Here is a 72,089-nt window from a genome sequence, read left to right as displayed (position 1 = left end):
TGAATGTTGTGCACCAGGCCTCTAGTTAATAGATAAGTATATAAAAAAGGTACATTTCCACCATGGAATACTATGCATCAGTATAAAGAAGAATCCATTCCCTAGTATTAGACAATAAACTATACAAGGAAAAATAAAAAAATAAAAAAAAGAAGAATCCATACCCTTTGAAACAGCATGGAAGGACCTGGAGAGCATCATGCTAAGTGAAATAAGTCAGTCTGAGAAAGACAAGTATCACATGATCTCACTCATATGTGGAATCTAATAACAAAATAAATTGATGAACAATGTAGACCCAGAGGCATAGAAGCATGAATGAGAGTGCAGAATCTCAGAGGGAAGGTGGTAGATGGTAGGTGGGTGGGAGGTAATCAACCAAAGACCTTGTATGTATATATGCATAACCCATAGACACAGACAATAGGGTAGTGAAGACCTGGGGATGGGGGAGGAAGTGGGCTGGACAGGGTCGATGGAGCAGGGTGTGTGAAGGACATATATAATACTTTCAACAATAAAGAATTATTTTTTAAAATACTTGAAAGTGTTCATTCCAATTGAATTTTTTGGAATAATTTGAGGAGGATAGGTATTAGTTCTTCTTTGAATGTTTAGTAAAATTCACCTGTAAATCCATCAGTCCAGGACTTTCGTTTGCTGGTAGTTTTTTTTTAATTACTGCTTAAATTTTATCAGTTGTATTGGCCTATTCAGGTTTTCTGCTTCTTCCTGATTGAGTTTTAGAAGATTTTGTTTCTAGGAATTTGTCCATTTGCCCAGGTTGTCCAGTTTGTTGGCATATAGTTGTTCATAGTACTTACTTACAATCCTTTGTATTTCTGTGGTGTCAGTCATTACTTTTCCGCTTTCATTTCTGATTTTATTTATTTGGGTCCTCTCTCTTTGTTTTTTGATGAGTCTGGCTAAAGGAAATCAATCTTATTTATCTTTCCAAAGAACCAGCTCTTAGATTTATTGATCATTTGTACCATTTTTTATTTTATTTTTTATTTTCAAAGTCATTTGTTTCCACTCTGATCTTTATTATTTCCTTCCTTCTACTTTTGGGCTTTTCTCGCTGTTCTCTTTCTAATTCATTTAGTTGTAGGGTTACATAGTTTATTAGCGCTTTTTCTTGTTTCTCCAGGTAGGCCTGTAATGCTATGAACTTCCCTGTCAAGTCTGTTTTTGCAATGTCCCATGGGTTTGAGGTGGTTGTGTGCTCATTTTCATTTGTTTCCAGGAAGTTTTTAATTTCTTGCTCGATCTTATATGTACCCCATTCATTGTTTAATAACATGCTATTTAGCCTCCATGTATTGGAGTGTTTTTGCATTTCTTTATTGTAGTGAATTTCTAACTTCATATCATTGTGATCTGTAAAGATGCTTTGTATGGTACCAATCTTCTTGAATTTGTATAGACTTGTTTTGTGTCTGAGCATGTGTTCTGCCTTTAAGACTGTTCCATGTGTAGTTGAGAAGAATGTATATTCTGTTGTTTTGGGGTGAAATGTTCTGTAAATATCAGTTAGATTAATCTGATCTAGTGTGTCATTTAAGGCCTCTGTTTCCTTGTTGATTTCTCATCTGGAAGACATATCCAGTGATGTCAGTGGGGTATTAAAGCCCCCTACTATGACTGTACTGCTGCCAGTCTCTTCCTTATAGTCCATCAAGTGTTTTGTTTGTTTGTTTTATATTTGGATGCTCCTGTATTGGGTGCATATATGTTTACAATGGTTACATTTTCTTGTTGAATCATCTCCTTTAGTGTTATGTAGTGGCCTTATTTTTAGCTTGTTATGGTCTTTGTTTTGAAGTATTTTTTGTCAGCTTTATTTTCCTTTCCAATTGCATGGAATATGTTTTTTCCATCCTATCACTCTCTGTGTGTATCTTTTGTTTTTATGTGGGTCTCTTGTAAACAGCATATATATGATTCATGTGTTCTTATTAATTCAGTCATCCTATGTCTTTTCACTGGAGCATTCAATCCATTTACATTTAAGGTTATTACTGATAGGTATTTCTTTATTGCCATTTTATTTTGTTTATGCCTATGATCCTTTCTATACCCTTTTCTTCTTCTTTTTAATCAGTCCCTTTAAAATTTCATGCATTGCTTGTTTGGTTATAATATACTCTTATAACATTTTTTTCTGAAAAGCCTTTTATTTCACCTTCAATTTTAAATGATATCCTTACTAGATACAATACTCTTGTATTTAAACCCTTGCTTTTAATTACTTTGAATACTCATGCCCCTTGCTTCTGGCCTGAAGTGTTTCTATGGAGATGTCAGATGACATTCTAATGGTAACTTCTTTGTTGGTAATTTTCTGACTCTCTCTTGCTGCCTTTAAAATTCTTTCTTTTTCATTAATGTTTTCCATTTTAATTATGATGTGTCTAGGTGTGGGTCTCTTTGGGTTCATCTTGATTGGGCCTATCTGTGCCTCATGAAGTTGTGTGACTTTTTCCTTCTCCAAGTTGGGGAAGTTTCTGAAACTATTTTGTCAAACGAGTTCTCTGTTCCTTGATCACCTTCTTCCCTTTCTGGTATTCCTATAATGCAAATGTTGTTTCATTTCATGTTGTTCCAGAGCTTGCTTAAGCTATCGCCCTGCTTTTTAATTCTTTTTTTTCTACTTGCTATTCTAATTGGTTATTTCTTTCTTTTTCTTAAGTATATTTTTATTGTTGATAGTATTATAGATATTGCCCATCCCCCCCCCCCGTGCCCAACTCCTTTCACCTCCTAACCAGCCCCCACCCTCAGGTCTTCACTACCCTATTGCCCATGTCCATGGGCTATGCATGTAAGTATATAAATTCTATGGTTTATCTCTTCTTGAACCCCCAAACCCACATCGAGTTGAGTCAGTCTATTCCATTACTCTGTGCTTTGAATCTTATTTTGTTGCTCAATTCATTTTGTTCATTAGATTCCACAAATAAGTGAGATCATGTGATATTTGTCTTTCTCATATTGGCTTATTTCACTTAGCATAATATTATCTGTGTCCATCCATGCTGTCCCAAAGGCTAAGAGATCCCTCTTTTTTATAGCTGCATTATATTCAATAGTATAAATGTATCACAGCTTTTTTATCCATTCATCTACTGATTTATTGATTTTTTGGATTGGCACTTGTGCTGTTTCCAAATCTTAGCTATTGTAAATAATGCTTCTATGAACATAGGAGTGCATATATTCTTTCTGATTAGGTTGTTTAGGATATATTCCCAGAAGTGGGACCGCTGGGCCAAATGGAAGTTCCATTTTTTTTAATTTTTTAAGAAACTTCATACTGTTTTTCAAAGTGGATGCACCAATCTGCATTCCCACCAGCAATGGACTAGAGTTTCTTTTTTCCAAATCCTCACCAGAACTTATTGTTTGTTGATTTGTTTATAATAGCCATCCTGACAGGTGTGTGGTGATATCTCATTGTCATTTTGATTTGCATCTCTTGGATTACAGTGACTTTGAACATTTTTTCATATGTCTCTTGGCTTTCTGTATGTCCACTTTGGAGCAGTGTCTATTTATGTTCTTTTCCCATTTTTAAAATTGGATTGTTTGTCTTCCTTTTGTTAAGTTGTATGAATTCCGTATAAATTTTGGAAATTAACCAATCATCATATGTATCATTGGCAAATATGTTCTCTCATGCAGTGGGCTCTCTTATTATTTTGTTGATAGTTTCTTTTGCAGTGCACAAGCTTTTTATTTTGATGTAGTCTCATTTGTTTATTTTCTCCTCAGTTTCCTATGCCCTAGAGATATATTTGTAAACATATTGCTATGTGAGATGTGTGAGATTTTACTGCCTATGTTCGCCTCTAAGGTTGTTATGTTTTCATGCCTTACATTTAAGTATTTTATCCACCTTGAGTTTATTCTTGTGTATGGTGTAAACTGGTGGTCTAATTTCATTTTTATGCATGTGTCTGTCCTGTTTTCCCAGAACCACTTGTTGAAGAGATTGTCTTTACTCGATTGTATGTTATTGCCTCCTTTGTCAAATATTGAGTGTAATAGTTTGGGTTGATTTCTGGGTTCTTTGTTTTGTTACATTGATCTATGTGCCTCTCCTTGTGCCAGTGCCTGGCTCTTTTTATTACAGTTGCTTTGTAGTATACCTTGATATCTTATATTGTGATCCTAGCAACTTTGTGGTTCTTTCTCAAGATTACTGTGGTTATTCAGGTTCTTTTTGTTTGTTTCACATAAAATTTTAGAGCATTTGTTCTAGATCTGTAAATTATGCCATTAGTATATTGATAAGGATTGCATTAAATCTATAGATTGCTTTGGGTACTATGGAAATTTCAATGATGTTAGTCTACCAATCCATAAACATGGTATATTCTTCAACTTATTTATATCTTCCTCAATTTATTTTTTCAACATCATTTAGTTTTCTGAGTATAGTTCTGTTACCTCCATGGTTAAGTTTATTCCTAAGTATCCCATTGTTTTTCATTAGAATGGTAAGTGGGATTGGTTCTTTTTTTATTTTTCTTTCTGAGAGTTCATTATTGGTGTATAAAAATCCCATCAGTTTCTGGGTGTTAATTGTTTATCCTGCTAAATTCATATGTTAAATCTAGTAGTTTTTTGGTAGAGTCTTTAGGCGTTTCTATGTACAATCTCATCTTCAAATAATGACAGTTTTACATCCTCTTTTCCAATTTGGATACCATTATTTTTCTTCTTATCTGATCACTATGGCTAAAACTTCTAGTACCATGTTGAATAAAAGAGATGAAAGTGGACAACCTTGTCTTGTTCCTGTTCTCACAGGAAACAGTTTTAATTTTTGCCCATTGAGTATGATGTAGGCCATATTTTTGTCATATATGGCCTTTATTATGTTGAGGTATGATCCTTATCTTCCCACTTTGATGAGAGTTTTTATCAAATACTAGTGGCCCAGTGCACGAATTTGTGCACATTGAAAGGAAATTAATTAGAAGAAATATTTAAATATTGCCATTTGCCCTTTCTCGATAATAGAAGTATCAACCAAATTCATGATTGACAATGACATATCGAAACACATGTGTGTGATTGGCACCAGCTGAGAGCTTTATATGTATCACATATGTGCAAGTCAACTTAGCCTTTTATAGATATAGAATAAACTTGCTTAATTAGACCTGCTTTCTGATATAGCTAAACTTTTTCCAGTCCCATGAAGCACCCCAACCTCTCTTTCAGGTAATTTTCAGGAACAGAGCAGTAAATATCAACATAAAGCAGATTATTATTGTAGATCACGCAAGGAGAACAAAGGGTTAAATATTGAGCTGCATTAGTGTTTGACTATATTCTGCGCAGTGAGAAAACCTGAAGTAATTTTCAAGGTCCACCAATTCTTACTTCTTTTCAGTCAGGTCAAGTTTCTAAGCTTTCTAACTCTCCATTTTCCAGCTAATGAAAAGAAAATAGGATTCTCTCGAGTCTCCTATCTACCTACTCCAGGACTTCTGTGAGGATCAAATGAGATGGGGCATGGAAAAACACTTCACACACATTTGGTGAAGTGTAAATGTTTCCACTTGGCTATAAAGCAAGTCATGTTCCTGAGCTGAAGAAACTGCAAGGAGGCTAGTTGTCACTAGGGAGAGGAAGCCAGGCATTGCTATGTGACATCATTTTCCAGTGCCCACAGCCACTGTTTTCAGGCTGGGCTTGGGCTGTGGGCCACATTTTGTGCCTTGGGGTCTCGGCAGCATTGGTTGCAATTTGGTGGGCTGTCACAGCGGGGTGGTGGTGGGGCCTGTGTACCACTTGGGGAAAGCTGATTGTTGCTTTGTGGGTGTCAGGTCCATGGTGCCATTTCTCTGTGCATATCATGGCAGCTCCTGCATTGAGTGTCTGCCCCCGGTGGTCAGTGCATATCATAGCAACTGGTCGGATGGTTGGACACTTAGCATATTAGCCTTTTAAATGGTTTTTGGATTTTGTGGAATGTTTTTTCTGCATCTATTTTTTTTCTGATATGAACATATGATTTTTGTCTTTCAATTTGTTTAAGTGATGTATCACATTTATTGATTTTCAAATATTTGACCAGCCTTGCATTCCCAGAATAAATCCCACCTGGTCATGGTGTATGATCTATTTAATATATTCCTGGATCCTATTTGCTAATATTTTGTTGAGGATTTTAACATTTATGTTTATCAGGGATATTGGCATGTCATTCTCTTTCTTTGTAGTGTCTTTATCTGATTCTGAAATTAAGATAATGCTGGCCTCATAAAAAAGTTTGGAATTTTTCCTTCCTCTTGGATTATTTTGGAATAGTTTAAGAATGGTAGTGTTTATTATTATTTGTCTGTTTGGTAAAACTCCCCTGTGAATCCATCTGGACCTGTTTTTTGTTTTTTTCTGGAAGTTTTTTTTTTTAATTGCTATTTCAATTTCATTTGCTATTGCATGTCAATTCAGGTTTTCTGTTTCTTCCTGGTTCCATTTGGGAAGATTTTATTTTTTTAGAAAAATTTCCATTTTGTCCACATTGTCCAGCTTGTTGGTATATAGATGTTTACAGTATGTTCTTACAATCCTTTTTATTTCTGTGTGTTGGTTGTTACTTCACCTCTTTTGTTTCTAATTATATTTATTTGGGTCCTCTCTATTCGTTTCCTGGTGAGTCTGGGAAAGTGTTTATCAATCTTGTTTATCTTTTCAAAGAACCAAGTCTTGGTTTCATTATCTTTTGTAATTTTTTAAGTCTCTTTTCTTAAATGTGTTTTTTTTAATTGATTTCAGAGAGGAAGGGGGAGCAAGAGAGAGATAAATATATCAATGATGAGAGTGAATTATCAATTGACTGAATCCTGCCCACACCTTACTGGGAATCAAGCCCACTACCTAGGCCTAAACCATGAATGGGAATTGAGCCATGACCTCCTGGTTCATGGGTTAATGCTCAACCACTAAGCAAACTGACTAGGCTTGTTTTTTTGTGCTCTGTGGCATTTATTTATGCTCTGATCTGTACTATTTCCTTCATTCTATTTACCCTGGGCTATTCTTGTTGTCTTTATAATTCTTTAAGTTGTAAGGTTAAATAGTTTATTGTTAATTTTTCTTGTTTTTTGAAGTTGGCCGTGCTATGAACTTCCCTCTCATTGCTGCTTTTTCTGTGTTCCATAGATTTTGGGTTGTTGTGTGTTCATTTTCATTTGTTTCCATGAAGTTTTTATTTCTTACTTGATCTCATTGGTAACCCATTCATTGTTTAATAACATGCTATTTAGTCTCCATATGTTTGAATATTTTGTGATGTTTTGATTATAGTTGATTTATAGCTTCATGTCATTGTCATCTGAGAAGATGTTTAATATGATTTTAATCTTCTTGAATTTTTAGAGACTTATTTTGTGTCCTAACATGTTGCGTATCTCTTAGAATGTCCCATGTGCACTTGAGAAGAATGTGTATTCTGCAGTTTTGGTGTAAAATATTCTGTAAATTTTAATTAAATCCATATTGATTAGGTTCACCGTTTCCTTGTTGCTTTTATGTCTAGAAGATCTATCCAGTTATGTCAGTGCAGGTTTATAGGGTTAAATAGTTTATTGAAGTCCCCTTCTATGATTTTATTGCTTTCAATCTCTCCTTTAAAATCCTGCAGAATTTTAAAAATATATTTGGATGCTCCTGTATGTTTACAAGCATTATAGCATCTTGTTGTGTTGATCCTTTTAGTATTATGAAGTGGCTTTCATTGTCTCTTGTTATGGACTTACTTTGAAGTATATTTTGGCAGATATGAGTATTGCCAAAACAGCTTTTTATCCTTTTCATTTGCATGGAATTTTTTTCAATCCTTACACTTTCACCCTATGTGAGTCTTTTTTTCTGAGTTGGGCCTCTTATAGACTGCGTATATATGGGTTCTGTTTTCTTATCCATTCAGCTACCCTAGGTATTTTTATTAGAGCATTTTAGCCATTTACATTTATGTGAAGGGGAATACTATAAGACATTTGAGGGGCTAGCAATCTGAATCTGTGCCAGCAACCAGTATTCTGATGCACATTCTTGCTAGTAGATAATTAGCTCCAGTCTTATCTATGAAGCTTGTCCTGCCTTGCAGAACCTGTTTCCCAGAATACTCCCATTTTACAGAGTCCATAAACCATGAACCATACACAACCCCCACAGGGGATTGGCAACACTGGTGCCAGCCAGGCCAGGCCTTTAGATGTAATCTCACTTCCCCATCCCAACCCACAGGGAGCTGCAAAGCCCACAAAAATTCCAGAAGCCTGATCCATATTTGGGGGACTAAGAAACTAAAGGGGATAAAAAGAAAGCTTCCTCTGTATTCATCACTCAGGCTTTGGAGGTTGATTCCCCTGAGTCACCGCACTAGCGTATATGCAATTCTGCATTAAAGGCTCCTCTTCTGAATCCTCTGAGTTCCCAAGTGATTATACCCCCAGGCCGCCTGGCAGCTTATCTGCAACATATGGTTGTTATTCATAGGCACTTATTTTTTGCCATTCTTATCCTTTATGCCTGTGTTCTTTTTTATTTCTTCTTTGTACAACAGTCCCTTTAGCATTTCTTGCAGTGCTGGTTTAGTGGGAATAAACTTTTTTAGCCTTTTTTTTTGGGGGGGGGAGGGTCTGTGAAGTTCATTTTACCTTCAATTTTGAATGATAGCCTTGCTGGATAGAGTAGTCTTGGGTTCAATCCCTTGGCTTTTTTTACTTTGTATACTTCATGCCACACCCTTCTGGCCTGAAGTGTTTTTATTGAGAAATCAGATGACAGTCTAATGGGAACTCTCTTGAAGGTTACTTTCTGTCTTTCCCTTGCTGCCTTTAAGATTCTTTCTTTTTCTTTAACATTTTCCACTTTAATTATTATGTATATAGGTGTGGGTATTTTGGGGTTCATTTTGATTTGGATACTCTGTGTTTTCTGAACTTGAGTGCTATTCCTTCACCGGGTTAGAGAAATTTTCTGTCATTTTTTTTTTAACAGATTCTCTATTCCTTGCTCAAATTCCTTCCTTCTGGTACTCCTATTATGCGGAGCTTGTTAATTTTCATGTTGTTCCAAAGCTCCCTTAAGCTGTCCTCTTGATTTTTAATTTTTTCCAAATTATTGTTCTGAATGGGTGTTTTTTTCTACCTTGTATTCTAATTCACTGATTTGGTCCTCTGTTTCTTGTAGTCTACTGTTGATTCCTTTCAGTTTATTTTTTTATTTCAGCTATGTCATTCTTTATTTCCACTTGACTCTTATTCATGGTTTCTACCCTTTAATTTATTTTTAATATATTTTTATAATGCTGGTGTTCTGACAAAGTTCTATAAAGTTCACATTAAGTTGCTTGTAGTTCTCACTAAGTTGTTTGAGCACACTTATTACCATTATTTTGAATTATTTATCTGACAAATTTCTTGCCTTCATTTCAGTTAATTCATTTTCTGACAATTCCTTCTCTTTTATTTTGGGGTTGTTTTTCTCCCCATTTTTTGTTCCTTTGTAAGTTTTCTATGTATTAGATTACACTGCTATGCCTCCCAGTCTTTGTGGGTTGGTTTTATGTAGTAGGTGCTTTGTGGGACCCAGTGGTAGAGTATCTTAGATCTCCTGAGCTGGATGCTCTATGAATGTACCTTTTGAGTTATTTCTGTTATGTGATAATTGGGTCTTGAATATTGTTGTCCCATTCTTAGATGGAACCTCCTCTTGGCTGGCTTGCAGTGAAGCTCACTTCTGACCATGTCATGTGAACTGTTGTAAAGGTGCTGACAGAACAGAATAAAGTACAACAAAATAAAACAAGGAACAATAGAAACAAAACAAAACATACATAATACCCCTAAAACAACAACAAAAGCAACCACAAAAGAGAAGAGAATTATGAAAGAGAAAATAGAACATGAATGATAGAAGAAAAGAGAAAAAATGGGGTAGGGGGAAGAATAAAGGATATGAAGGGGCAGAGATGAAATAAAGAAAATAATAATAAAGAATAGGGGAAGGAGCCCTGACAGGTTTCACTAAGTGGTTGGAGATTTGGTCAGCAGAATAAAGGGTCACAGGTTCTGTTCCCAATCAAGGGCACATATCTCAGTTGCAGGTTCAATCCCTGACCCTGGTCAGAGTGAGGGTGAAGGAAAACATTTGATGTGTCTCTCATGTTGATGCTTCTCTCTCTCTCCCCCCATATATTTCCTCCCTTCCACTTTGTCTAAAAATCAATGAAAAAAATAATCTCAGGTGAGGATTAGGAAAAAAAAAGAATAGGGAAGGAAAATGGTATAAAAAAAGAGGAAGAAAAAATATGAAAAGTATGATAGAGGAGATAGCCGGTGTACTTAAAATAAGAAAAAAAGAAAAGATGAAAAAGGAGGAGAAAAAAAAGAAAAAGAATTGAGCAGGATAACGAAAAAGAAAAAAATTAGATATATGAAAGGAACAATAGAGACCAAAATAATAACAAATCAATAAAGCAGATAGATAAAGAAGTGGTGTTTGTCTCAGACTCTTTGGAGATCCCTTTGGATCCTGCTCTTCTGATGACTGTGGCTGACTGTTCTATCTTCCATATCTGGGCTCCTTGGAAGTACCTATGTGCTAGCCACTGTTGGAAACTGTCCTCTTTTGGCTTTCAACAATCTGTTTGAAGCTCCAAGAGATCCACTGTGTGTGTGTGTGCCTCCACAGGACTTGGCTGTTTATGGGAGGTGCCAAGCTGCACTCTAACACCCGTTTGTTAGCAGGACAGGGCTCAAGGATGAGTCAGAAAACTTCCCCCAGGTTCCCTGGGCTTCACCTCCACACACCTTTGCCTGCCAGCCTGCTGTCAATCTTAATTACTCAAAAGTCTGTCTCTGACAGGGCTTTAGGTGGAACTAGGAGTCTAGACTTTCAGATCTCCCATGAGGGGGAAGTGCTGTCCAGATATCAGGGAAATTGATAGATGTGCTTCCCCATTACAGAGATACTCCTCTGAGACTGTCCCAGAATATTACTCTGCCCTCATATAGGCAGAGATCTTTGTATGCAGTCCAGTGGGATTAGCTGGATACCAGGAGTTTTTATCAGCACTCCTATGAGGGGGAAGCATCAGTCAGGTTTCTGGGATAGTGGAGCAGATGGCCCCACCCTCAATCCAGTCACTGATGCTTCCTGAGACTATTCAAACCCCTAGGCTTGACCTCTGTTGCTGTTTCCTCTAAAAAGATTAAGATGCAGGGTGTGCTGAATAACTGCCCACAGACACCCCAGCTGTGTAACTTCAGTGCCAGGGCCCCTCAGAGTGAGTCAGAGCTCTGCATCGGCAAACACACCACCACAGTCACGCATTTTCTACGGGCAGGCACCCTGAGCCCATATATCCACAGGGTGCTCGTGGGAGCTGCTATGAGCTCTCGTTTTGTGTGATCTTGGACAAACAGGGATGCACTGCCTCCCCTCCCCCCGCAGTAGAAATTCTGAATTCAATCATCCTGCATTTCTGGCCACATATGCCTCAATTACGCGGCTTCAGAGCCAGGGCCCTTCAGATTGCTTCAATGCCTCTTGCTTACAAACGCACTGTGGGTGCCCCTGTGAGCCGACACTGGGAGCATGCACCTATCCACCACAGGTGCGGCAGCAAAAAATTGAGTCTGCCCACCCCACAACTGCAGAACTCTGGACACCACAGTCACACCTTTCCAGAGCACAGGCGTCCTGAGCCCCATCACCCCAACAGACGGTCCCTGGATGCCACTGTGAGTCCCCGCTGGGCACGCAGGATTTCAATTAAGGGCACAAAACAGCAAAAATTGGGACACCCTCCTCCACGGCTGCTGACTTCTAGACACCGCAGTTATACCTTTCCAGCTCGCAGGACTACATAAAAAAAAAAATAGCTCAAGTAGGAAGCTACACTAGATTACCAAGCCCAGGAGGCCTGAAAGATCACAGCAGTAGCACCATCCCCAAAAGAACCTGGGTAGCAAAGCAATCGGACCTACAATTAAAACGTTACAGCAAACCATGGGAAGACAAAAAAGCAATCCCCAATGATGGTGATCGGCAGGAAGGTAGGGAGGGAGAGAGTGTGAGAGAGTGAGGAACCCATAGAGTAAGGTGACTAGACGTCCCGCTTTTGGTGACAATTTGTCCTGCGGCGTTTTAAAAAAGTCCCGATTTTTGGAAAGAATGCACAAGCTAGGGAACGGTGGGAGAACGGGAAGGGAATATACGGTTTTCGGCGGCTATGTGGCTATTTAGCCAGGATATGAGTTTTATATCATTTTTGTTAATTTTATAATGTTAAACTTTAATAATAACAAATAATTGTTGAGAACTGATTATCGAGAACTGTTTATCAAAGTTCTCATTGTTGATCAGTTGTTAGAATTCGACCACCATTGTTTGGATTTAATGAACAATGGCATTTTTTTGGGATTGGCAACGACGAAAACATTTTGTAACTGTCTCTCAGATGATACACATCGTACTGCATGCTAGTAAGCTAGTTAAACAAGTGATGTCATTACAAATCAGCTATTCAGATAATTTAGGTAAGTAATTTATTTATTTATTTCATAAATATATAAATTTTCTTGAATTTGGTAGACAGTACTCGTATTATTTATATTTTATAGTGGCAGCAAAAAGTCTAGCGCCGGCCTTGAAAGTGACACTTACGACTTACATTATGGCAAATTCATGACCTTTTAAACAACGACAGCAATCGATGAAAAAAAATTCACTCAAATGAGAAATATGCAAAAGAATAAAATCATACTATACATAATTTTTATTATATTTGTAAATTGTACTTATGTTGAAATTTAAGAAAATATATTACAATACTATTTTTGCGTTCTATGAAAATTTTTGTTTCTACATATAGACCAAATTTTTAATCAAGAACACCCCTTCCTCCCCCCCCCCCCATCAATGGTGTGCCGCTGCTTTACCAATGTTAAAATCTGGTCACCTTACCATAGAGGAGAGTGTAGACGTGTGGTGTGTGTGTGTGTATGAGCTAGGGAGAGTTAGATTCTGCAGGTCCTCCAAGGGGCTGCCAAACTGGGCAGTCTTAGACGGCGGAGGCCCGCACACAAAGCAGACACTTATGGATGGCCTGTGAGGGCATGGAGACCACGCCATTTTGAGAAACAGAGCTGCTTGAGACTAGAATCCTGGCCTCAGACACAAACCAGGACCCTGCAGCCACTGGGGACAGAGAACTGCGATCCCAGTTTCAGACCAACAGACAATAAGAATCCAGACTTCCCAGCAGCAGATTTCTGTGAGTCAAAGAGCCTATCCCCCTCCCCACAGGCTCCCGGATAGCGTCATAGTAACTGATAGACCCACCCCTCACCCAAGCTGAAATGCCCTTACAGGGAATTTGAGCACACGCTCAGGACGCAGCACCCCTTCAGGGAATTTGAGAGTGCGCGAAGCCCTAGCCAGTTTGGCTCAGTAGAGAGAGCGCACACAGACCCCAGCACTGCTACTGGAATTTGAGAGACTGGAATCTGCTCCCCGCCACACAATCAGGCGACCAAACCCGAAGCCCACACAGGGCGGCAATGCCACCTGACTTTGATTCTGGAAAAGTGCACATGGAAGTCAGGTTTCCACAGCGCAGCACACCACAGAGCTATTGTGCAACACAGTCCCCCACGGTAACCGGGACCCAAATTCTCCTCGCAAGAGGCAGCACTGAGCACCACTGACTTTACTCTGTTTCTTACCTTGTTCTCCTGGGATCCCTGACTAAAAACGCATTCACACTAAAAGCCAGTGACTCCAATTCTTGGTGCATGCACACACAGGGACCTTGATTCTCAACAAGAAGCCACACAAGACAACAGAGACTCTGACATTCGATTCTTGGTGCAGACACAGGGAAACTCTGACTCCTGGCACGTGCTAAGGGAATCATTTTCGGCACATACCAACAGTGTGGTGCAGGCAGGGTCCCTGATTCTAAGTGCCCACATGAGACCACACTGAACACTGGGGACACTGACCCTGGGCAAGTCTGGTTCCCACCAACCCACGGCAGCCACACGTCCCAGTGTCAGAGTACTTCAGTGAAACGGGTTGTGCGAAGTTCCCACAGCACACGGCCCAGGTCCAGCAAATTGAAGCTTGAACCTTCTGGTGATAGTCATAATGGGGAGATGACACCATCCCCAGAGGAAAGAAAATAAGGAGTGGCCAAAGAAGGAAATTAGTGAAATTGAAGCATGCAACATGACTGAAAAAGAATTCAGAGTAATGGTCATGGAATTCATACATCAGATGGATGAGAAAATCAACAACTTATGCAAGAATCAGGAAGAAATAAAAAGTAATATAGCTACAATCAAAAACACCATGGAAAGTTTCAAGAGTAGACTAGAAGAAGCAGAAGACCAAATTACTGAGTTAGAAGATTGGGTACAGAAACAAACTCAATCTGAACAGCAATTGGAGAAAAAATTAAAAAGCAGGAGGAAAGCCTGAGGGAGATTTGGGACAACATGAAACAAAGTAACATACATATAATAGGGCTGCCAGAAGGACAAGAAGAGCAGCAAGGATTAGAAAATCTATTGGAAGAAATAACGACAGAAAATTTCCTGGATATGGGGAAGAAAAAAGTTACACAAGTACATAGAGTCCCAAGCAGGATCAACCCCAAAAGACCCACACCAAGACACATCATAATTTCGATGGCAAATATAAATGACAAAGAGAGAATCTTAAAGGTGGCAAGAGAGAGACAGAGAGTTACCTACAAAGGAACACCCATCAGATTATCAAATGATTACTCAACAGAAACACAGCAAGCTAGAAGGGAATGGAAGGACATATACAAAGTGTTGCAAAGCAAAGGACTGCATCCAAGAATACTCTATCCAGCAAGACTATCAATCAAAATTGAAGGGGAAATCAGGAGCTTCGCAGACAAAAAAAAAGGCTCAGGGAGTTTATCACCACCAAACCAGCAGTGCAAGAAATGCTAAAGGGAATACTGTAAAAAGAAGAAATAAACAGGTAAGAAGGAACACAGACACAAAAATAGATATGACTACAAACAAATACCTTTCAGTAATAACTTTAAAAGTAAATGGACTAAATGCTCCAATTAAAAGACATCAAGTGGCTGAATGGATAAAAAAAACACGACCCATATATATGCTGTCTACAAGAGACCCACCTCAGAACAAGAGATTCACACAGATTGATTTAAAGTGAAGGGATGGAAAAATAACTTTCAGGCAAATGGAAATGAAAAAAAAAAAAAGCTGGGGTAGCAATACTTATATCTGACAAAATAGACCTCAAAGTAAACTCCATAACAAGAGATAAGGAAGGCCACTTCATAATACTAAAGGGATCGATACAACAAGAGGATATAACCCTGATAAACATATATGCACCCAACGAAGGAGCATCCAAATACATAAAAAAAAAACTCCATGAAGATATCAAGGGAGAGATCATCAACAATACAATCATAGTAGGGGACTTTAATACACCATTGACATCACAGGATAAATCCTCTAGAAAAAATATCAGCAAAGAAACAGCAATCCTAAATGACTCACTACATCAGATGGATTTAACTGACATCTTCAGAACATTTCACACCAAAGCCACAGAATATACATTCTTCTCAAGTGCACATGGGATAATTTCAAAAATAGAACACATATTGGGTCACAAGCAAAGTCTCACCAAATTCAAGAAGATTGAAATCATATCAAGCATCTTCTCAGACCACAATGGCATAAAATTAGAAATAAACTACAATAAAAACAATCCAAAAATCTCAAACACTTGGAAATTGAAAAGAATGCTATTAAATAATGACTGGGTTACCAAAGAGATCAAAGAAGAAATTAAAAGCATCCTGGAAATGAATGACAACAAAAACACAACAACCCAAAATCTATGGGACACAATGAAAGCAGTCCTGAGAGGGAAGTTTATAGCTCTACAAGCCTACCTCAAAAAACAAGAAAAAATGGTAATAAATCATCTCACTCTACAACTCAAAGAATTAGAAAGAGAGCAACAAGAAATGCCCAAAGTGAGCAGAAAGAAGGAGATAATAAAGATCAGATCAGAAATAAATGACATAGAGACCAAAGAAACAATACAAAAGATCAATGAAATCAAGAGCTTATTCTTTGAAAGGATAAACAAGATTGATGAACCTCTAGCCAGGCTCACCAAGAAGCAAAGAGAAAGGACCCAAATAAACAAAATCAGAAATGAAAGAGGCTAAATAACAACAGACCCCACAGAAATACAAAGGATTGTTAAAAAAAAAAATACTATGAGCAACTCTACTCCAACAAACTAGAAAACCTACAGGAAATGGACATATTCCTAGAAAAATACAACCTTCCAAAACTCAATCGGGAAGATTCTAAAAATCTCAATAGGCTGATAACCATGGAAGAAATTGAAGCAGTCATCAAAAAACTCCCAGCAAACAAAAGCCCAGGTCCAGACGGCTTCACAGGGGAGTTTTACCAAACATTCAAGGAAGAACTAAAACCTGTCCTCCCCAGATTATTCCAAAAAATTCAAGAGGAAAGAACACTTCTAAGCTCCTTCTATGAAGCCAGCATTACCCTAATAGCAAAACCAGATAAAGACAACACAATGAAAGAGAATTACAGGCCAATATCCCTCATGAACATAGATGCCAAAATCCTCAACAAAATTCTAGCAAATTGGATCCAGCAGTACATCAGAAAGATCATATACCATGACCAAGTAGGATTTATCCCGGAGATGCAAGGATGGTACAGTATCCGCAAATCAATAAACGTGGTAGATCACATAAACAAATTGAAAGATAAAATCATATCAATTGATGCAGAAAAAGCATTTGACAAAATCCAACACCCCTTCTTGATCAGCAAGGTGGATCTAGAAGGATCATACCTCAACATAATAAAAGCCATATATGAAAAACCCTGAGCCAACATCATAATCAATGGGCAAAAACTAAAACCATTTCCCCTAAGAACAGGAACAAGACAGGGATGCCCACTCTCACCACTATTGTTCTATAGTACTGGAAGGGCTAGTCACAGCGATCAGACAAGAAGAAGAAATAAAGGGCATCCAAATTGAAAAAGATGAAGTAAAATTGTCAGTATTTGCAGATAACATGATACTGTACATAGAAAGCCCTAAAGACTCCATCAAAAATTATTGGACTTAATAAATGAATTTGGCAATGTAGCAGGATATAAAATTAATGCCAAGAAATCTATGGCATTTCTATACACCAACAGTGAACTTACAGAAAGAGAGACTAAGAAAACAATCCTATTTATCATTGCACCAAAAAAATTAAGATACCTAGGAATAAACTTAACTAAGGAGGTAAAAGACCTCTACTCAGAAAACTACAGGACATTGAAAAAAGAGATAGATGGAAGAGCGTACTGTGTTGATGATATATGCACCTCTATGTTCATAGCGGCACAATTCGTTCATAGCGGTAGAATCAATATCATCAAAATGTCCATACTACCCAAAGCAATCTATAAATTCAAAGCACTCCCCATTAAAATACCAATGGCATATTTCACAGACCTAGAATTAACTCTCCAAAAATTCATCGGGAATAACAAAAGACCTCGAATAGCTGCAGCAATCCTGAGAAAGAAGAGGAGCGTAGGATGGATCTCAATACCAGATATCAAGCTGTATTACAAAGCCACTGTTCTCAAAACTGCCTGGTACTGGCACAAGAACAGACTTATAGACCAATGGAATAGAATAGAGAACCCAGAAATCAACCCAAAACACTATGCTCAATTAATATTTGACAAAGGAGGCAAGAACATACAATGGAGTCAAGATAGTCTCTTCAATAAATGGTGTTGGATAGATGCAAAAAAAAAAAAAAAAGAAACTTGATGCCAACTTACACCATACACAAAAATAAACTTAAAATGGATACAGGACTTAAACATAAGACGGGAAACCATAAAAATACTAGAGGAATCCACAGGCAGCAAAATCTCGGACATTTGCTGAAGCAATATCTTCACCCATACAGCTCCTAGTGCAATAGAAACTAAAGAAAAAATAAACACATAGGACTACATCAAAATAAAAAGCTTCTGCACAGCAAAAGAAACCATCAACAAAACAACAAGAAAGCCCACTGCATGGGAAAACATATTTGCCAATGTTATCTCAGATAAGTGTTTAATCTCCAACACTTACAGGGAACTCATAGAACTTAACAAAAGAACAGGAACAAGACAGGGATGCCCACTCTCTTCCTTCAAAAGGAAGATAAACAACCCAATCAATAAATGGGCAAAAGACTTAAATAGATACTTTTCTTTTTTTTTTTAAGTAGATACTTTTCAAAAGAGGACATAAGGAAGGCCAAGAGACATATGAAAACATGCTCAAAGTCCCTAATCATCAGAGAGATGCAAATCAAAATGACAATGTGATACCATCTCACACATGTCAGAATGGCTATCATCAACAATCAACAAACCACAAGTGCTGGCGAGGATGTGGAGAAAAAGGAACCCTCCTTCACTCCTGGTGGGAATTCAGACTGGTGCAGCCACTGTGGAGAACAGTATGGAGTTTCCTCAAAAAACTAAAAATGGAACTCCCATTTGACCCAGTGATCCCACTTCTAGGAATATATCCCAAGAAACTAGAAACACCAATCAGAAATGATATATGCACCTCTATGTTCATAGCGGCACAATTCACCATAGTTAAGATTTGGAAACAGCCTAAGTGCCCATAAGCAGATGACTGGATTAGAAAACTGTGGTACATCTACACAATGGAATACTATGCTGCTTTAAAAAAGAATGAATTCTTAACATTTGTAGCAGCATGGATGGAACTGGAGATCATTATGCTAAATAAGCCAGTCAATGAAAGAAAAATACCACATGATCTCACTCATTTATGGATAATAAAGAACATTATAACTTGATGAACAGAAAGATAGATACAGAGGCAGAGAAGCAACAGACTGTCAAATTACAGCGGGAAGGCTGGGGAGGGGGAGGGAGGTAAGAGATCAACCGAAGGACTTGTATGCATGCATATATGCATAACCAATGGACACAAGACACTGGGGGCTGGGGGCATGTATAGGAATGGAGTTGGGGGGCAATGGGGAGATATGGACACATGTAATACCTTAATCTATAAAAAAAAGTTGAAAAAAAAGATGCAGGGTTTGGCAGGCAGGGCTCCTGATTGTGTGGCAGGCTGTATTACCTAGGGTGGGTTTTTTTTGTTTGTTTGTTTGTTTTGTGTGTGTGTGTGTGTGTTTTCCTTTTCCTGAACTGCTAGCACCTCTCAGGAAAAATGGCTCTTTTGGTTTGGTGGTGGGGGGTAATGACCAAATGCAGGACTACTAGCTGTTGCTTTTCCATGTCTCCCCCCAATACTTCCCACCCCAGCCTCTCCTTTGGCACCTCAAGTTCGCACCATCCTTCCTACACCAAAGCCTCAGGTGAGTAGCTGCAAATGAAACTCCTGTGCTCCGGGTTAAAAACAAACAACAACAACAACAACAAATTGAAGCATTTTCTCCAATTGGCTCCAGTAGTAGCTCCCATCTCCCAGGCAGCTAGAAGTCCTGCTGCCTGTCACAGCTGGATATTATGTGGGCCACTGGTCTTGGCTCTGGAGCTCTGGGCTGTGGAGTCCAGCCTGGGTTCCTGGTCATGATATTCTCAGGGAAATAACCTTCCCATAGTTGAGAGATCCTTCCTCACTCTCAGCCTGCTGCCCATGGAAGCTGGGTCACCTCCCACGACCTTGCCCTTCCTACTATTCCAGGTATTTTCCAGGTATTTTCTGTCCTTCCTTGATGTAAGTCTCCTTCACTGTTGGATCTCAGTTGGTAATTCCAGGTGAATGTTCCCCAATTTAGTTTTATTTCCAGTTTGGCCCTGAAAGGAGGTGCACGAAAGGTCTGCCTATTCGGCTACCATCTTCTCTTCCCCAGCCTTTTATATTTTTGAAACCTAATATTGCTCAAATGTAATTTATATGAAGGATATTTTGAAAATAAATCTGCATTGTGGTGTACAATGGAATATTAATCTGTTAATTTTAGGCTATTTCAAGCTAGAATTTTATGTAGAGAAGCAGGATATTTTTTCTTGTTGGTAGGGTCATGTTGCAGAATGCAAATATGTTCATTCTCCTGCAATGTAGGCAATAGTTGGGAGAAATGGTCCCGGCTCAGCAAGGCTCCTTAGTTTCTGAGGTATGTGACAAGCTCCATTTTCAAAGCTGGCTGGGTAATAAGATTGTGGCACATTTGTTGAATTTTAAATGCAAATCTGTGTACCATGTAATTAACATATTTCTGGAACAATAAATTATATCTGAGAGTTCAAGATGGAAACATTAGGTAAGTCATAGGTATTTTTATTTTTGAAAGCATTTGGAATTTATTTGAGCACTTCATTTCAGAAAATATACCATTTAATTTCAAACACTTTTATTGTTTGCAAACATAGTCCATACTCACTTCATTTCATTATATAGATTTGTTTGTGTTTTCAAATGATACAGACTAACATTAATAATGGTTTTCTATGTTTCCTTAGAGAATCCACAATGAATATCCATGGCCATTTTGCAGGAACTTTTGACCACGATTTTCTCTCAGATACTCTGAATTCCTGGTGGGGGAAGTGGATGTTATATCACATGCTCCACAAACTAGAACCTTTGGCTACTCAGTGGCAGCTGCCATTAGCCTGTATATTAATGACACATATGTTCAGATGAAAGTACCAAAACAACCAATTGGGGTTTAAGCAAATAATGGCTTTTTCCCCCACATAAAAACAAGTCTACAGGTAGTTTGTTGCTGGTGTTGATTTAGTGTTTATGCCATCTGACCCAAGGAAGTTCGATTTTTTTTCTGACCTGCTATTGTTACTACAATCTTCATGTACATTGTCTCAATGTCATAAGATGCCTGCTGAAGCTCCAGACATTATATTTACATTCAAGGCAGAGAGAAAGAAAAAAGGGGTCAGTGGCAGTAGATATTTGTTTAATGTCTCACTATTGTAACTGAGTCACATTGTCACATTGATCTACAAGTGAGTATGGGAAACTGAGTTTTGGCTTTCTAGATTCTATAATGGGAATTTTCAAGGGGGAAGGGCATTGGAAATGGATTTGGGTTAGCTACTTAATAAGACATCTCTCCTTCTTAGGTCTGCTGTGGTAATGCCTCTTGTCACCACAAATGACAGTGTTATTAGTCTCATCAAATAGATTGTTGCTCACTAATGTTTGCATTAAGAGTAGTTCCCATCACCCTGGGATTCAGGAATTCAAGGTTAATGATCCAAAGGACATTTGGAGTGACAATCAGCATGGCATTCCAAGCCATCACTTCCCTATGATTTTAATTCACTGCCTTGGTTCAACTTAGTAAGTGTTCATGGTCTCTCTTTTTAGGATCAATTCTCTCCTCTTAGGATCAATTTTCATGTAAATACCATATTCTATTAGTTCCTAGACACACTATATGTCACACTTTTGCTGTGACAAATCTCTGACATTAGGGTTTACCTTCAACAAATGTGTCTTACAACCAATGTTGGCCAAGTAGCTATTGTGATATAGTTGTCATTGCATGTACATGTGTAAATAGGGTCATAACTGTTCATAATATCAACACTTGAATTATATGCATTGTTGTTAGTACATGTGTTGAGATAATTGCTATTTAAAACATCTTCAAAAAGATTACACTGCTACTAAGCATCAGAACAAATGTTATTTTGTACTCAGAAAGGTATGGAAATAAAACAGTAGGGTGTATATTTGATATTTATAAATCAAATATGTATCACTGGAGGAGTAACTGCCAGCATCAAGACTTGCAGAAGGAGTGTCAGTACTCTTGATGACATAGAGAATGATTCTGTGTTAAAATTACATGTACATTAATAATTCTGAGTCAAAATATGACTGAAAAAAAGAGCTAGACTGAATATGAAGAAGTTTTAGGGATTCCTTACATGTGTTTTTCTTGTATTTTTATTCCTATGTATGCATAAAAGTGATATATAATGTAAATCTGTATGAATGACTCTAAAAGATTTCTTAAAATAAGTGAAAAATCTAACTTCTAAGTGATAAAGAAACATTGTATCATAGGCTATTTGATAGCATTTTTTTCTTTCTTAGTATATCTAAAATAATGGTGTACCTTATAGTTAGTGCCATATTACACTAATGAAGTATGAGGGGTCCCGGATTGTAAGAGGGTACAGGCCAGGCAGAGGTACCCCAGCAGTGTACGATTGGGGCTGGGAAGGGACGTGGAAGGTTGTCCAACCAGGGAGGGACCATGGGAGGGCTCCAGGGCATGTCCGGCCTGTCTCAGTCCCAATCAGCTGGACCCCCCAGCAAGTTAACCTACCAGTTGGAGCATCTGCCCCCTGGTGGTCAGTGCACATCATAGTGACTGGTCGACTGGTTGACTGTCACCCCTCTGGTGGTCAGTGCACGTCATAGCAAGTGGTTGAGTGGCCTTAGCATATCATTAGCACATTACACTTTGATTGGTTGAACGGCCAACTGGACGACCAGACGACTGGCCACTTAGCATATTAGGATTTTATTATATAGGATATTTCAACATTGTAAATGTGAGGTCAGCAGCAAAAAAGTTTATTGGATAACAATGTTCTCTTTATGGCAATCTTCATTCCTAACCACCTGAGCTTGAATCATTTAAACTTTTGGGGGTATCAACACAATTCCTCTCAAACTTTTGGTTTGGCTTCTGAGGAAAAGCTATAGACTGATGCCTAAGTCACTGACAAATGGACTAAGTATTCCTCTGATACCAAATGGGTCTCAGGTTATACTTGTCAGGAGTCTTGAACTTAGTTTAATTCAAAATACCTCTTTGCAATCCTACTTGACTGTTGATCCACATACAAATCCCTAGAGGCATTACTCTTCTACCTATCTCTTTTCTTATTCTTCTACCGACTCAGCCTCCTACTGTTGCCCTTCCTCCCATGATTATATTGTGCTCTAAAATCCTCTTCTTATCATAACCAAACTCCCCTGTCTTCTTTTCCTCTTCTCCAAACTCGTTCTCTGCCACCTGGTCTTGCCTGAAACTTGGCTATTACAAGGGGACATCACTTTCATTTCAACGTTCTTGTTTATTCTCTTACTAGAAGCCCGGTGCACGAAATTCGTGCACGGCGGGGGGTTGTCCCTCAGCCCAGCCTGTACCCTCTCCAATCTGGGACTCCTGGAGGGATATCTGACTGCCAGTTTAGGCCCGATCCCACCAGGATCAGGCCTAAATGGGCAGTTAGACAGTTAGCAGTCCCTCTCACAATCCAGGACTGCTGGCTCCCAACTGCTTGCCTGCCTGCCTTCCTAATTGCCCTTAACCGCTTCTGCCTGCTAGCCTGATCACCCCCTAACCACTCTGCTGCCAGCCTGGTTGATGCTTAACTGTTCCCCTGCCAGCCTGTTTGCTCCCAACTTCCCTCCTCTGCCAGCCTGGTCACCCCTAACTGCCCTCTCCTGCAGGGTTGATCACCTCCAACTGCCCTCCCTTGCAAGCCTGGTCCCTCTCAACTGCCCTCCCTTGCAGGCCTGGTCCCTCATAACTGCCCTCCCTTGCAGGCTGGGTGCCTCCCAACTGCCCTCTCCTGCTGGCCATCTTGTGGTGGCCATCTTGTGTCCACATGGGGGCAGGATCTTTGACCACATGGGGGCAGCTATATTGTGTGTTGCAGTGATGATCAATCTGCATATTACTCTTTTATTAGATAGGCTAGAGGCCTGGTACAGGGGTGGGGGCCAGCTGGTTTGCCCTGAAGGGTGTCCCGGATCAGGGTGGGGGTTCCCTTGGGGCATGGGGCGGCCTAAGCAAGGGGCCTGTGGTGGTTTGCAGGCCGGCCACGCCCCCTGGAAACCCAAGCAGAGGCCCTGGTATCTGGAATTTATTGTCCTTCTACAATTGAAACTTTGTAGCCTGGAGCAGAGCCAAGCCTGCTTCTCCCTCAGGGGCGGCAGCCATTTCTGTGGCAGTTAATTCACTTCTACAATTGAAACTTTGTAGCCTTAAGCGGGTGAGCCCGGCCAGGGTGTGCGGAAAGCTTTGCTTCCCCTGTTGCCGGCGGCAACCCTGGCCTGCTCTCTCAAGCTCCATTCTGCCGCCATTTGTTTGATTTTGTTTACCTTCTATAATTGAAACTTTGTAGCTTGAGTGGAGGCTTAGGCCTGCAACGGCTATTGGAAAGCTTGGCTTCCTCTGTTACCTGGGAAACCTTGCTCTCTGTGGTTGTAGCCATCTTGGATGGGGTCAATTTGCATACTCGCCCTGATTGGCTGATGGGCGTGGCTTGGCTGGTGGGCATGGCTTATGTAGCGGAGTGATGGTTAATTTGCATATTACCATTTTATTAGAGAGGATAGTACACATGTCATAGGGATGTGACACAGGATTAGCATTCTTCTTGTTGTCACTTTTAGATGATTATCCTTCCACATTTCTGCAACAATCTTGCCACTTTTTTAAATGCTTGCTATGTAACTATAACATCCTCTCCTGCCTCCCTTCCCTTTCGATTCCTTTATTATCCCTCAATCACAGTCTCACAGTTATTGAAGACTGTGGTAGTTTGTTTACAGCCATTTTCTCTTCCCCACAAATATCATCATAGACACAGCTATGGCAATTTATCTAATGCTTTATCTCAGAATTCTTTTTAAGTTTTTAAGTTAGACTTATTGCATTGACATTGGTTAACAAAATTATATAGATTTCAGGTGCACAGATATAAAACACATCATCTGTATACTGTATTATATGTTCACCAATCCTAGTGAAGTCTCCATCCATCACTATTTATTCCCCCTGTACCCTCCTCTTCCTTCTCCCCAACCCCTACAATCACCACATTGCTGTTTGTGTCCATGAGTTCTTTCTCTTTGCATTCCTTTTTGCTCAATCCCTCCATCACCACCCCCACCCAGCATCCCTCACCCCTGACAGCTGTCATCCTGATCTCTATCTTTGAGTCTGTCTCTATTTTGCTTATTAGTTTGTTTTGTTCATTAGATTCCATATATGAGTGAAATCATAAGTACTTGTCTTTCTCTGACTGGCTTAATTCACTTAGCATAATGTTCTCCAGGTCCATCCATGCTGCCACAAAGAATAAGATTTCCTTTTTTTTTTTAAATTTTTTATAGCAGAGTAGTATTCCACTGTGTAAATAGAACACAGCTTTTTATCCACTCCTCTATTGATGGACATTTGGGCTGCTTCTTTTTTAGCTGTGTGACTCCAAACATCTGCATCTTCACTTAATGTTAATAACATATTACCTTGGCCACACCCTAAAATTTATTTCACAGAACTATGTTCATTTTACTCTTAAATTCCTAAATCCCACTCTTTGATCATAGTGACCTCTTAAAATTATGGACCTGAAAAACTATAGGGATCACTATTTCAGCTCCTGATCAGCAAATATACAAGGTATAATTTTGTGGTAGATTTCATTAATTCATTCAAAAATGTTTATTAATCACCTACTATGTTCTAGGCACTGTGCATGGCACTATGGATACACTAATAAGCTAAATACACAGTATTTCTGGTCTCGTGGAATTATAATCTACTGGGGGAAACAGCTAAGATAATCACACAAATATAAATTTGCAAACTAAAATTAATGTTATGACATAAAAAAATACAAGTACTATGAAGCCATACAACAGAAGAAATTTGGTCTCTTCTGGGAGGATAGTGAAGATTTTCTGAGAAAGTAACTCCAAGCTGAGATTCGAAAGGTAAGTGAGGGTTGGCTTGGGGTGGTAGCTGGAGGAAAGATCATCCAAAGCAGAGAGAGCATCATGGATAAAGGTTGTGAGGTAAGAGAACCCATGGAGTGTTGAATAACTTAAAGACAGTGTGTTTTGAGTGTAGAAAGCAAGGTGAAAAGAGAAGCAGAAGAGTCTGGAAAGGAGACAGGACCAAACCAATGCAGGATATTTGATACCATGGTGCAGAAGGCACTGAAGGGTGTAAGTGAATGAACGGATATAATATCTGTGTTTCAGAAAAATCTGTGGCTGTAGATTGAAGTGGACAAAAGTAAACCACCTCTCTGAAGAGAAGACATCTTGCAGCATCTTTAAAGCTCTGAGCAGTTATTTAACTAAATTCTGGCCAATGAGACAAAGAAAAATGGCCAGGTTTTACAGAAAGCATCTTGTCCTCCCTCCCCTTCTTGTGGTGAATAATGAAGATATAGGATACCTGCTATCTGAAGATGAGCAATGGAACTACCATGTTGGGAAAAATGGAGCTGGTGCAGTTATTTGGAACAATCCATGTAGCATATTGTAGCATGCCAGAGCAGAAGTTGCCTGGATCTCTTATGACTATTCAGCAATCACACCAGCACTAGAAGGTCTACCTTTGGATTTCTTCTATAAAATAAAGAAATAAACCATAAAAAGCCATTCCATAGTTTATTGTTTCCAGGTATGATAGTCGCAAAACTTCTGTCTGATAGCTCATCAACTCAATTAGAAAATATAATGAAAACTTTAATTTATAAAGCAACCAAAAAGATAAAATACTTAAGCAGTATATAAACAAGTAATGTGAATGAACCATATGAGAAAACCTTAAAACCATATTAACATATAAAATAAAATTTAAATAAATAAAAAGGGACACAGTGTTCTTGGCTAACACTGTGGTGGTAATCATTTTGCAATATATAAGCACAGCAGGTCAAAATGTGTTACACCTTAAACTTACACAATGTCATGTAAAATATTAAACTGATCTTTCCCTCACTGTATCTCAAAAGGAAGCAGCAAACATTAACTGATGTTAGACAACTGTTTTGGATCCTCCCTGTTTGAGCTGGACTTGCCTGTACTTGTGCTCATTTCTCTAGTGTCAGATTTCTTGGTGCTATCACTACTCTGCCTTCAAAACCTGTCTTTGACCCTTCCTGGCAATAGTATACTTCTTTATTATCTTCCTAGCAATTTGGGTGTCAGATACCCTGCATGGCTTTAGGCTTAGCTTGCCCTTCTGACCCTGGCATCATCTGTTTTGGATATGTCCTTCCATCCCAGGGCCACTTTCAACTCCAATTACTGCTTCCACTCCAGACTATATGAAAAGGTGAGAATAGATAGACCAGATTTTAAAATTAAGCTACAATTCAGATTTTTCTGAGCACATTTAGTGAAATGGTGAGATTGGCTGACAGATGTGTATTTGCAGAGGAATCCAATTATCTCTTGGGTAATTTTGTTGTCTACAGGCAAAGATAACCGGGCAAAATTTCTTGATTGAAAATGAATCCTTAATCATTGGCAGGAAAGAACAATTCTGAGTCTAATATCATGGTTCCAATTCTTATTTGTTTCTTAGGTTGGACACTAAAATACTCATGTCTGAGGCCTATGGGGGAGCAGGAGGGATTTAAATAAAACTGAAAAGACTATTTCACTAAACATCCTGTAAGACAACTGGGGCAAAAGCAACACTGCCTCTTCTTTTTGAAAGTATAACACAGAATGTATTCCCATCATAGAGTGACACATGACTGTATTTTTCAACTCTAGGTTACTGTTGGTTTTTGTTTGTTTGTTTGTTTGTTATGGTTTCTACTAGTGGCCCAGTGTACAGATTTGTGCCCATTGAAAGGAAATCAGGATCCCGTGCCCACATGCCCGGGGAGTTTCCACGTCCCTGTAAGCTGCTGGGAAGTCACATGGGGCGTCTGCCCTCCTCCCCACAGCTTTCTGAAAAAATATTTCCAAATGTCCCTTCTGCGGCCAGGGTCATGCCTTGCTGGTGGGAGGTCCCCAGTGGATGCCATGGGCCTTGCTGGATGCTTTCCACTGCTTGGAGCCGGATCAGAGACACTCTGAGGTGAACAATACAAAGTTGGGGATCTTGGGGGGCAGGGGTGCCCCCCACCCTTCAGATTCGTCTCTCTTTGACTCTTACCCGGATTGTCAGTCACCTTGTGGTGACTGTTATATTGCTGCCTTCCTCTGTAGCTCCGGGGTAATCAGTAAGTGATGAGATTTGATCTCGACGCCCAAGACAGAGTTCCAAGAGCCCAGTGGTGATATCAGGCTCCTGGTTACTCCGAGTGTCCGCGTTTCAACTGTTCTCCAGATATTTTAACTGCAGACTTATGGGGTATGAGGGATGTAGCAGTGCGCTAAGCAGCAGGTGGCCAAACATTGTGCCGCTCCCACTCACCTTGGCCCTGCTGCACCTGCTGCTGCAGCCACCACTAGGTAGCACTGCTGCAGAGTTGGGAGAGGCTCGCCCTGCCACAGTGGCGCTCACCAGCTGTGAGTCCGGCTTCTGTCTGATCAGAGCTCCTGCTGTGGGAGTGCACTGACCACCAGGGGGCAGCTCCTGCATTGAGTGTCTGCCCCCTGGTGATCAGTGCTCATCATAGTGATGGGTTGACAGGTCATTCAGTTGTTTGGTCATAACAGTCACTTAGGCATAGATAGATAGATAGATAGATAGATAGATAGATAGATAGATATAGATATAGATATAGATATAGATATAGATATAGATATAGATATAGATATAGATATAGATATAGATGATATAGATGATATAGATATAGATATAGATATAGATATAGATATAGATATAGATATAGATGATATAGATATAGATATAGATATAGATATAGATATAGATATAGATATAGATATAGATATAGATATAGATATAGATATAGATATAGATATAGATGATATAGATGATATAGATATAGATATAGATATAGATATAGATATAGATATAGATATAGATATAGATGATATAGATATAGATATAGATATAGATATAGATATAGATATAGATATAGATATAGATATAGATATAGATATAGATATAGATATAGATATAGATATAGATATGTATATATATACACTAGAGGCCCAGTGCATGAAATTCGTGCATGGAGGGGGGGGGTTCCCCTCAGCACAGCTTGCACCCTCTCCAATCCGGGACCCCTCAGGGAATGTCCAACTCCCGGTTTAGGCCCACTCCCAGAGATTGTGCCTAAACCGGCAGTCAGACATCCCTCCCACAATCCAGGACTGCTAGCTCCTAATTGCTCACCTGCCTGCTTGCCTGATCACCCCTAACTGCCCCCTCTGCCTGCCTGGTTTCCCCTCACTGCCCCCCCCTGCTGGCCTGGTAACCCCCAACTGCCCCCCTGCTGGCCTGGTTGCCCCACACAGCCTGCTGTTCGGTCATCTGCACAGTTGTTTCGGTCATGACAGCCCCTGGTTTTTTATATATTAGGATAGATTGCTTTGCCAAACTTGTCATTGTGTTTATGTCTTGTTTTCTTAATTTCATTTAGTTGTGTGTTCTTTGTAGTTCACTAAACTAAGAGGATTGTTCTAAATTCTTTGCCTGACAGTTCATAGATTTCTATTTCTTTTTAGACCGATTATTAGAGCTTTATTAGTTGTTTCTGGTGATGTCATATTTACCTGTTTTTTTCTTGATCCTTGATTCTTTATATTGGTATCTGAGCATTTGAGTAATAGGGAACCTCTTCCAGACTTTACAGGTTTGCTTTGGCAGAGATAGATTTCACCAGTCATCTGAGTTTGTGTCCTTAGGCATATCTGCTGGTAATGCCCTTGGGCAGGTGGAGCCTGCTATTATGGTCTATTTTGGGGCACATCAACTCTTTGAGCTCTGAGGTTTGGGATCGGGATTTGTTCCACTGGCTGAGAACAGTTGGATGATAGGATTGATTGCTTGGTTCCCTACCCAAGTGAGGCTACCCATGACTCGACAGTTTCCTGCATTCTCTGGTCAGTCTTACTAGATGGTCAGGACTGAGTACTATATTTAAGTGTAATGGTACTATGAATTGGCTTTCCTGCTCTGTCATGGCATCAATATGGTACCCAGGGCTTGTATGAGTTTATTGTTTGAGGATCCAAATCCAGCAAGAGTTTGCACTTAATTCCATAGTCAGGTCAGGCCACCAGTTTTGCTCTGCAAATGGGGAAAACCACAGGATGTGCTCTCTGTTCAAATTTCATTGCAAGTAGGGCTGTTGGATGCAGCTTCCCATGTGCTCTTGTTAGGTTCCCTGGTCAGACAGAAGGCTGTATTCAGTGATGAGCAGGGTTATGAATTAGATTCCCAGCCTGGGAACAACTACAGAAGTAGCTCTAAAGTCAGTAAAGCTCTTTGTTTATTTGTTTAATTCAAGCCAACATGCACTCGATGTTCCCTAGATAAACAGGACTACTGGTTTTGTGCTGCAAACTATCAGTTCTGGTTGCCCTTCCTTTGGCTTGAGTGCCACAGAGCTGCACTGCTTGTCAACCCTTCTGATTAGATGGGGCCAGGAGCCACATGGGTGAGGATGTGGCTCCCTTGCCTGGGTGGGAAAAGGAGGGATAGCTCCAAGCAACTCTCAGTTTCCCAAACAAGCTCTGCAGTTGGACAGGGCTAAGGGCTACCCTCAGACTTCCCTATGAATCTTTTCCCCTGTCTGTGCATAGTGGGGAAACTTTCCTCTCCTCATAGTGGCTTTACTCTGAGGGTGGTCAGCTCTGCCCACCCACCTTTCATCTGGAGTCATGCTGGCCCACATAGTTTCCAGGTGTTCCTGCCAACCTCTCTAGTCATATATAGCTGGGAGACACTCTCCTCAGTGAACGGGGCTATGACTCAGCTCATTGCTTGGGTGTGGCTCTAGGGCTGGCAAAACTCCTCATTTGAGGATCTGAATCAGGTAGATTTGCATCTCATCATGTCCCCTGGTCAGAGTGTGGTACTGACTTGGTTCAGCAGATGATTCAAACTGCTGGTTGGGATTACTACTTGGGGTCTGCAGGTATGAACTTGGTTGGTCAAGATCTGTTTACTGGTTGTTGCAAGTCCCTCCATCCCTCTATGTCATAGTAATATTCCTAGTGATTGAACCCCACAGAGTCCCCTGCAATTCCCAGTGTTGTGAGGTCAGAATAGGGCCTTCCACAATGCTAGGGAGTTCTGGTTGTCATATCTGGGTTCTCTTTTTCCACTGAAGGAACCAGTGGCTCATGGGAGAAAGAACCACATGATTCTGCACTGGCCTGGAGGAGAAAAAAAATTGTCAACTTGTAGCAGTTTCTCTTACCCTTCTAATGCAGTTTGTTTTGTTTTCTGTGATACAGGGGGTGCTTCAGCTTCACTTCCATGTTTCATGATTCTCTCAGTGGTGCTTCATTGGTGAATAGTTGTTAGTTATACTTCTGAAGAAGGAGGAGCAAAGTCAGGAAATACATACATGGTCATTTGGTGGCATCACTCCCCTTAAGTTAAATATGCCTTGCTCTGTGAAGTTATGTCATGTCAAAATTATTCCTATCTTTATGGTGTATCATTTTTATAATGCTTTTCTCATCCACATAGTCCAATATGGCCCACCTTATATCTTCACTCCATTTGATATCTGCTTGAAAGGAAAGGGAAGATATACCATTTTTTAAAAGATACAACCTGAAATTTGTGTACATCACTTCTGCTCCCATCTCAGTCAGATAAGAGTCATATGGCCTTCCCTAATTGCAAAGAAAACTATGAAAGGTAGCTTTATTCTGAGTATCTATGTGTCCAGCTAAAAATCATGGGTTCTATTACTACAGAGAAAGGGGAGAGTAGTATTGCAGGACCACCAGCAGCAGTCCCTGCCACACTAATTCCCAACTGTGGATGATGCTTGTCATTCACTCTTACTTTTTACCATGCTGACTATATGCTTTGATATCAGCTAGGTTTTTGCTGCTGATTAACAGCCCCTTTAAGCATCTATATATACAAAAGGCTAATATGCAAAGTGTCCCCTCAAGAGTTCCACCAGGAGACCTGGTGTTTGATCGCCCACTATGACATGCGCTGACCACCAGGGAGTGGCATGGAACAAAGGAAGGCCCCGGCTGTCAGCTGGAAGGAAGGTTCTGGCTGGCAGCCTGAAGGCCCTGATCAGCCTTGATCACTGGCCAGGCCTAGGGACCCTACCCATGCACGAATTTAGTGCACTGGGCCTCTAGTCCCTAATAACTCTCTGTGGTCTTCTCCATTGCAATTGTTCCAAGATTACTTGATTTCCTTCCAAGTATCCAACCCCACCCTAGCCTTCTTATTTTCTTGCCTTTTCATTTTTGAAAAAAAAATTTCTAATATGAACTATCTCTCATTCTTAAAATTACTTTGCATCCTGCTTTCTTTTTATTCTGTCTTTAATAAAGTCTACCAACTTTTTGCCAGAGTTATATCTGTAATCATACCCTGATACTATCTCTACTTGCATTCTCCATAACTTGTTTCAACAATGAGTTATTGATTCTCAAATTTTATCTTCAATCTCTGTTTCTTTTCTTCTTCCAAACATTCTTAGGTTTCACCCTATCCTAAAACACATTTCCTGGACCCAGTAATTTTTTTCAAGTTACCATTGATCATCCCCTTTTCTTTTCTTTAATATCAATTTTTGAAAACACATTTCTTGCAATCAATTTCCCTAAACACATCCTATGTTTATCATCTCCTTGCCCATTACCACACATTCACTTGTGGAAATTTTACCCATTCTTCAAAGCCCATCTCAAATGCCACCTTGCTTATCTCTGAAACTAAATACAAATTATTTCTCTTCTGAACTATTACCCTTATGACCAAAGCAGCTTTCATCATTAAGTGTCTGCCAACTATCACAGGCTTCACGTTTGTTATTCATTTAACCTTTACAACAACCCTGTGAGGCAGGTATAATTTCCTCAATAAAATAACTTTTATTCATACTGCAAAATTAAAAAGATGTGCAAAATACAAACAACCATGATTTACCACTTAGAGAAAATTACTATAATATTTTGATGTTCCTTTTAGTTTCTAAAAATACATTATGATTTATTCCTCTTTTATTACAAATATAACATATGATCATTCTAATATGTATAAAAAGGAAATATATAACCAATGAACAATAATCATCTCCCAACTCCTCTTTATGTGCACTCCCCTGAAATAACCAATGTCCTCAATCTTGTATGTGCTTTTCCACACCCTTCACTTAAAAACATGGGGTAATACTACACACACTACACTTTAAATTGCACTTGCACTTAATAAAATATCTTGGACATGCTTCTGGGTCAAGATATACAGATACAATGCATTATGTTTACTAAAATTACAAAATCTTTGGTTTGGATATACCAAAATATATCCCTCTATTGATGGTTATTCAGATCACTTCCAATTTTTTTTACTATTAAAAATCAGGCTGCATATAATATCTTCACATATACATCCTCGCATAATGGTACTTTTTCTCTATATTAGGAATAGCAAGTCAGTAATTCTGAAGTTAACTGAGTTCCAATCATAATCTGAATGTGACTTTCCTTGGGAATGAATTAAATGAGTTTTAAAATTCACATAGAAAAGTGTCTGGAAAAAAACGCACAGTTTCCTTATCTGTAAACTGAGGGTAATAAGGAGAAATGATATTCTGATCTCATCAGGCTATTGGGAAAATTAAATCTATATATATAAAACCCTAATATGCAAATAGACCGAACAGCAGAACAACCAAATAACAGAACAACCAGTTGCTATGATATGTGCTGACCACCAGGGGGCGCACATGGAACATGGTGGGCATTGGCAACAGGCAGCAGAGTGAGGAACATGGCCAGCATTGGCTGTGGCGGGGTGGTGGAGCAGGTGAACAGGGCCACCAGACCAAGGCGGGGCGCTGGTGACTGTTATCAGGGTGAGCCTCTGGTGGTTACTGAAAATTCATTGCTCCCGTGCACTGTGGTCCCACTGGGCGCTTGCACCTGCTGCGGGCAGTGACCCCACTCACACCTGCTTCTGGCCTCAGAGCCGCTTGCACCCATTGCTGGCGCCAATCGCTCAGCACTGTCAGCAGGTGCAAGCGGTGGCCGCTGGCCCCGATTGTCCCTCAGGACTTCTCCACCTCCCCTTGCTCCTGAGGGGCAATTGAGGCAGCAGCTACCACTTGCACCCACTGATGGCCCTAGCCCTGCTCGCACCGCTGCTGGCACCAGCTCCAATTGCTCCATGCCATCAGTCGGTGCGAGTGGGGTCACAGCGGTGGCAGAAGCAGGGCTGCTGGCAGACAGGGGACCGGGGGCTGTGGTGGCAGGGGCTGGGCGGGGGTGCAGAGGATGGGCCGAGTCCTGCTCCTGTGCCCACTGCAACTTTACGGCCCACAGTTCCTTTCAAGGTACATGAATTTGTGCACTGGGCCCCTAGTCCTATATAATAAATCAACTGAACGGCAGAATGACTGGTCGCTAGTATGCAAATCAACTGAATGGCAGAATGACTGGTCGCCATGATGCACACTGACCACCAAGGGACAGATGCTCAATGCAGGAGCTGCTCCCTGGTGGTCAGTGCACTCCCACAGGGGAGCGCTGCTCAGCCAGAAGCTGAGCTCATGGCTGGTGAGTGCAGCGGCAGTGACAGGAGACTCTCCTGCCTCCACTACAGGTGGGCAGGTAAGGAGTGAGGGGTCCCAGACTGCAAGAGCTCTGGACTATGAGAGGGATGTCTGCCTGCCAGCTTAGGCCCAATCCCCAGGGGTATTGGGCCTAAGCTGGCAGGCAGACATCCCCCAAGGGGTCCTGGACTGTGAGAGGAAACAGGCTGGACTGAGTGACCCGCCCCCCCCCCCCAGTGCACAAATCTCATACACCAGGCCTCTAGTATTACAATAATGCAGTAACATTTACTGATGACTTGCTTTCTGATTATAATAAAGTATATGAAATAGCCACTTCTTCCTAAGAGCTTTCAGCAAATTTATTTTATTTCTTTCCTCATCTTGGGTCTTTGCCTGCTTTGTCTGTATATCCTGATCCATGCTGTTCTAAAGTAGAGCTACTTTAGGACAGTGATACTAGTACGAAAATAGAATTTTATAGAATACTAGAGGCCCAGTGTACAAAATTGGTGCACAAGAAGGGTCCCTAGGCCTGGCCTGCGATCAGGGCCAATCAGGTTCCCTGCCTCCCTGCCTCCCCACCTCCTCCTTCCCTCATTGCCCACCCACTCACCACCATCTCAAAGTCCCCCTTACCCCTCCACCTCCCCACCTCCTCCTTCCCTCCCTCCCTCAGTGCCCCACCACTGCTGCTAGTTGCCCTCCATGTTCCGCGCTGTCCCCTGGTCAGCGCATGTCATAGCGAGCGATCGAATTCCCAGTCCCCCAGTCAAACTCCCAAGGGGACACTTTGCATATTAGCCTTTTATATATATAGACTAGAGGCCTGGTGCACGAAATTCGTGCACAAGGGGGGGCGTGTCCCTCAGCCCAGCCTGCACCCTCTCCAATCTGGGACCCCTCGAGGGATGTCTGACTGTCCGTTTAGGCCCGATCCCAGATCGGGCCTAAACGGACAGTCAGACATCCCTCTCACAATCCAGGACTTCTGGCTCCCAACTGATCACCTGCCTGCCTTCTTGATTGCCCCTAACCACTTCTGCCTGCCAGCCTGATCACCCCCTAACCACTCCGCTGCCAGCCTGATTGATGCCTAACTGCTCCCCAGCCAGCCTGTTTGCCCCCAACTTTCCTCCTCTGCTCGCCTGGTCACCCCTAACTGCCCTCCCCTGCAGGCTTGATTGTCCCCAACTGCCCTCCCTTGCAGGCCTGGTGCCTCCCAACTGCCCTCCCATGCTGGCCATCTTGTGGTGACCATTTTGTGTCCATATGGGGGCAGGATCTTTGACCATATGGGGGCAGCTATATTGTGTGTTGCAGTGATGGTCAATCTGCATATTACTCTTTTATTAGATAGGATAGAGGCCTGGTGCATGGGTGGGGGCTGACTGGTTTGCCCTGAAGAGTGGGGGTTCCCTTGGGGCGTGGGGTGGCCTGAGCGAGGGGCCTGTGGTGGTTTGCAGGCTGGCCACGCCCCCTGGCGACCCAAGCGGAGGTCCTGGTATCTGGAATTTATTTACCTTCTACAATTGAAACTTTGTAGCCTGGAGCAAAGCCAAGCCTGCTGCTTGCTCCGCGGCCAGCAGCGATTTCTGTTGGAGTTAATTCACCTTCTATAATTGAAACTTTGTTGCCTTAAGCGGGTGGACCTGGACAGGGTGTGCGGAAAGCTTTGCTTCCCCAGTGGCTGTGGGCAACCCTGGCCTGCTCTCTCAAGCTCAGTTCTGCCGCCATTTCTGTTTGAATTTGTTTACCTTCTATAATTGAAACTTTGTAGCCTTGAGTGGAGGCTTAGGCCAGCAACAGAAGGTGCAGAAAGCTTGGCTTCTGTTGTTACCGCGGAAACCCTCCCGCTCTCAGTGGCTGTAGCCATCTTGGTTGGGTTATTTGCATATTTGCTCCTGATTGGCTGGTGGGCGTGACTTATGCATAACAAAGGTGGGGTCACTTTGCATATTACTCTATTATTAGGTAAGATTTTAACCTAAATACATGATAGGGTCCTGGAAGCAAGAAAAAAATAGGATCAAGTTTTTTAGAATTGAGAAAGAGATACAGAAAACATTCTACATATATATTCAATAAATTGCTGTTGAATTATATTAATCTGGAATAACAAATTTAGTCAAATGGCAAATTTAGATATCTACATAATGCACAACTTATTTATTTATTCTAAATGTTTTTATTTTAAACTTGTTGACATATCATCACTACATTAACAACTTTTTTGATCTAATACTGTCCTTAAAAATTTCTCCATATATCTGAATTTATTCAAACCCTGAAAAATTTCATTTCACAATAATCTTGAAATGGTATGTTCATTCCAGTTTCCATTGAAATCATGTATTTTTATGTTAAAAATGTGTCTAATATATCTGCAATTGATATATTTCTACAGAAAGCATATATGGTATAAAATAAAGCATTCTTGAATAACCTTTACTTCAAAAGTAATCAAATACATAAAATTTTTAATGCATACTACTTTGACATCAAAAGAAGTTCAAATCCACTAAAAATACCTATACTTTCATATATTTACATTGGAAGTTATTTTGGGCAGTCTTACTTTACAGCTATCCTGTAAAATATGAGAGAGTTATCTCCTGGTTTCTTCAAACTGATACCTACATCTGAATATCAAATTACAGTGATGGTTCCTAAGGAGACAGCTTTTCTAAAGCTGTCAAATAAAGAATGAACTATTATATGCATTTTGGTATGGATTTAAATAGGCATATAGGGTATAGTATTTTGTATTTCAACACATGTTCCTGCCATTCTTAAGCTAATCAAGTAGTACCCTGCCTTTTGAAAGGATACAGTATAGCAGTTAGAAAAAAGTGAAAGAAAGTGAAATCCTAAACTCACCATTTTTTAGTTGAGTCCCATCATGCTAGCTGGGGGATCAGAAATAAGTATTCTTACTACTGAAAATAGAGATAATTCATCCTGAGAAACTAAAATCTAACTAGTGTAGTATTTGTGTGCTGTCCAAGGATTCATTGAGGAGGCTAGTAAGTTGCACTTTTTAGAACTACTCCAATTTCCAGGGTTAGAGATGGAAGGGCCAAAGTTTTCTTGATTGGCATAGGATCTTATTATTTCATGATACAATGGCATAGTTCTAAAAAAGCGAATTACTTTTGATGCCCTTGGGGTGTGTCAACATTGGAGTTTGTAAATCCTTACCACCATATAGCATGAAGCTAACTAGTACCTTTGAAAACCTTGTGGTACACATGCCAGTGTCTTGTTAGTTCACACTGCGAGATTCCAGAATAATTTATAAGACTCCAATGCTACCCAAGATCATTAGGGCTCTAAACAATTTGGGAACTTTGAGACCTATTCTAAAAAAGTCCTTAAGTAACCAGTCAAAGATCCTGAAGAAATGCCAAAAATGTCTGCTCAAATTTTTTCCAAATATTAGGAACCTCAGTGCTCTCATCTTAAAACAAACAACATGATATTTTATGATCCCTTTCTGTGCTAATATCATCATAACTATATGACCTTACATTCATAATTATTATATTATGCTGTAATAACTAATAACTCTATAACCCATCCATCATTTCAAGAAAAGGGAACATCAAAACCGAGGGCCTCTTTTGAGGCAATTATTAGCCTTGCCAAGAGACCTTCCTCCTCACACCGTGCAGGCCACTGGTAGAATTCTTCACCAGTCATAAAGACAAGCAACCAAAATATATGTTTTTATTTTTGTCATCAAAGTACATTTTAAAAGACTACAAATTAATTGAATTTTAGCAGCTGGAAATAAAATAATAATCTGAAGCATCATCTTTGAAAAGAGATAATAAAAAAATGCATTTTAAAAGTTTTAATCTCTCTTGCCATGGCCAGGTGTCTCAGCTGGTTGGAGCATCACCCTGTATAGAAAAAGGTTGTGGGGGAAAAAAAGAAAAGAAAAAGGTTGTGGGTTTAATCCCTGGTCAGGGCGCGTACAGGAGGCAACCAATCAATATTTCTCTCTGATATTGATGTTTCTTTTTTTCTCTCTCTCCCTTCCTCTCTCTCTAAAAATCAATAAATACATATCCTCAGGTAAGGATTAAAAAGTTTTTAAAGTTTTAATCTCTTTTGTCTACTTGACTAGATACAGAATTTATTTTTTGAGATCTACAACAAAATTTCTTTCATGTAGATTAGGAATACAAGTAGTCAAGGCATTATACATTTTGCAAGGCATTAAAATCATTGACTATATTGAAGAAGACAAGGAATTGAGGTGTTGGAATAGAAGGAACTACATACATTCAAGTAAGCAAACCAGAAAGCAGCCACCATAGACCAATTGTAATCACAGCCATCAATTAAGATATAGCGAAAAATAAGTGAAATTAAGGGTACCTTTACCAGACTCACAGTGAGTTATTATTTTTAAGTGATATGGGTATTTATGTTTAGCATATAAACACATATCCATATCAATGAACTGTTTACTAATTTTTTTCCTTTTTATTGAATTAATTGGGGTGACACTGGTTAACAAAATTATACAGGTTTCAGGTGCACAACTCTACAATACATTATCTGTACATTGAATTTCTAGACAACCTCTTTCATATATCCCTCCAGCCTTTGCTTGCTATACAAAAGATTTGAAAAGGAAGTCCTTTAGATAGGAGAGATCGTATGTAAGTACTAGAGGCCCGGTGCACGGATTTGTGCACCAGTGGGGTTCCTCGGCCTAGCCTGTGGGGATTGGTCCAAAACTGGCTCTCCAACATCCCCAGAGGAGTCCTGGATTGTGAGAGGGTGCAGGCCAGGCCAAGGGACCCCACTGATGCACGATCGAGTAGGAGAGGGACAATGGGAGGGCTCCAGAGCATGTCCGGCCCATTTTGCCCAGTCCCCATTGGCTGGACCCCAGCAGGAAGCTAACCTACCAGTCGGAGCATCTGCCCCCTGGTGGTCAGTGCACATGGGAGTGACTGGTCGAACGGTCAAACGAATGGTCTGACACTTAGTATATAATAAAAGGCTAATATGCAAATTGACCAAATGGCAGAACGACCAGTTGCTATGACAAGCACTGACCACCAGGGGGTAGACGCTCAATGCAGGAGTTGGCCCCTAGTGGTCAGTGCATTCCCACAGGGGCAGTGCCACTTAGCCAGAAGCCGGGCTCATGGCTGACGAGTGCAGTGGCAGTGGCAGGAGCCTCGCTTGCCTCTGTGGCAGCACTAAAGTGGCAGTTGGACATCCCCTGAAGGTTACCAGACTGCGAGAGAGTGCAGGCAGGGCTGAGGGACCACCCTGAGTGCATGAATTTCATGCCCTGGGCCTCTAGTATAGGATAATATGACTCCTTTAGTGTTTTTGACACTGATATCCAGAAAACTCTTACATTATCTTCTTTAATGATATATCAGTGACACTGCATTGAACCTTGATGAACAATTAGTTATCACAACAAATTTGTTTGGTAATCATGTAGAAATAACAACTTATTTCATAATACATCCATTATAATAAATAAATCATTAGTGAATTATTATATTATTTAATAGGTATTAAAATAAATTAAAACCATTGTGGAATAATCCTGTTTATGACCCTGAAATAATTTTATGACATAATTGATTATTTTTATGGAATAGAATATCATTGTCATTACAAAACAGATGTATGACTGCCTTAATAGCTTTGGTAAGCACTGTTCTTCTTAATGGCATTTGTGTAATACAGTATACTGTTTGGAAGCTAATCTTATACATATAAAAAAAGGCAAGATCAATTAATGCGTATAGGAAAACACACACATAAGTAAACTGATATTTATTCTATAGCTTTTGTTACCTTGTCACTATGTTAATTTTATTTTACTCCTGCAAAAAATGTCCCCACCCAAAAATCAAGATATCTTGTGAAGGCTATAAGGCAACTAAAAATAATTGTGATCAAAAGTATAAAACCCTTTTTCTATCTCTCCCAAAACCAAAAAATAATAAAAAGTAATATTTTTATTGTAGAAATCTTTTCCATAAATGTCCTGATATATTTTCCTGAGTCTTCATATCTCTGAATAAATCAAACATGATGTTTTTATGTACCAAGTCAATTATGCATACAATATTTCTAGGTTTCTGTACTAACATAGTGACTTCATTTATAAAGAAGGCTGTAGTGGTGCATATATTGTTTCTGATTGGTGTTTCAGGTTTCTTAGAGGAGAGGGGGGTCAAAGGGGGGGGGAAAGGGATATCTGTAATGCTTTCAACAATAAAGATAAAATTATAAAAAGGCTATAAAATGTACCATTTGTGTATATGTTCATGTTTCTGATTATTCCACTCTTTTGAAAAGCATTTTTTTTCATTATTTCAATATTTCTGGAAATTTTGTGTCTAAATTGAGTCATTATCTCAGAAAGTATTAAACACCCTGTTTAGCAATTGTTAGTGTTTATAGTAAACAGTGGGTTATTTATTTAGCACTTCAGATTTGTAGATGTTTCTAGCAGTTAATTAAAACAAGGAGATCTGAGGGAAGGGAATTGGATCAGTTAATGAAGAGGTCTCAGTCTTCTCTTCTATTAAAACTAGTCCTTGGAATGGCCAATAAAATTACTTACTAGTGTTAGTTAGATAGTGATATTGGCAATTACCTACAGAGCTTCACATGTTTACCCTCAAATGGTTAGAATGTTTAGCTGAGTGAGTAGTAGTAATTGTAGAAGCAAAAGCACTGTGTTCCATTGGCAACCCCTTGAGACCATGATGCCACTCTCTAGTGGTAATGTTCTTGAAGAACTGTGCTTTTTAAAAAAAAATAAATTGGTTATGGAATTTATTTTTAGATGAGAAATAAGAAACAAGAGATAAATAAACCACAAATCACCCCTCCCTACTGAATATAAGAAAAGACTTGGTTATACTATATTTGGAAAGCATTTACACTTGAAACAAGGAAAAATTTATTTTGAACTCTGTCTAGATATGTATGTGTGCATACATACATACACACACACACACACACACACACACACACACATGCAAAGACTATTGAATAAATTGAAATTAATCAAAATGACAAATGTTAACAGTGGCTATTTTTTGTAATATAATCACAGAAAACTTTCATACTAGCAAACTATTAAGGTAAAAGATCTGAAAACCATCCTTTTGTACAGTAACCCCTTTAGCTTATTTGCTGGATCTCTAGCTAGTTTCTAAGAGAATTTGAAAGACCTAAACTTCTCCATACATAGGCTTATGACTATCTACCAAAATCCTCTCAAAATGAAGTCAAGAAGGACTGTTCCCATGGCCATGAGATTGGAGTTGGATCTGTGGGGGAGAAAGAGGGTTTAAAAATGAGGAGGGAGAGAAACCAAAGGGAAAGGGAATTCCAGGTGCCCATATGAGGTGAATCTAAATGAATTGAAGGCAAAGCAAAAATTGATGTTTTGTACCTTTCTCTGAACTCTGAGTCTATTCATGATCTGCTCATGAACAGGACTATCCTCCAGATGTTGTAAGATATAGATAGGGAAGGTTTATACTTATTTCAGCTATGGACAGTACTCACATACTCTCTTCACTGTGAGAGTTAAGCCTGAAACCTGGTAAATAGGTGACATTTCTCTCTCACATTGATATTCTCTCTCTCTCTCTCTCTCTCTCTCTCTCTCTCTCTCTCTCTCTCACACACACACACACAACCCCTTCATCTCTCTTGGGTACAGATTTAAAAATATAGTTGCAGGCCACATATTAAGCCTTATTGCATGCTAATGATGATATATGGTCTTAAACCAGTGACCCTTTGGACCTAGTTGACCATTATGCCTTGAGTCATGAGGGCAGTGCCCTACCAACTTGGCACAGCCACAGAAGCTTCCTGGCTAGACTAAAAATACCACTTTTATGATAAAGCCACACCTGGCATTTTTCTTTGTAGAAGGAAATGGTTTCTTCTTGTCTTTGCTGTCTTAACCAAAACTATGGTATTAGAGGAGGTTATTCCTCTCCTGAAGCCATCAGCCTCTTGCGGGGATGGGGCATATTGACTTTTATTGACTCCTGAGCTGTGCTAATGGGTTTGTCACCTATAAACAGAGCATTACAAATATATTGTCTTATAACATCTTGATACACAGTGAAAAATGCTGCATATTTCAACCCACATTCTGACAAAATACAAAATTCTAGGATCTAGAACAAAAGACTCAACATTTTCATGTTGGAAATAGAGACCAGATCCAGAGCAAAGGTGAATACATTAAACAAGATCCTCTAATTATAAATACCAAAGAGGTTTGACCTTTAGTATTGATATTCCAATAATGTTGACTACTGCAAGATTTATCTGCAATATAAAATGCATAATTAGCTTGGCCAGTATGGATCAATGATTGAGCGTCAACCCAGGAACCAAGAGGTCACTGGTTCAATTCCTAGTCAGGGCATATGCCCAGGTTGCAGATTGGATACCCAGTAGGAGGCATGCAGAAGGCAGCTGATTCATGATATTTCTTTCTCATAGATGTTTCTATCACTATCCAATATTAATGGTCATTTCTAACAAAAGTTAAGAATTAAAATGGGCACATCACACAGTGCTTTCCAATAGAATATGTTGCAAAATACTACCAAGTGTGTAGATATTAAATGGAATCCCCAAATAATATCTATGCCTATTTGTGGCCTTCTGTGTCTTCAGGTCTTCAAACCTATGCCATTGAACCAAATATACCACCATTTGACTATTCTTTGTTTGACTCTGCTTACTTTGAGTTATCGATTGGATCTCAGACACTACACCCATGGTGGAGGAGGGGGAGGAAATCCCACCAAATTTTGCAGTATTCAATTGGCCATTTTTTTGGACTATTGTTACTTAGCATTATTTGTTTTACTGAATATTTTGCAGGGGGGATTATAACTTCCTAGAATCTAAAATAATGAATAAATTTTAACAATGTGAATGCTGTTTAAATTCTTCAATTAACAATTTTTTAAAATTTCAAATGATGCTGCACTTTAAAACAAACAAACAAACAAATAAACAAAAAACCCTCAAAAGTTGAAAGACTTTTCCTATATAAATCCTCTGTTTATTTTTTATATATTAATATTATTAACAAAGTTGTTTTAAAATACTAAGAATGACCATAGGTCTTATATCTACAATGTGAGAAAACTACCACTGTCAAAATAACGGCACATTGTGCATCCACACGATTATCATATGGCAGTCATATCTACTTGTGACATTCTGACTAATAAGGTTTTATATCTAAAATTTATAAATTTAGCTCAGAATTATTACTAGTATATTCCAAATTTGAGCAAGACTACTCTCACATCCCTCATGACCTCAGCCCAGCTTCCAGTTTCATCCCTGATTATGACTGAAATGCAACTTGCTGATCCACCTCAATAACTGGATTTAATTGCAAGGGCAACTCCCATGTCACCATCCCCTGAATTGGTCCCCCACAGGTATCACCCCTCTCTCCCTTCACCTGCTTACCTCTAATAATTTTGCCACTCCTTAAACCTCTCCAAACGGAGATCTTAAAGTTTTCTTTTGTATTAGACAATTAGGGCTGCTATAACAAAATACCATTAATTGGGTGGCATATAAAGAACAAATATTTATTTATTTATTTATTTATTTATTTATTTATTTATTTATTTATTTATTTTGGTGCAGAAGGCTGGGAAGTCCAAGATCATGGTGCCTGCAGACTCAGTTTCTGGTGAGAGCCTTGTTTTGCATTTACAGACATCTTCTCATTGTAACCTCTCATGAATAAAGGGGTGAGGGATCTCCCTGGGACATAATCCTGTTTCTGTGGGCTCCTCCCTCATGACATAATCACCCCCCACAGGCACCAACTCCTACCACATAAGGTTTCATCATATGAATTTGGGGGGAGTACACATATATTTAGTCCATATAACCCCCCTTTTCTCCTCCCTTTCCTCTTGCACTCCAAGTTGTTGATATTTCCATTGATCCCCCATTGTCCCTCCCTTCTCTAATTACTGACTATCCTGTCAACCATTATAGAAACTTTTATTAAAGATATTTTTGTTCACTCAATTACCTTATAATGATCCCCAAATGTTCAGTTATCACTAAATTATATGCTAAGTCCTCTTTAAAATACTATACCTCCAATAAAATATGGCCTCAGATTATAACCACATAAACATTTTGTAAATCCATTAATTATAATATTATCCATGAATCACAAAATTAAACTTAAAGCTCCAACAAGATTATAATTTTACTGTCCTTCTCTTCTCCAAAGGGTACTGCTCCCCAGTATAACTTACTGTATACAATATGCCAATAATATCTGGGCTCCTAGGGATTGTCAAGAAACCTGGACCTACATAGTGACTCATCATAAAATAACTAGAGACCCGATGCATGAAATTCATGCATGGGGGGGTCCCCTCAGCCCAGCCTGCACCCTCTCTAATCAGGGACCCCTCGGGGGATGTCCGACTGCCGGTTTAGGCCCAATCCTGGAGATCAGGCCTAAACCGGCAGTCGGACATCCCTCTCACAATCTCGGACCACTGGCTCCTAATTGCTCACCTGCCTGCCTGCCTGGTCACCCCTAACTGCCTCTGCATGCCAGCCTGATCACCCCTAACTGCCCCTCCTGCCGGCCTGGTCACCCCTAACTGCCCCCCATGGCTGGCCAGGTTGCCTCCAACTGCCCCCTCCCTGCTTGCCTGGTTGCCCCCAACTACTCCCCCACCAGCCTAGTCACCCCTCACTGCCCCCCTGACAGCTTAATCACCCCCAATTGCCACCCCCTACTGGACTGGTCACCCCTAACTGCCCCCCTTCCAGCCTGGTCGCCCTCAACAGCCCCCCCACCAGCCTGGTCACCCCACACAGCCTGCTTGTTCAGTCGTTTGGTCATCTCTCACTACCCCACCTGCTGGCCTGGTCGCCCCATGCAGCCTGCTTGTTCAGTCATTTGGTCGTCCCTCGGGCTGGCCCTGGGTGGCTGGGCAGTCGACATCCAAGGCTTGCCCGTGCCTTGGGCCAGCCCTGGGCAGCTGGGGAGCTGAGGGGACTGGGAGCCGCCATCTTGTGGCTATGAGTGCCACCATCTTTGAAGACATGACAGTCAATTAGCATATTCCCTCCTTATTGGCAGTGGGTGCCACCACCTTTGTGAGGGTGTGATGGTCAATTAGCATATTACCTCTTTATTAGATAGGATATAAGCTCCTTTAAAATTTTTACTTAAATTACTTTGAAAAATAAAACATCAAATTTGCCATGTTAACCATTTTTAAGTGTACAGTTCAGTAGTTTTAAGTATATTCATGTTGTTATGAAACAAATCTTAACTTTTTCATCTTGCAAAACTGAAACTCTGTACCCATAAATAATAATTTTTCATTTCCCCTTCCCTACAGCTCACTGGTGGTTTTCTACTAATTTTCTATTTCTATGAATTTGACTACTTTAGATATCTCATGTAAGTGGAGTCATACAAATTGGTCTCTTTGTGACTGGATTATTTCACTTAGCATAATGTCCTCAAGGTTCATCCATGCTGTACATGTGATGAGATTTCAGTATTTTTTATGGCTGAATCCTATATAATAATAGGCTAATATGCAAATCGACCAAACAGCAGAATGACCGGTCACTATGATATGCACTGACCACCAGGGGGCAGATGCTCAACACAGGAGCTGACCCCCTGGTGGTCAGTGAACTCCTACAGGGGGAGCACCACTCAGCCAGAAGCCAGGCTCACAGCTGGCAAGTGCAGTGGCAGTGGCGGGAGCCTCTCGTGCCTCCGTGGCAGTGCTAAGGATGTCTGACTGATGGCTTAGGCCCACTTCCCACAGGGAGCGGGCTTAAGCCATCAGTCGGACATCCCCTGAGGGCTCCTGGCTGGTGAGAGGGCGCAGGCTGGTGCTGAGGGACACCCCCCGCCATGAGTGCACAAATTTCGTGCACTGGGCCTCTAGTAATATATATTACATTTGATTTATATACTAGTAGCCCTGTGCACGAGTACATGCACCAGTAGCTTGCTGTCACCCTCCAGTAGCTCTCCACCTGCTGTTCCGCCCTCCTGTAGCTCCCCCTGCACCCCATTCCTCCAGCCCACTCATAGCTTGCTGCCCTGCCCCCTCCTGTAGCCTCCACTGCCCACTTGTAGCTCACTGCCCCACCCTCCTGCTGATCCGTGAACCGGTCATTACGTGGTTGGTCATTACACATCAAGGCATAATGACCATTTGCATATTACATCTTTATTATATAGGATTCACATGTTGATGGGAATTTGGGTTGATTCCATCTCTTGACTATTGTGATTAATGCTGCAATGAACATGGATGTGCATATATATCTTTGAGATATTGATATTAATTATTTAAATAATTAAATATCCATACATGGGATTGCTGAATTATATGGTAGTTCTATTTTTATTATTTTTTAAAAAAAAATCTCAATACTATTTTCATAGAAGCTGCACCATTTTACATTACCACCAACAGTTCACAAGGATTCCAATTTCTCCACATTCTTGGCAACACTTGTTATTTACTGTTTGTTTGTTTTTGATAGTGGCCATTCTAGCAAGGTGATACATCATTGTGGTTTTGGTTTGCATTTTTCTAATGATTAGTGATGCTGAACATTCTTTCAAATGTTTATAGACTATTTATATCTTCTTTGGAGAAATGTGTATTTAGGTCTTTCCCCCATATTTTAATGGGGTTATTTATTTGTTTTTTCTTTCTTTATTGATTAAGGTATTACATATGTGTCCTTATCCCCCCATTGCCCCTCTCTCTCCCCCCACTCATGCCCTCACCACCCCCCTTGGTGTCTGTGTCCATTGGTTATGCTTATATGCATGCATACAAGTCCTTTGGTTTCTATATGAGTTCTTTATATATTCTAGATATTAACCCCTGTCAACATAAGAAACATTCAAACATGTGAAGGATTTTTGTGAGTTTGTTTGAGCCAAAATGTTGACAAATGCCAGGAACAGAATCTCAATGTATTGAGATAATGATCTGGAGAATGGCAGTTTTGTACCTTGTTTTTATACATTATAATCAAAAGTGTGTTACATGAAATCCATTGGTGATAGATTATGGAGGTGGGAGAAAGAAAAGTGGGGAAACCTCTGGGATTGGATAAAAAGTAAAATGATATACACATACTTCTTTTACCTACTTGGGTACAGGATAGTTAACAGTCAACAATTAACCCAATAACAATGAGGGAATTTGTGGTCTTGGCAGAACTGTGCCTGTGCTTTGTGGTGTCCGTAGAAAAGAAAATTACTTTGACATTCCAACAATATGTTATTGTAGATACAGACAATAGACAGGCTCAGTTAAGGTGAAGATTGACCTCTGCCAGGGAAGACACTGGCCGAAGACGTGACTACCCACCATAAACAGCTTTTTAGTTTAAAAAGTTTTAATTTCAGACCATCCTTTTTTTCCATTATTGTTGAAAGTATTATATGTGTCCCCTTTTTTACCCCATTGACACCTTATAGCCCACCTCCGCCTCCTCCCCTCCACCACAGGCCTTCACCACACTATTTTCAGACCATCCTTTGTGGCTACTTTAGGTCTCTGAGTTTTCAAGGCCGCCACCCAGGCCTCCCCTGAGCTAGTCAGGTTAGCATGTGGTCCCTTTTTGTCCACACCCCTTATCAGATATATGATTTGCAAATAGTTTGTCCCCTTCCATAGGTTGCCTTTTCACTCTGTTGTTTCCTTTGATAAGTAGTTTTTAAGTTTTTGATGTAGTACCATTAGTCTATTTTTTCTTTTATTGCCCATGCTTTTGATGTCATATCCAAGAAACCATCCCCAAATCCAATGTCATAATGTTTTTCCCTTATGTTTTAAGGAGTTGTATATGTTTAGCTCTTATGTTTAGGTTTTTACACCATTTTGAGTTAATTTTTGTCTATCATGTAAGGGAAGTGTTCAAGTTCCTTCATTTGCATGTAGCTATCCAGTTTTCCTAACAGCATGTGTTGAAGAGACTACACTTTCGCCATTCTGCCTTGGCACCATTGTCAAAGAACATTTGACCATATACATGGTAGTTTATTTTGGGGTTCTCTATTCTCTTTCATTGATATATATGTCTGTGCTTGTGATAATACAAGACTATTTTGATTACTGTAGCTTTGTGGTGAGTTTTGAAATCAAGAAATGTGAGACCTCCAACTTACTTCTTTTTCAAGATTGTTTCCACTATGTTGGTTTCTTTGAAATTCCATATGAATTTTAGGATTTTTTTTCTATTTTTGCATAAAATGCCATTGAGATTGCATAGACTTATTTGTGTAATGTGATGGTTAATTTTATGTGTCAACTTGACTAAGCCACAAGTTGCCCAGATAATTTGGTCTCTATTAAAATCATTCTAGAAATGAGATAAAAATTAAAGTGGTCAACAATATTAGTAGAACATTTAATCAAATTTCATTGGCTCCCAGTGACCTATTTTTGTTGCTGTCCCTTCAGCCTGAGGTGATTTGATTAGAAATTGATTTCAAAGTATATTCATACTAATTATAATATGGTACTTATTGAGCTCTTATAAAATACTTAAGTAAATTTAAATTTTATTAAATAAAATTTGGAACATTTTAGTCATCAGCTAACCATCAGGGGTAAATTGTGATCAATTATAAGACTGGTTTTGATGTTGACCAATGACAAATTTTAGGTCCCTGTCCCTCTCCTTTCATTTTGTCCCACATCTGAGCAATCTGTTAAGAATGGCCACATTCCCTCTAGCCCTTGGCACTCGCAAAAATTTTAAACCTGGTCCCTCCACCCCAGCCCCACTCTCTAACCAAAATGAAAACCCAAAGCCACTCACTCTTGTTTCACTGAGCTTTGAACCTGAGCCCTTCTTTTGGGGGAATCTTTTTTCTGATTACTATATGAGTAATAACTTTATTTCATATCCATAGGTGTTTATGTATCATTTGTCCTGACACACATAATTTTTGGATGAGTGACTATCCAGAATCTATATTCTTTCTTTAATATTAATCATGTAGCAACCTTAACTTTTTGTATTATCTGAATAGATTCATTTGTTACTTAGGGAAGAAAATAGAAAATAGTTAAATGAATGGAGGAAACAGAGAATCCTCCTGTGGAACTCTTGGGAGACAGTCTTCTGGCCTTTCTTCCCAGAGGCAATAACATAATATCACCGTGTACTATAGGAAGAATGATCTATATTTCCATTGGGACTTTCATAATATTTTAGTCTCCTGTGAGTTTGGTGGAGGTTAAAAGGGGGGTATCAATTCAAGAGCTTTCCTCCTGGGGCACAGGAGTGGATGGATATGAAATCTGTATTTGGGAGTGGCATTTATTTACAGATGAAGTAATATCTAAGCCAAGTTAATAGCAATGGAGACTGAAAGCATGAGTTAAATGTTAGAGACACCACAAAGGAAGAATCCCCAAAATGTGTATTCTGCTTTTAAATGTGATATTAAAAGCAAAAATCAAAGATGAACTGAGATATTGAAGCTTACTAGCCCAGGAGGATGTCAGAAGGATAAGTAGGCTTCAGTGGGAAGACAAACTCATTTTTGGACTTACTAAGGTAAGGTGAGGTATCTGTGGAGCATTTAAATGGAGACACTCAGTAGGTAGTTGGAAATGCTGTAGGGCCCCAAATCAATCTGCAGTTATGAAATGTCAATTCACATGATAGGTGTCCATAAATCTCACCATGAAAGATTTGTTTTCTACTATGCCAATTCCTAAGTCAGACCATAGCTAGGACACAGTTGTTTAAATAATGCTCCAAGGAAGAAAATGATGAGGGTGAAAATTTTTCATCCTGAACAAAAAATGATTTATTCTGGAAATTAATGCAGACTACATGTCTCATGCAGAGCTGCAGAGAACCAGCTACTAGATTTTCATAATCATTCAGGGCCTTTATAGTAGATGCAATGTCACAATTGAATATTCTAGCTATGCTGATGTTATTTTTTAGATTTGGTTTGCAGAAGGTATAACTTCTTAGGTTTGAAGTTGCTTTGAGAGATATTGCTGTCTCTCATAGGTAAAAGGCAGATGCTGGTATCATGAGAAACAATACCTTCAAATGTTGCAGGGTCCCCCGCCCCCCGCCGCCCTATGAATTTCATCTTGCATTGTTTTAAACAAAAAGTCCTGAACCAAAAAATAGAAATTTATAATGAAAATATTCTCAACCAGATGGCAATAATCTTTTTTGATTGAAACACATTCTCTACCACATAGCTAAATTAATTCTTTGACATTTTAATTTCCTGTGAATGACACTACACTCATCTCTAAAATGAAAAAAGGCTGGCTGTTGTGAGAGCACACGTCAGTGTGCATGCAACTTTCAAGCCTTCCCTTTTTCATTGCTTTCTGAATAGCCTAGCAATTCTCTTCCAAGACAGAGAAAATTACTCCCTAGAAGTGGAACTTCCTCATCTCTATGTGGCAAAGAGCTCATATTCATTTTCTCAGCTTCTCATAGCTTCAGAAATGATAGTTATTGTTACCATGGACTATTCTTAGAGCCAGAAATGCTATGGTTAGGGCACTTCATCAACCAAATCACACTTGTTCTGCCTTCCTATAAGTGATGTGCTACCATCCTCACCTCCTATTAGATTGCTCCAGGAAAAAGTGTTTGCTATAACCAAGTGGTTTCATACAAAATATTTACTTGACTAGGGTTTTGGCTTGTAACAAGTCTTTCTCCTCCAGTATGGTTATGTACAATACACCTGAAGCTTCAGGCAGTACCACAAAATATTCAGGTTACTCATTTATTTTTTTGTGTAAGTATTGAACTGGAAAAGATATGTAAACATTAAAAAATAAAATCTCTCATTTGCTTTTATCTTCTTTCCTTCCAAGAATTTAAAACTTACCCTATGTACTTTGGATGAAACAGGAAATAGCTTAATTCAGCTCCTGTATTCTTGCATTATGCACATTGGTGAATATATATGTTTAATTATATTCAATAGGCATGCAAAAAAAACTATACAGGTAGTCAAACTCAAAGTAGAATAGATACTTTGTCTATTTTTTTATTTTTTTAATCCTCACCTGAGAGTATGTTTTTTTTATTGATTTTTAGAGAGAGAGAAACATCGATGTGAGAGAGAAACATCAATTGGTGCCTCCCATATGCACCCTGACCGGAGATCAAACCCACAACCTAGGTATGTGCCCTAACTGGGAATCATACCCACAACCTTTTGGTGTATGGATGACACTCTAACCAAACCCAGCAACCCAGCCAGGCTTACATTTGTTCTGCTTTGACACAAACAATCTTGCACCCACAAATTAGATATGGTACTAACTCAGCTCTATGTAATGTAGTGAAAAAAAAGGTTTTAGTGGAAAATTTCAAAGTTAGTGTTTCTTCCCTCTTAGCAGGAGAGACTTATTCTTACTAGAATGTTATTAAAATGTGACAAGATAGAATAAAACGTTTTGACAATACAATGACAATTCTGAGACCTTAACTCTCTCAAAACATGTAACAACAATTACAGCAACAAAACACTGTTTCTCAGAGATATTTGGGAAAATGGCTGATTTTAGGGCTATGGTGGGGTAGAAACAAAATAGACATGGAATATCTTGCTATACCAAAATTATAATAAAAATATTTTTATTTTATGGTGAATGTGTCACAAGGATGTTTGAAAAGGCTCTCACTGGCCAAATCTGAGACAAGTAATTAAGTAAAACATTGATAAAAATAAGAGTTCATGAGTTCATCTGAAAATAATAAATATATAAATAAAAATGGTATTAGGACTTTTTTTTTTACAATATATTTTTATTGATTTCAGAGAGGAAGGGAGAGGGAGAAAGAGATAGAAAATCAATGATCAGAGAGACTCACCGATTGGCTGCCTCCAGCATGCCCCCTACTGGGGATTGAGCTTGAAACCTGTGCATGTGCCCTTGACTGGAATCTAACCTGGGACCCTTCAGTCCACAGGCCGACACTCTATCCACTGAGAAAAACTGGCTAGAGCAGGACTCTTTCTTAAAGTAGAATGTTGAGGATTAACTGGTTAATGTAGAGAGAGTATTGTAGCTGAAAAATAATTTTATAACAGTCATAGTAAAGTTTGGATTATGCAAGAATTATCAATGGATCCTTTTCACAAAAATAGCACTGAAAGTGAAGAAGGAAGCCCCAGCCCCTCCCAAAGCCAAAGCCAAGGATTTGAAGGCAAAGAATTCCATGCTGAGAGGCATTCACAGCCACAAAAAAAAGGTCTGCACATTACCTGCCTTTTGAAGGCCCAAGACACTGTGGCTTCAAAAGCAGCCCAAATATCCTGAGAAGAGTGGCCCCTCCCAGGAAAAAGGAGCTGACCACTAAGCCACCATCAAGTTCCCTTTGACTACTAAGTCAGCAATGAAGAAGATAGAAGATAGCAGTACACATGTTCATTGTGGACGCCATGGCCAACAAGCACCGGATCAAACATCTATGAAGAAGCTCTGTGACATTGACATAACCAAGGTCAACATCCTATTCAGGCCTGATGGAGAGAAAAGGGCATATGTTTGACTAGCTCCTGACTATGATGCTTTGGATGTTACCAACAAAATTGGGATAATCTATACTGAGTTCATTGGCCAATTCTAAATATAAAAATGTTTCACTGTAAAAAAAAAACATCAATGAAAGCTAGATCTTGAGAGAAATTATGATTAGAGTGGGGTATGTGCATGGTCTTAAAGTGATTCCCCACAGACTGCTTAATAGTGACAGAGAAAAATAGTAATTATATCAGGGAGAAATCAGGCAACACTTTGACAACATGATCAAAAGTAAAAAAAAAAAAAGGCTGTGTAACTGTTTTAGATTAAAGGAGCATAACAAGATATGACAACTGTATATGATACTACATATAAGACTGAATCTTCAATTAGAGAGAAGCAATGCTATAAAGGACATTTTGGGATCAATTGGCAAAACTGGAATTTAAAAGATACATTAGATAAAAGTATAGTACATATTTTTATTACCATTGTGCTTATGACTTACCCTTGAATGGATCAAAATATTAAACTACCTATATGTATATTAATATCTACCAATTTATCTATTGAGCGAGAGCATACAAACACAAAACAAAAGTGGTAAAATATTAACAATAGATAAATCTGAGTAAAGGGTATCCAGATATCGTATTATTTTTATTTTGTGATTTTGCTTATCCTTAAGTATGAATTTATTTTCAAATAACATTTTTAAAAAACTGGTTCATAATAAGAAAATCCAAATATAATTTCCTGTTCCATTTTGATGGTTGTTTTGCCAATAATAAAGCATAAATGTGTAGAGGCCAATCTAGTCTTCAGTAGCTTGGACTATGGACTGAGATTAAGTCCAAAATGACTTCATACCCAAAATTGCAAAGGCTTGGTAAGCCTTAGAAGGCCTTTGAAGGAGATTGAACAAGACTAAAGAATGCTGATGGATTTTATGATATGGTTGGGAACTCAAACCTAATGCCTTAGAAATCATTATACTATATGATATTCTTTCATTAAATTGCATAAATTATTTTTATATATGGCTAGAAAATAAAAAAATCTGTTTGTTATATCAGGTATATGCATCTGATAGTGCCTGGTAACCTAAAAAAATAAAGCAAAAGACTGACATTGCTGATCATGTCCCAGGTGAGAAGCAAAACTGAGAGGAAACTGTTGCAATTTTATGTTCACACTAGGGGCCCGGTGCACGATATTCGTGCACTGGGGTTGAGGGGTCCCTCAGCCCAACCTGCCCCCTTTCACATACTGGGTGCCCTCAGGGGATGTCCTACTGATGGCTTAGGCCCGCTCCCCACTCTCCTTTGTGGGAGGCAACCGGGCTGATCAGGGGAAGGCACCAGCCCCATCACCCCACTGCTGCAGCCACTACCAGTCACCACAGCCACGAAGGTGTTTCATCAACACGGACTCCAGTCCCTTCACCAAGAAAAAATGACAACTTTCTTTAGGGAGGGAGAGACAGAGAGAAACATCAATGTGAGAGGGACACTTTGATTGGTTGCCTCCTGTATGAGCCCTGACCATGGGCGCCAGGCTGGGGGGCATGCAGGGACCCCTGGGCCGCACACAGTGGTGGCCCCCAAGGGTCTCCACACACCCCAGAGGCCAGCAGCCAGCCCCCCATCATGTGCGCCAGGCTGGGGGCATGGACCCAAACTGCCTCTTGGTGCTGGAGCATTCCCAAGCGGCTGGGGGCACAATGGTGACAGGGGATGTTTCCACCCCGCCCCGCCCCCAGCCCCTTGGCTCCTGCACCTATAGGCTCAAAGTGGCCAGGGGGCGTTCTGGGAACCCTGCCACTCAGGACCTAAGCAAGGGCCTACAGGCTCGGACTGGCCTGGGTCCTGAGGATGTTTGCGGGACCCAGCCCCTTGGCGCCTGCACCCTTAGGCTCCAAGTGGCCAGGGGGCATTCTGGGACCCTGCCCCTCAGGACCTAAGTGCAGGCCTACAGGCTCTGATCGGCCTGGGTCCCGAGGATGTTTATGGGACCCAGGCTGCTCAGGACCTAAGCGCAGGCCTACAGGATCTGAGAGGCTTGGGTCTGAAGGATGTTTCCCAGACCCCAGACTGCTGCAAGTGTTTGGGGGCAGGAACATTCCCGTGTCGCTATGGTGACACGGGAATGTTCCTGCCCCGCCAAGGCTCCCAGTGGCCAGGGGGCTTCTGGGGCCCCTGCCACTCAGGACCTAAGCACAGGCCTACAGGCTCTGAGTGACTTAGGTCCCAGACCCCAGACTGCTGCAAGTGTTTGGGGGCGGAAACATTCCCGTGTCGCTATGGCGACACGGGAATGTTCCCGCCCCACCAAGGCTCCCAGTGGCCAGGGGGCGTTCTGGGGCCCCTGCCACTCAGGACCTAAGCGCGGGCCTATAGGCTCTGAGTGACTTAGGTCCCAGACCCCAGACTGCTGCAAGTGTTTTGGGGGCGGAAACATTCCCGCGTCGCTATGGCGACACGGGAATGTTCCCGCCCCACCAAGGCTCCCAGTGGCCAGGGGGCGTTCTGGAGTCCCCGCGGCTCAGGACCTAAGCAATCCCGCCTGGGTCCGGAGGATGTTTATGGGACCCAGGCCGCTCAGGACCTAAGCGCAGGCCTACAGGCTCTGAGCAGCCTGGGTCCAGAGGACGTTTACAGGACTCAGGCTACTCAGCACCCGCATATGCAAATTAACTGCCATCTTGTTCGTTCTGATTGGCTGTGGGCGTAGCGAAGGTGCGGTCAATTTGCATGTTTGGGTATTATTAGGTTAGATTCTGTTATTCTTTTGACAAAAACCACTGGTGATTTGTACTATATATTTGTGTGGCATCCATTGAAATTGTATGTGAAGCCCAGCATTTCTTTGCCTTTATATCTAGGAGAGTTCTGTTGCTGCTTCCGCTGCTACTACTACTATTAATAGTAATAATATTTTAACATTTGATCATTTCCAGCCATAAATTTAAGTGTGCAATTTTTTTTTGCAATGACTCATTTTTATGACTCTGAGCTCTTCTGCCTACTAGCATAAAAAGTAATCTGGTTTTTACCAAGCTCTTTTGATTTAGGATTTGAGCATAGTAAATTAAGTATTCATCCCACTTCCTTCTTCACTTTTCCTTGAAAGATGTTATAAGATCTAGGTGTGGTAGGACTTACATTATCATGCTGTGGGAGGATAACTGGTTCTCTGTGTATGTCTCTGCAATGCCGGCTTCCACTGAGAAGTTTGAGGGACTAATTCTCAGGTACATTCGCACACACATCCCTTCTCACTACTATGGTCTGGATGCTGGTGGTGCCACTTTATTTTGCTGTCAGGCCCCTTCATGGTGCATCCTTCTCTTCCCAACTATGAGGCCCCATCATGTTCAATGGCTTCCTCTTAGGCCTTATGTGTCCCCTGTGTATTCTAGTATGTGTTGGATGGGTAAAACATATGAACTCTCAGTCTCTTTCTCTCTACCTTCAGAAGCAAAAAAGCTTTGTCCTGATAGTTAATTTATAATATATTGGGACCCACCAAATAGAGGCCACCTCAGTTATTAGGACCAAATCATAAATCTAAACTTAAGTCAGGCTGCACTTCTAGGAAAGGCCTGTTAAAGGAACTTTAACATACATAAATCACAATCCTCCAACTTAGCTAGCTTACCTTACCCTGGAAAACAGGACCTGCTAGCCTTACAAGGAAATCCCCAACCTCCTTGCCAATTATGCCCTGTTTTTACGCTGCCTCTTCTAATGGTATATAAACATGTTCTTGCCCCAAATCCCACAAGAACTGTGTTCCACTGCTTGTAAGGCACTGAATTCCCCTCGTCTTTACATTATTTTCCCTTAAATAAAGGACATCAAACTCATTACTAAATTGTTTTAGTTTTGTCATTTGACAGTTGTTAGACCAATCTGCTAGGATACTTCACAGCCATTATTACTTTAATTATCCTGTGCCATACTGTGCCTGAGGCCTCTCTACAAGACTTGCAGTCCTGCTGGGCTACATCTTGGGAAGCCATGATATGATTCCTCCACTCTCCCAAATACAGTTTTTTCTATCTTACTCCATTCCTTCTACCAACACCACCAGCCAGGTTTTAACAAAGAATGGGGAGATAGGGCAGACAACTTCTTGTCCCAGACTAATGATTAATTTGTTAAACTCCTGATATAGACTGAATGTTTGTGTTCCCCCCGAAGTTCATATGTTGAAGCCCCAACTCTGAATGTGATTTTATTTGATGATAGGGACTTGATGGAGATAATTAAGGTTAAATGAGGTCATAAGATTGGTGCCCTGATGCAATAGAATTAGTGTCCTTATAAGAAGAGATACCAGAGAACTCACTCTCTCTCTTACCCTTGCAATTTGAGTCCATGGGAGAACAAAGCCACTGTCTACAAACCAGCAAGAGAGTCCTCACCAAAAAGTAGACCATGCTGGAACCTTGATATTACACTTTCAAGCCTCTAGAACTGTGACAAAATAAATGTCTAGCGCTTAAACCACAAGTCAGTGGTATTTTATTATGGCAGCCTAATTCTCTCTTTGCTCCTCACCAATTGGCTTTGGGTCATTTTGGGTGGAAAATCTAGTTCTAACTTCATTATGTAGGCTTCCAAAATCTATGCTAATACTATATGCCAGTATATCTCAAACTTGAGCCTGCATTAGAATTAATTGGAAGGTTTCTTAAAACACAGCTGTCAGTGTGTTCTTTGTATCTATGAGTCTGTTCCTATTTTCTTTAGTTTGTTTATTTTGTTCATTATATTCCACATGTAAGTGAAATCATATGGTATCATCTTTTAATATGTCTGTTGGCCATCTGTATATCATTTTTGGAGAAATGTCTATTCAGGTTCTCTACTCTTTTTTTTTTTTAAATCAGATTGGTTTTTCTTTGTGTTGAATTGTATGTGTTCTTTATATATTTTGGATATTAACCCCTTAACAGACCCGTTGTTTGCAAATATATTCTCCCATTCAGTAGGTTGTCTTTTTGTTTTGTTGATTGGTGCAGCCACTATTGAAAACAGTATGGAGATTCTTTTACAAATTAAAACTAGAACTATCATACACTCCAGTAATTCCATTTCTGGGTTTTATCTGAAGAAAATGAAAATGCTAACTATATATCCTTATGTTTATTGCAGCATTATTTATAATAGTTAAGATATTAAAGCAACCTAGGAGTCCATTGATAGATAAATGGATAAAGAAGATATGATATATATATTTATATATCTATATATACAATGGAATATTTTTCAGCAATAAAAAGAATAAAATCTTGTCATTTGCAACAATTTAGATGAAATTAGAAGGTATTATGCCAAGTGAAATAAGTCATGCAGAGAAAGACAAATACCATATGAGTTATTTTATATGTGGAATCTAAAACAAAATAAATGAATGAACCAAACAAACAAACAAAAAAAAGACTCACAGATACAGAGAATAGTAGAGGGGGTAGTTATTAGGGTTGCTGAAGGAGAAATGCACAAGGCCAAAGTGGTACAGAATTATGAATTTATTAGGTCATCTGGATCCCCGATGGGCTGAGCCCCAAAATGGCGCCAGCACCCAAAGATGGGGAGTCAGAGGTTTTTAAAGGACTCTAGGCGGGCTTTTTCTGGGCAGAGAATTCTCTGTGCAGGTCTGGATTCTGGGAAAGTCCAGAGGGGAGAGAAAATGGTCTTAACAAGTGGAATGTGGTCCTAGAAAGTGGAATATGATCTATGTGAAAGGGAATGTCCATTGTGAAGTGGTCTAAATATCAGTTCCCAAGGGGGAGAGTATCCATTCAATTATTTGATCAGACCTAACAGTAGTGGGAAAAGGTGTAGGGATATAAGAGGTACAAACTCCAGGTGTAAAATTAGTAAAACACAGAGATATAATGCTAAGGAGGCTAAAAGGCTAATTACAATGTAACCCTGATATTTGGGAGGGGACTAGCAATCTGTATCCATGCCAGAAAGCTCAGTGTACATTCTTGCTAACCTATAATTAAGTCACTGCCTCTTTCCCAAAAACTGGTCTTGCAGAACCTGTTACAGAGGCCATAAAACTGTGAACAGTGCACTGCCCTGGAGGGAGGGTTATTAATGCTGGTGCCAGGCCAGACCATCAGATATGGCCTGGAGACCCCCAACACCTGGGGGCCTTCTTGCAAAGCCCACGAAAAGGACTGGAAACATAATTCATATTTGTGGGACAAAGACCCCAGAAAGATATAAAAGAGAAGCCTCAGGGGCATGGAAATGGCGGCGGAATAGACGGATGTGTCCTGAGTCTTGTCCCAGAGCAAATAGAGGGAGCAGCTGAAATGAGTGGAATCCAGCCCGAATTGGTGAAGGAGATGCAGCTGGTGAGACAGTTTGCAGCCGGGAAGGGCAGAAATCCCCCGGATAAAAGTAAAATCAAAGATCTAGGCAGTAGACTCTGCCGGACCTCTGTGACCAGAAGGTCAGGGAAAAAATACATGGCGCCAATCCGTGTCCCTGAGGACAGGCAAAGCGTCAGACTGAAAAAAAAAAGGGGGGAGGGGCATCCACGGGACTGTGGGAGGTAGTGGATTTTAGACCTTGGAGTCTGGATTTGGGATCTGAGCTCAAAGGCAGCCCTGAAGAGTTGCTGGACCACACAGTGCCAGCAAGAGAGAAGCTTCCAGAGTCGTGGTCCCTCCTCGTGCTGGGGCCTGCGCCTTTCTCCACTGAACCTAGTTTGTAGGACCTTTTGGATACAGACACATACCTGTGGCTGAGGTGCAGGAGAAGGGGTGCAGTTGTGGAATCTGGGGAGAGTAGGCAGCGGATGGTCCAGGAGAGGTGGTAGCGAGCCTGGTGCTGAGTCATATCTAAGCTCTGGTCGCCATTTTCTCCTGAGAGATAGCCCCTCCCTCCAGTCTCCAGGCAACCAATATAGCCACACCCAGATTTCACCCTGATTAACACCATGGAATCTGAATACTCCCTGAGGCCATAGAAACTGCAAAATTGGGATACTCCCCTCCACTGCTGCTAACACCTAGACACTGCAGTTGTGGCTCACAAGCTTGTAGGCCTACATCAAGAGAACCCAAATAGCTCAAGTAGGGAGCTACACTAGATTACCAAGCCCAGGAGAACTGAGAGATTACACCAGTAGCACCATCACTAAAAGAACCTGGGTAGCAAAGCAATTGGATCTACAATTAAAACATTACAGGAAAACATGGGGAGACTAAAAAGCAATCCCCAAAGGAAAGAAAAAGAGGAATCACCAGAAAGGGAGTTAAATGAAATTGAGGCTAGCAGCTTAACAGAGAAAGAATTCAGAATAATGGTTATAAGGATGATTAAATGGCTGAATGACAAATACACACAACTCAATGAGAACTATAAGGAGCTGAATGAAAGAAATTGTTTCATGTGACAGATTTTTTAATGAAACTCTCTGCAGCCTGAAAATTATTTTGGAAGGAAACAAAGAGAAGTTTCCTTCAAAAGTTGTAAGGATTGTAATTGAAAGTCAATATATTGGCTTCTCAAACTAAAATAAGTAATTTGTGTTTTTGCCTCCCTGACAAAGTCTATATAAAGTTACAAAAAGAAATTGACAGCCAGTTTGAAAATGAATTGCCATGGCCTAGAGCAAAGAATATCCTTACATGATATTATTCTACAATCCTATCTAATAAAAGGGTAATATGTAAATTAACCAGCACGCCACTACACCCATAAGCCAATCCCACAAGCCACACCCACCAGCCAATCAGGAGCAAATATGCAAATAATCCCAACCAAGATGGCTACAGCCACAGAGAGCAGGAGGGAGGCTTGGGTTTCCCAGACAATGGAGGAAGCCAAGCTTTCCGCCTGCCTTTGCTGGCCTAGGCCTCCACTCAAGGCTACAAAGTTTCAATTATAGAAGATACATAAACCCCAACAGAAATGGCTGCTGCCACAGAGCAAGCAGAAGGCTTGGCTCCGCTCCAGGCTACAAAATTTCAATTGTACAAGATAAATAAACCCCAGATACCAGGGCCTCTGCTTGGGTTGCCAGGGGGCGTGGCTGGCCTGCAAACCACCACAGGCCCCTCACCCAGGCCACCCCACTCCCCAAGGGAACCCCCACCCTGATCCAGAACACCCTCCAGGGCAAACCAGCTGGCTCCCACCCATGCACCAGGCCTCTATCCTATCTAATAAAAGAGTAATATGCAGATTGACCATCACTCCAACACACAAGATGGCTGCCCCCATGTGGTCAAAGATACTGCCCCCATGTGGACACAATATGGCCACCACAAGATGGCCAGCAGGGGAGGGCATTTGGGAGGGACCAGGCCAGCAGAGGAGGGAAGTTGGGGGTGACCGGGCATGCAGGGAAGGGCAGGTGGGGGGGGGGGGACCCAGGCCTGCAGTGGAGAGAAGTTAGGCATCAATCAGGGTGGCAGGGGAGTGGATAGGGGGTGATCAGGCTGGCAGGCAGAAGTGGTTGGGGCAATCAGGAAGGCAGACAGGTGAGCAGTTGGGAGCCAGTTGTGAGAGGGATGTCCAACTGCCTGTTTAGGCCCAATCCGGGATAGGGCCTAAACAGGCAGTCGGACATCCCTCGAGGGGTCCCAGATTGGAGAGGGTGCAGGCTGGGCTGAGGTACACCCCCCCCGTGCACGAATTTCATGCACCAGGCCTCTAGTGTCATTATAATTTTAGATATTTTACAACAGCATATTGTACAATTATCCCATACAAACTTACAAACTAATTCTTTGAATGTTTGGCAGCAATTTAAAAAAGGACATGAAAGGATTTAATCCCTTTCAGAAGGAATTAAGGCACTGGGAAGGCACTTGAGCATTCTATATTGGCCCCTCTTGCCTTTTTTGCCAAGAGGGACCCTCTTCTCACAATCTATTTGCCCTCAGCTATTTCCTGAGCTTTCTGTTCATGCTGAGCTTGAAGCCTCGTGATGGCTGGTACCATGGATCTGTCTCTCACCCAATCGTGTGAGTGGGGCCCTCCCTGAAGAAGAAACCTGAGTTCCCCGAGATATGTGATCAGTGCTGGGGCCTTGCCAGCAGGCGAAGGGATCCCAAGGCAGGTGCTGGGCGTGGAGGCCACGGGGGCATAGGCTACCAAGGAGACAGAACCTCACCTCACATCACCCTGCTTGGCCCTGGAGGATGGCTGGTTAGCCAGATATGGGTAAGATTCCTCAGGGAAGGAACAACCTAAGACAGACACAGTCACAGAGGGGCCATCAGGAGAGAACTTGAGGGTCAACAGAGGTGGGGCATAGACCCTCACCCCCCAAACCTTGCAGGGGCCTGAACCTTCACCCCTTCTGAGGGAGGTCTCCTGCCCCAATGGCTGCTTTGCTTCCCACGCCCAGCTTAGTTCGGGACACAGGTGACAGACGGAGACTTGTCCAAGCTCAGATCGGGACCCAGGTAACAGACAGAGACTTGGCCAACAACAGCTGCCCTATATCTAAATCCAGCCAAGCACCAGGAATGCTCAGGGACTACTCAAGAATGCAAATAATCATTATTTTTTTTATAATATATAAAAAAATATATTTTTTCCACTAATATTTACAGGGTAAACTAAGAGTGTTGGTAGAGTATTAAATTTGACAGTAAAATAGTAATCAACTTTTCAGATTAATTTAAATAGGCTAATTGAAATAAGTGAATATTCAAGAAAATTCAATTGTACTGGACAAAAAGCTGTTCCTAAAGTGGTAACTAAAATTTCTATTGGTAGTTCATCTCATGGTAAAATTCCTGAACATGCAATGAACCTAAAGCAGTCATACTTTTGTGCAAAAAAATAAAATTTAAAGTTATCAAGACTGCATTAGAAAATTTACAAAAGCCTCCATTAATCAAAAAAGGGGGGATAGTAGGGTAATATCATGTAAGGAAAAATATCCTATAAGTAAATTACATCTAGAAAATTTTTACTTTACAAAATTAATTTTCATTTGTAATGTTAACAGCAAGACACCCATAAAAAACACACATGGTGTTTAAATAAGACAAAGGAAAATCGTTTGGGCAAAAATAAAAAGGATCCTAAATCAATTATATAGAAAAGATTCCTTTATTAACTTTTGGTCGAGAATATGTTTGTATATTTTCAGAAAACAACTTCAAGACCATGTGGATTCCTGCAACAGAGAGGAATTGACAGGTCTGCTCCAACCATGAAGACAAGAGGAGAAACAGTCCAGAGATGGAAGATGCTGACGATGCCTTGCCATGCTAGCAGTAAGCAGCTGTGCGTCACTGCAGGTTGCCTAGGAGCAAACCAGAGAGGTTTGGACCTGCATTGCCACCATGTTTCCACCATCCAGATATCATTGCTAACATGTATACATAAGGAACTGTTTAACATTGAAACAGGGAATCAGAACTGTTGGACATTGAAATTGGGACTCAAACATTTTTTGTTCTTATATGTTTATTTCTGGTCTGCAGAGGCAAGATTTTTTAAAGGAAAGAAATGGGGGGAAAATAGATACAGAGGCAAAGAAGCATTGAACAGACTGTCAAACTACAGCAGGAAGGCAGGAAGGGTTGAGGGGGGGGGGCTGTAAAAGATCAACCGAAGGACTTGTACACATGCATATAAGCATAACCAATGGATACAAGACACTGGGGGGAGGCAGGTGAGGGCATGTACTGGAGGGTAGGGGAGGCTGGTGGGAGGTCAATGGGTGAAAAAAAGGAGACATATGTACTACTATTTATAATACTTCAAACAATAAAAAAAGAGAGAGAGAGAGAAGCCTCCCTGCATGTTACTTTACTCAGATTTGGGAAGTTATTCCACTGAGTCTCTTGGTGTATTAAACAGTGTAACTCCTTTTCTCTAAAAGTGTTGCTTGGTTTTTCTTTGGTCTTCTGCAACAACGCAAAGCATAGGGAATATAGTAAAAATATTGTAATAACTTTGTGCAGTGAGAGATGGTTATTAGACTTATCATGGTGATCACATCATATGGTATGTAAATGTAGAATCATCACTACGTTATACACTTAAAGCTAATATGCTATTGTATATGAGCTATACTTTAATTTTTAAAAAGTGCCTTTACTTTTAAAGCTATTATCTGTTCTAAGAGTTTTTAAAAATCTATTTAGAAACTCAAATAACTTTGTTCCCTTGGGGTACCTTTGTGTCCTCATTCCTTTAGGCAACATATGTCTCCAGATATTTTGAAAACCAATAATTCAGTACGTGGAAGTTCTCACAGAAGCAGAAAAGTAAAGCCTTAGTTATCTCAGAATTTGATCCTGCCACTAAATTAACTACCATTTATTTAGTGTTTATACAAGGCACTCTACTAGTAATTATTTCTATTTTCTCATTTAATTCTCACAATGAACCTCTTCAAAAGAAGTGACATTTTTGTTTTTGTTGTGGTTGTTATTCCCACTTAGAGTTGGGCCAAATGAGGCTAAGAAAAGTTAAAAGTCTTGCTCAAGGTTTCATAACTGGTAAGTGGCAGAGCTAAAATTCTAACCTAGGCCTTCCTGACTACAATTACTAACCACTGCTAAGCAGCCTTTCTTTATTTAAGTCTTTAAAGCTTTTTATTGAAATATGTATACTCAGAAAACATAAGTATGCAGTTCTATTAGTAGTCACAAAATGAGCATGTTTTTGTAACCAGTAGCCAGATTAAGAAATAGAACATTAACAGCACTCAGAAAGTTGCCCTCATGTCCTTTGGAAGTAGTTTAAGGTATTTTAAAAGAAAGTTATATACGAAGGCAAACTGACACTTTGCACAAAAAATAAATATTGGTTAACTGTATTTTATGCATAGCAGTGCCTACACAGGGTAATGTGGTAGTTTAGGGTTAAGACTTGGATTGGAAGGCAGGCTAATTTTGTTGAGTTGGATTACCTTGTCACATTTGCATTAGAGAATTAGAAGGTGTTACTGGCTAATGGGTAATGCCTAGAAGCCTTCTGAAATCCTCAGAGGGTGATAATCAATAAAAGCAGGTGGCCTTTACCACCTCGGGACTTAATCCTCCATTGGTCCAAGCCATCTCACTTGCTAAGAACAAAGTGGGAAGCTGGGAGAGTAGTTTGTTTCTGGCTTCTGGCACTGTTGTTCCCAGGGCCAAAGCCTGCCATGGGGCACACCATCAGAAACAGGAGCCTGGATGAAAAGTACCCAGCACTCTGGCTGCTTCAGGACTCTGATCTGCTTGAAATAAAAATTGTTGCATACATGCCTCTCTAAGAACTAAATGATTGGTGTCAGGATACGTAGCTAGTTATTAATATAATGAAGATAGCTAGTTATTAATATAAGGAACAAAGAAAAGGGAACTAAATAAACTTAATAAAGTGGGAAGCCAAAGCAAGTAGTAGGACAGCATTCCATCTAAGCTTACTGGTAAACAGACTCATTAACACATTCCATAAAACTTGGAACAGACAGGAAAATCTCCTCAGGGGTGCTAAAGGCCCTGTACAGAGGGAGGGGAAGAAATTCCTCTGCTGGGTACATGAGCAATAGAAACTAGGTAACATAATGAAACTTTGGAACATGCACAATGAAAGTCAGGGTGACAAAATAGAGGGGCAGGACCTGGCCTGGGAACAATTGGAAAGCTAATCAGATTGGATAGAGGGCATGAAACCCTAACATAATTGGCTGGGAAGAGGGCCTCATCCAAGCATGGAAAATGTTAGAAATTTGGTTTGGATAGTTTAAATGATGCTTTATTCTTTACCTGGACGAAGAAGATATATGGAAGATCAACAGGACTCTAGGTTCTTAACTCACACAAAAAATTACCATCACCTTTAAAGTTCTCCACACCTGTGCCTTTGAAATTCTTTTCTCACAACAACACAAAACAACTCATTTTCATTGGCAACATTGGTATTTGCCTTACAGGAACTCACTTCATACAATTTATTTGATCTTGCCTTTAAGTAACATTTACTCCTTGCTCAATGTCCTGCACTAACACAAAAGAAAACAACCCCTAAAACACCTGAACAAGTATCCTCAAAATACACCAGATCCAAAGAAAGTTTTGAGAAAATAGAAATTGAGGGAAGTAAGGGACTGAGAAAGTACAATACCATTTAGTCTTGCTGAGTTTGGACATTTCTTATTATAACTTCATTTATTCACTGTTGAAAAAATGGGTATTAGCTTTTACATTGTTAATAATATGACTGGGAGAGGATCCAAGATGGCAGCGTAGGTAAACACCTAAACTGCTGCCTCGCACAACAATTTCAAAACTACAACTAAAAGACAAAATGTCTATCACCCAGAACCACGGGAAAGCTGGCTGAGTGGAAGTTCTACAACTAGAAGGAAAGAGAAAAGAGCATTCAGTGCACATGCTCTGAAAAGCTGAGGTACAGAGGCGCACGCAAATCGGGCTGGCGGCGGGCGTTGCTTTCTTCAACCCAAAGGGAGACAAGCTCCCGATTTCTCTGAAATCCAGTTTCTGGGGAGATGCAGGGGACCCAAACTCCTACGGGGAGAAGCTGGACTGTCTGGCATCAGGTCAGAAAGTGAGGGTGGCTTGCTTGCAGAGCTGCGCACAGGAATAATTGTTTGCTACACTGGGGCGCAGGACATGGGGACATGGTCAGAGGTGCGGGGACTGCTGGCTGACAGCCATCGCTGTTTGCCATGCCCTAGCCTGGTGACTCCCTGAGACCCCACCCCGCACAACCTACAAACCCACCCAAGCTCCAAGCAGCAGCTTTTGCATATGAATGGCCTTCCCTATCGCAGCTTAACCTAACAAACTTGCAACCCAGGTAAGACAGCTCCAAAACCTCCAAACCCCAAGCAAAGAGGAGAAAACTGTAGTTCTCGCTGTAGCTCCTGCAGGGTGGCCTCAGACAGTAGCTGACCTGGACCCCATTGGAGATCCAGAAGCCAGTGTACCTAGTGGTCAGTGTGAGACACCAGATTTCAACTCCTCACATCCATAAGTGACACATTCAAGAAGCAGACTCATTGAGCACCAAAGCCCCACTGAAACAAGTCCTGCACCATAAGCATGTCTCCACAGTGCAGCAGTTCTTCCATTATAAACACAGCTGGTCCTCACAGCCAAGTGGCCTGGAGGTCAATTCCTCCCAGTGTACCAACAACAATCAAGGCTTAACTACACCAAGACTTTGCACTCAGCCCACAAAGGGGTGTACCAAGAGCATCCACCTCAGATGATTGGGGAGGCTGAGCTACTGGCCCCTATAGGTCACCTACCACACAAAGCCACTCCATCAACACAGGGAAGCAGCCAAAATGCAGAGACACAGAAACATGTCACGAATGAAAGAAATGGAGGAAAGCAAACTACTGAACGACATAGAGTTCAAAACCACATTTATAAGGTTACTCAAGAATCTTCTAAAAACCACTGAGAAACTTGATGAGACATCTGAGGAGCTTAGTGAGACCTTCAAGGACCTTAATGAGAATGCAAAAAAAAAAAAAAAAAGAAAAGGACAAGTCAGAAATTAAGCATACACTGTCTGAAATAAAGAATATACAGAAACTCAACTGTAGATCAACGTACCCCAAGAATCAAACCAAAGATCTTAAATATGAGGAAACAAAAAACACCCAACCATAAAAACAAAAAGAAAAAATAATCAAAAAATATGAAGATAGTGTAAGGAGTCTCTGGGACAACTTTAAGCGTACCAACATCTGAATTTTGGGGGTGCCAGAAGAAGAGAGAGAGCAAGATGCTGAAAACCTATTTGAAGAAATAATGACAGAAAACTTTCCCTGCCTGGGGAAAGAAATAGACTTACAAGTTCAGGAAGTGCACAGAACCCCAAACAAAAGGAATCCAAAGAGGACCACACCAAGACACATTGTAATTAAAATGCCAAGGGCAAAAGACAAAGAGAGAATCTTGAAAGCAGCAAGAGAAATACAGTTAGTTACCTACAAGGGAGTACCCATATGACTGTCAGCTGATTTCTCAACAGAAACTATGCAGGCCAGAAGGGAGTGGCAAGAAATACTCAAAGTGATGAACAGCAAGAACCTACAACCAAGATTAGTCTACCCAGCAAAGCTATCATTCAGAATTGAAGGTCAGATAGAGAGCTTCACAGACAAGAAAAAGCTAAAGGAGTTCATCACCACCAAACCAGGATTATATGAAATGCTGAAGGGTATTCTTTAAGAATAGGAAGAAGAAGAAAAAGGTAAAGATAAAAATTATGAACAATAAATACATATCTATGAACAAGTGAATCTAAAAATCAAGTGAATAAAAAATCTGAAGAACAGAATGGACTGGTGAATATAATAGAATCAGGAACATAGAAAGGGAGTGGACTGACAATTCTCAGGGGTAAGGAGGTCTAAGGGGTGTGGGAAGAGATTGGACAAAAATCTTACACCTATGGATAAAGACAATGGCAGGGGGTAAGGGCATGGGGTGGGGTGGGGAATCGGGTGGAGGGGAGCTATGGGGGAAAAAAAGAGGAACACCTGTAATAATCTGAATAAAGATTTATTAAAAAATTTAAATTGACAATAAAATATAATATGAATGCTAGAAATGTATGAATCCATTTTCATAAAATTTATTTACCATGGAATAGTTCAGATGATAAAACTTGTCATAAAATAATTGTATTTATGCTTCACTAGATATTTACTTCCCGTAGAAGCCTTTTATTCTCATAATTCTGGTTCCTCTGGTTATAAAATGAGCTGCTTCCTTCCTTGAGCTTAATCAGGTCTTTTGATTGGGTATGAATGCCCTTGTTGTCCTTTCTCCCTTGCCAGCCTTAACACTCTTGCTAACTTTGTCTCTCCCCTGTCTAGTTTGGTCTGTCCTAAAGAAGATTCTTGTAAAGAATGTCCCCTTGAGACTAGACTGCACCTCGGTGAGAAACATCACTACTGAGATTGATTGTAAAGTATATGAAACATGTATCTTACAATACTTACAGCTATTTTGTAGAGAAAAAATTCAAGGAGCAGGGAGACGAGAAAATGGCGGCTGAATAGAGACATGTTCTGAGCCTGGTCCTGAGGAGGAGAGTAAGAACAGCTGAGATTCGCATGGGGAGTGTCTGTTGGCAAGCTAAGGGACAGCTAAACTCCAGGAGAAGGTCGGGGAGTGCTAGGCAGGGTTCCCCTGACCGTGCAGCACCCACAGCGGCTGGGTCCCCTCCCGGAGCTGCTGGCTCAGAGGGGGAAACCTCGCCATCTTGCAAGGGAAGGAGGATTTTATTGGAAGCCTCACTTTCCGCGACAACGGCAAACACTAAACAGCTGTGAGCACCAGAGTACCTGTCCCCAAACAGCGCAAACACGCGGATTCAAAGGAATTCTTCACTGCACCAAGGAAAGGTCAGATTTTGCCTGGGATAAGGGGAGGTTTCTCATCCAGGCGGTGGCGGCGGGAGAGGGAAATGCGCGAGCGGTGGGAACTGCAGGAACAGGGAAGTCTGTGCCTAGAAAAATCCATGGCTGTTGGAGCTGCCGTGATCCGTGAATGTGGAAGGAGGTCCTCTGAGCTGCTAACAGAAGGGATCTCTAAGAAGCAACCCATTTTGATCTGACGAGGAGGGTCAGACTAAGAATTTTCAAAGGAGTGCAGGCTGCTTAGTCTTGCGCGCAGACCCACTGTCCACACACTTGGGCTTTTTCTGATTCTGATTACTAAGCCCAATACATAGGAAAACCCAGTTGGGGAATACCCTGAGAGACTGCAGGGGGAAGTTGTTTCTCTGGAACCTGGGGAGTGGAGCTGGGAGTGACCATCAGAGAGGCAGCTCTGAGGTGCACACCTCCACAAACCGATAGTGAGTGCCATAGGGGAAAAAAAAAAAAAGCTAGAGAGGCCCGGAAGTCAATCCAGAAACACTGCTACCCAGGGGCTGAAACACAAATTGTCTCTGGTTTAATAAAAAATAATTATGAGGAATTAAGACACCACAGGCTTAAAAATCAGGACTGGATTACAACACTGAGGAGCAGTGGAACGAAGGGAACTGCAATACAGCCTGGACTGGGAAACAGGCATACCAAACAGAACAATAGAGGAAGTGAATGACCACCACTACTGCACATTTTATTCTTCTTATTTTTTATTTTAAATTTTTTTATTTAAATTTTTTTATTTTAATGTTTTATTTTTTATTTTCATTTTTTTGCATCTTTTACTTAAGAAACTAATTTTTTTTCCTTTTCCTCACTCGATTTTCACCTTTTTAATTATTACATTTTTATTTTCAATCAGCATTTTATTACTATTATTTTACTTTTTTTTTAAGTGTCATTTGATTTTCTCTTTGTTTTATTTTGGTATTAGTGTCCTACATTCTATTTGCATCTTTCCTTTAGCATCGTTTTACCCTATCTCAATGCTAACTTTATGCCATCACTCTCTTCCTAACCTTTCCCCTTTTGGTCTCCTGTTTGGCTCTTCCACAAAATACCACGGCCTGGGCGAGTTTATTTTGAAGCAGTGGCGTTAGAAGAAGTTTAAGTTTAAAAAATTTGGCTCTCAAAAATAATTTCAGCCAAAACCGGTTTGGCTCAGTGGATAGAGTGTCGGTCTGCGGACTGAAAGGTCCCAAATTCTATTCCGGTCAAGGGCATGTACCTTGGCTGCGGGCACATCCCCGGTGGGGGGTGTGCAGGAGGCAGCTGGTCAATGTTTCTCTCTCTTCGATGTTTCCAGCTCTCTATCCCTCTCCCTTCCTCTCTGTAAAAAAATCAATAAAATATATTTTAAAAAATAATAATAATTTCAATCATTGTACTGTTGATATTTGGCTCTGTTGACTAATGAGTTTGCAGACCACTGCCCTAAAGAAAGGTGAGATTTGGGATCCAGGCTAGAGGGAGAAACAGCTCAGTGGAAACTAGAGCCTCAGAGAAAGACTGTCTCCCACAAAATTCGTGGCTGTTGGGATCAGTGAAGTCCTTGAATGTGGAATGGGATCCACAGGGATGCTGGCAGAAGGGGATTCTAGATATTAACCCACAGCTGGACTGGACCCAGAAAGGCAGCCTGAAGTACTGTACTGTCTGCGCAGAGTCGCTCACAGAGTCGTGCACAGAATTGCGCGCAGAGCCAGAGTAGAGAGGCCTTTTAGCCCAGAATATTAAGACAGAAATACTGCCACCCAGGGACTGTAGCAGAAATTGACTCCTGTGTGTAAATACAACTGAAAACAGACTGAGAATCAAAGAGAGCAGAGATCCAGCCTGCTTGAAAATAGGGTTGTGGCTTATGACACCAGGGAACTTCAATACTGTACTGACTACCTGCAAGGAAAAAGACGTGCCAAGCAGAACAGTGGAGGAAGTGAACGACCTTCACCACTTCACATTTTTATTATTTATCTTTTACTTAAGAAACTAATTTTTTTCTCTCACTCAATTTTACCTTATTTTTTATTATATTTTTATTTTTAACTATTAGTAGTAAAACTATTATTTTACCTTTTTTAAAAAGTTTTATTTTATGTTATTTTTTCTTCATTTTATTTTATTTTGGGATTAGTGTTATACATTCTATTTTGATTTTCCCTTTAGCATTATATTACTCTATATCAATTTTTCCTTTATGCCAACACTCTCTTCAACACTTTCCCCCTTTTTTGTCCTGTTTCTCTTACCCTGTTCCTGCTTTAGTTTTTCTCTACCCTTTCTTTTTATTCCCTGTTAAAAATTTATCTTTTACATCTAATTTCCTCTTCCTTGCTCCAAACACATACATACTTCTCTCTTCACTTTCTTCACAATCCACATTCTTTTTCATTTTCCTTTGCTTTTTTCATTCTGTCTGCCTTGTTGTTGATTGTTTGATTATTGGTTAGATTTTTGTTCGTTTATTTGTTTCTGTTTTTGCTTCTGTTTT

General features: G+C 40.4%; 1 pseudogene; it reads left to right on the top strand.

The window, feature by feature from the left end:
• Positions 1–19,404: 19,404 nt before the first annotated feature.
• LOC129148891 (60S ribosomal protein L23a-like) lies at positions 19,405–53,297 on the top strand (annotated as a pseudogene).
• Positions 53,298–72,089: the final 18,792 nt, after the last annotated feature.

Source organism: Eptesicus fuscus, chromosome 1 (assembly GCF_027574615.1).
Source record: "Eptesicus fuscus isolate TK198812 chromosome 1, DD_ASM_mEF_20220401, whole genome shotgun sequence".
Taxonomy (NCBI): domain Eukaryota; kingdom Metazoa; phylum Chordata; class Mammalia; order Chiroptera; family Vespertilionidae; genus Eptesicus; species Eptesicus fuscus.
This window is presented reverse-complemented; position numbering and strand designations above follow the sequence as displayed.